This window comes from Nannobrachium achirus, assembly GCF_963921795.1.
Source record: "Nannobrachium achirus genome assembly, chromosome: 10".
Classification (NCBI taxonomy): domain Eukaryota; kingdom Metazoa; phylum Chordata; class Actinopteri; order Myctophiformes; family Myctophidae; genus Nannobrachium; species Nannobrachium achirus.
Window position 1 is genome coordinate 42,643,980 of NC_137819.1, and position 65,000 is coordinate 42,708,979.

The following is a 65,000-nucleotide window of genomic DNA, read 5'->3' on the forward strand; positions in this document are numbered from 1 at the left end:
CAATACATCTCGGATCCAAATGTTGTACTTTTACTCCACTACATTTATTTGATAACTTTACTTACTAATTACTTTGCAGATATAAATGATTATATTATAAAACATACATTAATGCACTTTAGCCCTATTCTACACCATGGCTATTTGAAAATAGCCGATCTACAAGCTCACAACGCGTCGTGAGCTTGCAGATCGGCTATTTTCAAACATTTTGTACTTTTACTTTTGGTACTTTAAGTACATTTTGATGCCAATACTTTCATACTTTTACTCAAGTACATTTTGAATTCCGGACTATAACTGAGTACATCTACATTGCAGTATTGATACTTTTACTTAAGTAAAGAATGTGAGTAGTACTTTATCCACCACTGGTGTGTGTGTGTGTGTGTGTGTGTGTGTGTGTGTGTGTGTGTGTGTGTGTGTGTGTGTGTGTGTGTGTGTGTGTGTGTGTGCGTGCGTGCGTGCGTGCGTGCGTGCGTGTGTGTGTGTTTGTGTGTGTGACTAGAAGGGAGAGGGGTTGCGGGTGCAGCTGTGTACTGTGTTGTTGTATTGTGTACAGTTTGTCAACAGGCTGGCTGGCTAAACAGACTCTAGACGTGGCCTGAGGACTTTGTGTTTGCCGTGTGACATTCCTCTGCTTGGTGGGAGGAGAGGAGGACGGAAGGAAGGAATTGGAAGCTCTTTCAACAGCTCTGTATTAAAGGAAGACAAGAAAAAAGGCAATATTCTTCCTATAAAACCCGTTCAGACCCAGAAACCATCTGTGTCATATATAATTTATATGATATATATATACTGTAGCAGCATATCGTCATTGTTGGGTGGAAACCTCGTATCTCGAAGTTTCAAATGTGTACGTTCTTTCGCAAAGTAAAGCTCTGCTTCATCATACAAGGCCGTCGCACAAATGTAGTGAAAACAGCCGATCTACGATCTGTAAATTAACAACCTATTTGTCTATTTTGATCATACTGCAGTGTCACACAAAAGCAAAAGTAGCAGATCCACAAGCTGGAAACACTACTTTTAGGTGGTTTTGAATTCCAATTCTGAAATGTAACAGTTTTGGACATATGAGGTTTCCAGAGACAGAGACAATATTCTTCCTTTAAACAACAAGGCTGCTATAACGTCTCAAACTAAGTATTACTTTCCTCACAGAGAAAATGACGACAAATCCAAATCAACACTAGACCCCATAGTCCAAAAGAATGAGAGTTTCAGTAACTAAGACCTTGGAATATACCGTAGCTGTTTTTGACTGTAGGCCTATTAACTGTATTAACAGTTTGCAAATAGAACAGTGGTAGGCTACGGTTATACAATGGTGCTAAAAGGATAACATAATAATGCCCTAAGGGTTTTTCAAAAACCCACAAACAGATCATGCAGTAATTACACACATTTGGACTACATTAGCCTTGGATCAAGACGAGTCTGACTTTTGCTTTCGTATCAGATTCGATAAAAAAATACATCTATGATAGTCTTGATCCAAGTTTAAGACTACATATTCATTACCTATTGGCCCTATAGGTTACTATTGCAATTGATTGAATACTTTATTAGAACTTTATTCACATAGGAAAAGCACAGGACTACAGTTCAGATACAAGGTCTACTAATAGGATTTAAACCCAAGAAAGCCCTATGGCTTGTTTACATTGGGGTCCTTTGTACTCATTTGAGGAGGTTATACAATGGCACTAAAAGGATAACACTAAAAGTACAAAAGGCCCTGAGGGCTTGTTTCCATTGTGGTCCTATGTAGCCTATTCAATTCTTCATGACAGAACTGTTCTTTACAGTCAATAACCAGCAGTGACAGTTGGCTGCCAACCAACTAGGCATACACAACGACCGTGGGACATCATTAATGACTGAATCGGCGCGTGACAACTAATATTAGCCTATAAAACGTCCACTTTTAACGGCCACTGCTGACCCAAAGGAATGCGCCGATGAGTCATCAAAGTCTCTCACACGACCCGGCCACTGTTTTTTAGTTTTTGACCCCTGGAGCCTGGAGGGCTGAAAGGGAGAAGAAAGGAGGAGTGTTCCTTCCAGCTGGGCCTGAGAGTCACTCTCCTCCTCCTGCAACCCCAGGGCACTCTCTCTCTCTCTCTCTCTCTCTCTCTCTCTCTCTCTCTCTGTCTCACTTTCAAGTCGACTCCCACGGTGGCAGAGGACTGAGAGGAGGCTTTCTGTTAGAGGAGATAATAATGTCCACCGGCCCTGAAACAGCAGCAGCAGCAGCAGCAGCAGCAGCGGAGCAGCCGGCGGTATGCGGGGGGCGGTGACGTTGTCCTGTGCCGGGCTCACGTCCCTCCGCCGCACGGGGTTGGTTTCCATCCCTCCGGTCCTCATCTTCATCCTGCTCCTGCAGCTCTTGGTTGGGTTCCACGGGCTGGGTTCTCCTTTCTCCTCCTCCTCGAGGGGAGGAGGAGGAGAGGTGGTTGTTGGAGGGTGGTGGGAGATGGAGGAGGAGCCGGCCATCTCCTTCTCTGTCATCAGCATCGAGCCGGAGAAGAGGAGCGGCCCTCCACGCCGCGGGGGAGCGGCCTCCTCCTCCGTGGGACCAGATCATCTGGACAACGACGATGATGAGGAAGATGAGGATGGTGATGAAGGCGTGGGGAGGAGGAGAGGCGGGCAGGAGGAGAACCTGGCCCTCAGATATGAAGATGAGAACGAGATGCCCACGCGCCAGGTAAGGAGAGATGGACACGCACACACACGCAGGTCACATGCATATTATTATTACCAATGCCAGGTAGGGTAAGGTGATATATTTTTGGTTAAAACAAACTTGGACCAAAGGTTAAAGCACTATATTGTGATAGCAATCATTATAGCAATGTTTGTTCAGTGTCCCTCCAGATTTTTGATCAACTGAAAATACATTTTCATATACTGTAGGTGACAACATTTCAGCCAGTCAGGAGAGTGCCCATTTATCAGCTTCATTCTTATAGTGTTACAGTTCCAATTTTGTCCGCTCATTTCTTTGTGTCATCAATTCCAATTTCACTTGTCCTATCCTGAATGAGTTCCCTATCCTGATTGGATAAAAATGGATATAGTGAATATAGTAGTATAATATAGTGCTTTCAATTTCAACACTTATTTGAACCAAAGAAAATCACTTACCCTACCTTAACATTTTTTTTTTGTTGCCAGCCCATTTTAACCCTTAGATGCTTGACACCAACATGCAATACCATGAAAGCATGCATAACTCCAACCCTAACCCCTAAAACTATTACTCTAAATGTCTATCCTATAACCCCAACCGCACACGCACGCACGCACGCACGCACACAGTGTTAGTAGTTGGTTGGTGGGCTAATAAATGTCATTACATTCAAGTTAATTGACAGAGAGAAAGGTGAGAGACAGACAGAGAGAGAGCGAGAAAGAGAGACAGTTTGTAGGGCCCCATAAAACTAATTATGATATAATTTAATTGAGAGAGAGAGAAGGAGAGAGAGAGAAGCCATCATTTAGTTAGGTGACATACCAGCGCTAATGGGATAATGTTAAAATGTGCAGCCTGTACTTATGTGTGCTTCCTCAGTGCATCTCAAAGTGCGGTCCAGGGACCCCCAGGACTCCTTGAGACACTTGCAGCAAAATGATTATTGCAGGGGTCTTCAACAGGAGGCCCGGACCTCCTAGGGGGTCCTCAGAGTTACTACAAGGGGTCCTCCAAATCTTTGAGTGATATATATTTTTTTATATTAACCACTTGATCCCTATTGTCCATAATCTGAGAAATGTAGTCAAAAATAGAAGATCTACAAGCTCACAACGCCTCGCAGAGCCAGGCGTTGTGAGCTTGTAGATATTCTATTTTTGGCAAAGAGCTTTGATGTATTGGGGGAAAAGAGCAGACCAAGTAGAGTGAAAGGTCAAGTTTATTAAGTATTGACGGCAAATTGACATGAATCCAACATACACTGATAATTGTGCTGTTAAACACTGAAACTATATGGAAACTATTAACAGGTTGTGGGGGGGGTCCCTGCTTCATCTATTTCTCAACTAAGGGGTACTTGGCCTGAAAACGTTGAAGACCCCTGGATTATAGGAACCAACTGGACACATACAGTTCTGTGTAGAAATGGACCCTTGCAGGTCTGTAACTCCGAGTGTACAAATGGACACCCGTACAGTTCTGTAATTCTTGATGGTACAAATGGAACCAAGTGGAGCCTTACGGGTCCATTTGGATCCATTTGTACACTCTCAGAGTTTTTGATTGAGTGGTTGTATGCTTTATTATTCAGAAATGTAAACAGTATGTGGTACAGTCAGACATTAAGGCTAAAAGGATAACACAAAAACGTCCTGGGGACTTAATTGTCTCCATTGTGTTCCAATGTATTCAATTCATCAATTCATCATAAAAAAATTAAAAAGGAAAAGAAAACGGCACTGAATGACCTCTCCTTTAGATTTACATTTAACATTTACCTCCCCTTGTGGTCTCCTGTTTTTTCAGGCCAATTCAGAAAGAAACCAGTGTTACACATCCTTTAATGGATGGTGTCAGGGCATTCCACATGTTGGTGGCAGAGTAGTAGAATGAGAATTTTGTTCCCATGTTTGTTCTAAATTTGGGTGTTGCCAGATCATGTCAGAGTTATGGTGGCCAGTGGCCTAATCATGCATACGAAACTGGTTGGTTTCCTTTACTTATCGTTGTTGTCAGGTGGAAACCCTGTACGTCCAACACCTTCCTTTTTTTTAAAATCATTTTTAAAACAATTTAAAATAGTGAAAATAGACGATTTACAGCACACAACGATGTGTTCTTGTAGATCTGCTATTTTCACTACTTTTGTGTGACACCTTTGTATGACGAAGTAGGGCTTAAATTTACCAAAAAACATACACATTTGAAACTTGGAGACACAAGGTTTCTGACTGACAGTGACGTTATGTGCGCTTTCTCACACAGCATTCAGTCTTTCTCAAACTTTTTCATGTCAAGGACCCCCAAATTGATATGTATTTGACTCCCATTTGAAAATATTTTGTGCCAGGGACACCCGCATACAAGATCTGTGTTGTTAAAATGTTTAAAAAGAAAATATTAGATTTGTTGCTTCTGTCAGGTTTAAGTGCTTAAACGGATGTTGATGCTATATTTCTTACGACGCTCTAGTGACTTTTGCTCAGACAGAGTTGGCAGCTCTCTCTGTCAGTGGCCCAACTTCTTGGAATGAGCTTCAAAAGTCTTCAAAAATCAGCTCCTTGCCACCATTTGGTCAGTTTGGAGCAATGTTCCTTAGCACTTCCAACCGTGACAGCACCTGGTTTAAGTCATTTATTTTGTTTCAGTTTACTTGTTTTAGGTACTGTTTTAGCACTATTATTTTGTAATTGGGTTAAATTCCTTGGATTCCATGGATTTGGACTGTGTCTATATTGTTACCTCGGCTACACTGAAAATGAGGGTTTGCACCTCAACTGTATTTCGAGTTTGAATAAAGGTGATGATGAATTTAGCAGGGGACCCTCTGGAACCCCCCCTCGAGGACACTTGGGGGTCCCCGGACCCCAATTTGAGCGAACCACTGCAGTATGTCATACGGAGTTCAGAGAGACCCAGCATATGTTATTATCTGCTGACATGATGGTACAGGTGAAGGCAGGACTGACCAAGGATCACATAGATGTGACAGCTGTTCTCTCTCCCTCTCTCTCTCTCTCTCCCTTTTTCTGCCTCATGTCACATGCTGTCAAAGTCTTCAGCCTCCGTCTGTGTGAAGGTGTGCCCCCCCCCCTCTCTGCTTATCACCTCTGACGTCCTCTCACACTTTCTCTCTCTCTCTCTTTCGCCCAAGGCTAACTCCTCTGACTCTCAGTCTTGTGATGAATCATCACCCCCCCTCCCTTCCCCCCACGAGCACCAAGGTCTCCATGGGTGCGCGTGTGTGTGCGTGTGTGTGTGTATATGTGTGTGTGTGCGTGTGCGTGTGTGTGTGTGTGTGTGTGTGTGTGTGTGTGTGTGTGTGTGTGTGTGTTGTGTGTGTGTGTTGCCTCCAAACCCCCAGGTAGGTAGATAGGGGGATAAAGAGGCAGGTCACATACCGTGACCCCCAGTGCAGCCAGTGACATGCTTGCCTGGGGCACTGTACACACACACACACACGCACGCACGCACGCACGCACGCACGCACGCACGCACACACGCACGCACGCACACACACACACTCCTGTGCATTCTTCCTATACATTATTTATGCAATGTTTTGACCTCTCAGGTCCGCACATAGGACATATTGAAATTATTGATGTGTGTGTGTGTGTGTGTGTGTGTGTGTGTGTGTGTGTGTGTGTGTGTGTGTGTGTGTGTGTGTGTGTGTGTGTGTGTGTGTACAGGGACAAGGCCAACTGGAGCTACAGTCCTGGGCAGCAGGAGAGCCGTCGTTCACTGCAGAGTTGGACAGGCTCATGGCCTACATGACCACACCCCAGGTACCTGTGCATGGACGCACCCCCTACAGCAGGGGTCTTCAACAGGGGGTCCGGAACCCTTATCCAAATCTTTGTGATAGGATCATTCTTTTAATTTAAATGAACAACTTGAACCCTCGCATCCCTATTCTGGGGCGAACTTTAGCCAAAAATAGCAAATCTCAACGCCTCGCAGCTGCGAGGCGTTGAGAGCTTGTAGATCGGCTATTTTCGGCAAATAGGTTTCGTGTATTGGTAAAAAAAAGAATAGTAAAGAGGAGAGAGAGAGAAAGTGGTGAGAAGATGAGAGAGCTTCCGATGTGGGTCGGAAGGTTAAGGAGTCTGACCCTGATCTGAGAGTTTAAATACAGAACGCTGCAAGGATACATACACGTTGTTATGATATTTGGGAGGACTAATGTTCTTCTTGTCCGACCAAAACCCATATTCCCCCTATGTGAGAATTGAAGGTCTCCCCTGCTATACTATATGAAATGCGCGTCTTCGCTCTCAGCGGCTGAGAATGGAAGGACCCTACTGGCCGTCTGAACATGTGCTCCACTCACAGCGGCTGAGAATGGAAGGCCCAACTCTACACGCCGAGGCCACGATTACTGCCTCAGCCGGAGCAGCCCTGTCGCTTGATAAGAAACACATACTTCAGTTATTACGGGGGTTACCTACCTTGCTGCCTGGCCTTGCTACAGCCATATAGGCCTACCGGTCCAGGCGCATACCACATAGGCTCTGATGCCTGACAGCGTGTTGCGGGTCCGATCCCGACGACCGTTTCTGTGTGTCACTCCCCATCTCTCCCCCCATTTCCTGTCAGTCTACTGTCCTATCAATAAAGGCATACAATCCCCAAAACAAATCTAAAAAAAAAAAAAAAAAAAAAAAAAAGAAGCCTTTTGTGATGATGAAGGTTGCAGATTCAATCAGTGCTATTTGGAGAAGCTTTAAAAAGGGTCAATAAGTTGAGGAAATTGTTAAATAAAAATACATTTACATTGTTTGAACTATGTGTTTCAGTAGGCCTAATAAATCAGATAATAAGAATGCACTATTTATTAGAAGTCTGCATCTGATCACCTTGACACTCAGGTGTGAGATAAAACCTACTGGAAACGTACAGTGTATTGGAACACCGTTATCGGAGTCTGTATTGGTCAGTTGGATCATGCAGTTAATCGGATATCAGCCAAAATGTCAATATGGTGCACGAATAGCTATTTTTGCTTAATGTTTGCCTATATTATGACATGCCCAGAATACTACGGACACTAGAGTTCATGTGGTTTAATGGACAACGCATCTTGATGTTTTGTTTCCTAAACATTTTGACCGCTCTGTCGCGCTCACAAATAACTCCTTTCTTACCCAAACAACACGGACACAACGGCACCACCATGCTTTTCATTATTATTTACTTCACAGGCAACAGTACAGCGCTGCTTGTGGAGTCAGAAGCCACACGGCACGGCGTGACAAGGAAAACTATTTACAACAGCACTCACAAACACAGCTGTGTCTTGAGGCCGTTCTTTCTTTGTGTTTTGGTCCAATCACAAGTTGGACCCAAACTTTGCTACAGTTACAGTACTCTGCTGTCTGCTTGTTATATAAAGTGGGTGAAACTATGTGTTAATGTTGTCATTTTGGGATAAATCGTGCCTCTCTCAGCCCCTCCACCCCTCTCCCTGCTTCTTACACACACAATAGTAGTCTGTTGTTAATGTTACTTTTCGGGATTCAAATTCTCTGCAAGCTTGAAATGTGTTGCTTCGCACTGTGTATTTTTTTGAGCTTGCAAATCTGTTACTTTTGATGCTTTTGTGTGACGCTGTAGTAGTATGATCAAATAAGGAGTTAATTTACAACAAATAAAAACACTTTATGCTATTGATCTATCGATTATTGAGTTATCGATTATTGATATATTAATTATATATTTATATTCATCTTACTTTGGTTACATTAATATGTGGCTGTATGCTGATGTTATGAATGTAATATCCTAGCCAGGGAAGTAAATGAGTATGATATATGTCTTATGAGTCTAGAACACCCTCAGTTACGAGGTTACACCCTGTAGTTATGAAGCAGGCTCATACAGCAAGGTCAAGTACACTAGCTATTCCCCTGTAGGCAAGCGGCAGACCCAGACTGCAAGACGACAAGTTATAAGGTGTTATGAACGCAAGGAGACTGTTTCTCGTGGGCCTTCCATTCTCAGCCGATAAGAATGGAACACTTGTCCATGCAGCAGTTGGTCAGGGTTAGTCGCAGATCAGGCAGAATTGACAGAAGGAATGTCAGTCCTCAGATATATCCTAACAATGTGTATGTATCCTGTTTAAGCTGTCCCTCATCCAGATTGGTGTCAGACTCCTGTTGCCTTCCGAGACAACTGGACCCTGTCCACCTTTCCTTCTTCCATCTCTTTTTCCTTTCTCCTTTCTTCTTTCTATTCTTCACTCTTATTTTCTCATTATTATATTACATTAGCCTGGTTCCAGCCCATAGACCCGCCCACTCTCAGAGTGGACTGTTTCTCTGGTCTGGAGCTGAGTAAATGCATCGGCTGTTTCCCAACCAAAAATTGTGGCTCCTCCAATGAGCGCGGGGGGTGGGGTGGGTCTAAAGAATATCCAATCCGCGCAGCAGTTGAAACGATTCAAACGAAGTTCAGGCAGGCACACACACACACACATGCGCGACGCGTGCTGATTTCACCAAGCTGTTAATGTTGATCACATGTTTCTGGTCGCAGTTCTGTGTGGAAGCAGTCACTGGCACAGACAGAGACACACACACAAACACACACACACACCGCGGCCGTACGTCGCGATCACCGTGCGTCGCGATCACTCGCGCGCGGCAACGCGCGTGCACGCTTGCACAAAAGTCCCTCCCCCAGAAATCTTTCAGAATAGGGCACAGTTTCAGACTAAAGCGTGAGCTGAGTCTGAAATCAGGCTAATATTACATAGGAATTATTGTCATATTATTGTCACCTTTTGTATTGAATAAATCTTCTAAAATGTACAATAGCATTTTACTCTTCATTCTCTCAAATGTTCAATTTCCACAACAAACACAAAAAGTTAAAATATGGAGTCTGTATTAATGTGTGTTCTGCAAGATGTTTTGCATAAGAGTGCGGTGCTGTATGTTTGTGTAACTTGTTGGACAAACTTGGTAAATTGTTTTTTTGTTATCACAGCAACAGATGCACCAGAGCAAGAGATCTGACCCTCACACTTTTGTAATAAGTTTCAGATTCTAATTCTGAGTCAGGAGATCTGAGAGGTTGGGAGTGAAACCAGACCTGGAGCCATTTCTGATGAGATGAGGCGATTATAAACACATTTTAAACTAGTACACACTGCAATACATACCCAGGCATAGGGTGAATTATTTTCAGGCGATATGATGATTCGCCAATAACCTGTGATGACTTCCAATTTAAGTTTGAAATCGTTGCTGTCGGGCATACTACATTGTTGTGTTTTTTGGTAAATGAATGCCCACTTAATCACACAAAAGCATCAAATGTAGCAGGTCCGCAAGCTTTAAACGTGGCACGAAGCGTTTCCAGCTTGCTGGATCTGCGCTGCTTTTGCTATTATTGAATTTCAATCCTAAATAGTAACAGTTTTGCACATTTGAGGTTTCCACTCGACTCGAGGCGAAATATAAAAGTTAAGGGGGATTTAGGAGTTTTTGGCAACACTAAGTGTAATATTGAGAGAGAGAATCCTCCATGATTTGTTGTTTCTGTAACCCTCATCTGTGGGTGGGAGGTCAGGACCTCTGCAATGCACCCCCCCCCCCCCAAGATCACTAATTCCCACTAGGGTTTGCCTGGTACTCTGCCTCCACTTCACTGACTCCCACACAGATACAGTATGTCTGTCCATCAAAACAAAAATGAATATTCTCTCCACGAGAAAATAAATAAATCAACCTTTGGTGTTGATCATCTCATTGTACTATTTATTTATGGATAATGATAACTGCCGTGACATTTGGACAGTTCTCACTCACTATTGTTTATTTAATCTAATAAACCATAAATATCGGTTCAACAGTTGAGTCTGTTTTAAAAAGACCTTTGTGAGATAGTAGTAATATGGTTTAATTTGACTGTTTGAAACATGTTGCCCTCTACGATGTATACATCGTAGTATAGATATATATAGCTATATCTGATCCCATATAGTATATTGTCTCTGTCAACTAAGCTTGTGAATCTGCTGCTTTTGATGCTCTTGTGTGACACTGTCTTAATGTCATATGATCAAGTAGCGGTGTTAATTTAGCAAAAACACAAACAGTTACAATAAATTATGTTACGTTGGAAAAACAATGTTACCACTTGATTCCTTCCTAACTTGACTTGTTTCACCATGTCTCTGTGGTGCCGTGGCTGCCTGTGGTGTCCCCCCCGCCTGCAGGTGAACTGCTCCAGGGTGCTGGTCCCAGGCCAGTCCCAGGCCTCACCCCAGGCCTCTGGAGGACCCGCAGAGGCTTGGCTGCTGTGCGCCGAGGACTGGCTCCTTCCAGCTGCACACTCGCCATGTGTTGCATACTCCTTCAGGTGTGTGTGTGTGTGTGTGTGTGTGTGTGTGTGTGTGTGTGTGTGTGTGTGTGTGTGTGTGTGTGTGTGTGTGTGTGTGTGTGTGTGTGTGTGAGTGTGAGAGTCGAGAGACGTGTGTGTGATGCAATGCTTATTCATTCATATCACTGGCAGAGTTGGCATAAACAACGTAATGCATATTTAATCATGCATAGAATGATCTCCCTACAACTTATCGGCTTCATTTTTTTAATATCATTTCTGTCTGCCTGTCTGTCTTTCTGTCTTTGTCTTGCTGTATTTCACTCTCACTCACTCTCTCTCTCTCTCCCCCTCATACATCTATATGCCTGCCTGTCTGTATCTTTCTTTGTCTGTCCTGCTGTCTCTCTTTCTCTCTCTGTACGGTATGTCTCTCTGTCTCACTTTGTCTCTCTCTCTCTCTCTCTCTTTGTATCTCTCTCTGTCTCACTTTGTCTGTCTCTCTCTCTCTCCCCCACACACTCTCCCACAATCTGTATGCCTGCCGGCCTGCATCTCTCTTTGTCTGTCTCCTTCTTTGTCTGCTCTCTCCCTCTCCCTCTCCCTCTCCCACACCCTCTCTCTCTTTCTCTTTCTCTCTCTCTCTCCAGTATGGACGGGGGAGATGCAGACTTTCTGAAGACCGCATTAGGGCTGGGGTGCGAGGTCCACAGATTCGATCCCGGGAGGAGTTCGAGGAGCGACGCGTCCACCGGTCACGGCGGCGGTCAGTCCTCCCCCGCCGCTGCTGCTGGCGGCAAAAGTTTGGCCCGAGGCGAGGTCAGACACCACAAGATGTGGCTGGAGTGGCGAGCGGCGCCCAGACGCAAGCGGCGGCAGAGCCGGAGGGGAGGAGGAGGAGTAGGCACCCTGGGTAGCGTCTCTCGCACACTGGCAGACATCATGGAGGCACTGGGACATCACACGGTATAACACGCACACGCACACGCATGCACACACGCACACACACACAGTCAGTGACAAACAAACATACCTTGCAGCCCCCTCACCCCATCTTACCCACAAAGAACTGACTCTCACTTTACTCTGGTACGTTCCCATAGCAACAGGGCTCTGAGCCATCCCTGGCTGCCATGGCAACAGTTTTTTTTTCTTTCAAAGTCAGTGCCAGTGACTCTGCACTGCTGTAGTAGCTGAGCTGCGGCCACAAGAGGGAGCTATGAGCCCACATATTGTTGTCTAGTTTAGATGCTGTTGAAAGGAAGGGAGTGTTTTCTGTTTAGTCTAGTGGTTCTGATACATTTTCATGTCAAGGACCCCCGCATTGGTATGTGTTTGATGACGGACATCTCATCTGGAAGGACTGTGTGCCAGGGACAAAGGAACAGAACATTTTGTGTTAAACTATTTTGTAATTATAACCACATTTTATAAATGTTTTTAAGATAGTTCAAAACATTTCCAAAACAGACAAAGTATAAAATAGGGTTAAAGTAGTTAAACGCATTGTGATGCTATATTAACTACAGTAATTTTGCCGGGAACCCCCTTGAAGAACCCCTGGTGGGTCCCCGGACCCCACTTTAAGAATCACTGGTTTAGCCTATTGACTCTTGATATGAATCCCAGAACGCTCGCCCCAAAACACAGTTGCTTTTCCTCTATTGTTCACAGCTGAGAAGCGCTGGAGACACTGCCATGAAAACCAACCAATCAAAACACCACACTGCCAAACCCCAACTTCTGAGTAGGGTCGTTCAGTGCACGCACTCACCTCACCCGGTGCGCAGTGCGCTGGATTTTTGAACGACACCGCACCGAGTGCACCGAATAAACGAACAACATGGCACACCAGTGCTTGAGTTCGCATTTCCGGACACACCCTTAATTTCAGAACAGTAGCCTATTAAACTTACACGCTTCTAACTATGATTGGCAATTGAAGACAGTGAGTGAACTATTATTGTTTTGATTCTTTGTAAAGCATGAATTGATTTAAAAAGTCTACCGACTGCGACTACAGATCCCATAGTGCATGGCAAAAATGCTAAACAGCATACATTTTGGGAGAAAACTCAGTAAAGTGTTACCCTAAAATCTGCTTCATCAAAGTCTGCGTTGCGACTCCCTACCCTCCTTCAAAATCGCTCTTCAAAAGAGCACCTGACAACTTCAATTTACATTTTGGTGACTGGAGAAAAAACTCAACAAACATAAAATAAAAAATCACACTCGTGTGAACTGAGCGGTGGTGTGTGTGTGTGTGTGTGTGTGTGTGTGTGTGTGTGTGTGTGTGTGTGTGTGTGTGTGTGTGTGTGTGTGCCCCCTGTGTGTGTGTGTGTGTGTGTGTGTGTGTGTGTGTGTGTGCCCCCTGTGTGTGTTTGTGTGTGAGTGTGCCTGGCCTATGCCTGGCCTATCCTGAACAACAGCGCCCCTCCCTTAACATGTGTGGTCAGAAAAGGTTACTGCACTGCAGGCTACATACCCGGAGACAGACAGACAAACAGACAAACAGACAGACAGACCCACACACACGGCCACGTATAGGAGCGTTGTGACCACCGCTCAAAAAGGCCATTGATGGGAAAAAGGTGTATAATTACAGTAGCCTATGTACTTATGGCCAAAGCTGTGCATCGACATTAGACATGTCGACATGACAGACATTGAAGAGTATTCCATCTCACGCCAGAAAGGAAGCTTCTAGAATCTAGAAGTTTTCTTTCTGCAGTGTAATGCATATTCATTATGAGATATGAATACGTTCTGGGAGACAGTGGGGATTGCACAATATAATACTGGCATTTTCTGAATATTACCATGACATCACAGTTTGAATTTAGTTTTTCGTTTAGAATAAAGATTCTCAGTTCTCCTACACTGTCTCACTCTCAGCTTTCCTACTGTCTGTCTCTGATGCTGTCTCCCTCTCAGCTTTCCTCATCTGTCTCAATAAAAACAAAAGGAAACGGCAATGCATTTCTTTTTCATTTCAATGTGCTTGCATTTAAGACAATAGAGCAGCAAAGTTTGGCGTCATTTACACATCCTACCTGATTCCTGTTTTTTTCCACGCCATTCTGGATTCCCATAGACTTTTTTCATATCGCGTCATATAAGAACTGTTCCAAACATAAACAAATGATCTCAGCGATTTGACTCATATGGATATGAAGAATCAACTGATGGTAAGAAAGCGCTAATGTTACTGTCGCCGAATTAGTTACATTTTCACCAGAAACAGACTATATCAAATATTAGTGACTAACTATCATAAACCATACAGAGCCATCTCCCCGACAATATCGCAGAGACCATTTTTGGACCACAATGCTTATATGTGACAATTTTAAGATGACTCAGTGTAATTCTCCATAGAGAAATTACCTCAACCGGGGGATGAGAAGGTGGCGTCATGACTTCGTTACTCAACATCTCTCTCTCTATCAATTCAGTTAAATTCAAAGAGGCTTTATTGACATGAAAAAAAATATGATTATAATACATCATATTGCATCAGTTAGAAAAACTGTATGTGGGCTACAAGGTCAGCTTGGGATATCGCTTTTGAACAGTTTTTATCTAGCAGCAATTAGCCAGACATTTTATCATGAGCATTAGTAAGGACCATTTACAATTTATGAAGATTGGTTGGAATGCGCAAAGACGTCATTTCACCCATCTTACTAGTATGATGTCACAATAAAGATTGATTCAGCAATATTTCAATAGTAGAGACTTTACTTTCAATAAGGACGGCGTTGGCAGTCCGCTCCGGTAACCGGAAATGGATCAGTGCTCGACAGATAAACCTGCTTGCCGTCTCAGCCCTTCCTACTACGGCAGAAACTTCCTTTCCACGTAGTGTCTACAACGTCTAGACGCGTCACCATGGGAACCAAAGAGTTCTGTAAAAGGGGTGGGAACGCGTCGCCGATGGCTGTTTGCTTAACGATTTTGACTGCTACGGCGATTGTGTCATAGCAGCTGTACTTCCGCCTAGCTTAAACTCCCTATTGTCTCTCTCTCCCTCTCTCTCTCTCCCTGTCCCCTGTGCTGTGTTCAGGTGGACTTCCTGTACACGGACCTGCTCAGTGCAGAGTGGAGGGTGTTCCAGAACTGGCTGGAGCTGGAGACCCTGTGGAGCGTGCACCACCTGGTGGCCACCGCCCACCTGCAGTGGGCGGGCTTCGAGGTGGGCGGGGCCGACGAGGAGGTGCTGCGCTACTGGTTCAGCGTGCTGCAGGGCCTCAGAGCCTGCGGGTTCAGGCTGGTCCACAGCGCGCCCAGGGGAGAGGGCCGGAGCGTCCTCAAACGGACCGTGGAGAACGCACACAGCTCCTACACGCTGAGCTGGGTCAACATGAGACACTGACACAGTGACACAGTGGCACGCACGCACGCACGCACGCACGCACGCACGCACGCACACAGGCCCCTTTTCCACAAAAGGAACTTTCGTTCTAGAACTGGTTCCTTCTAGCATCTTGGAACCTTGGTGCTTTCACAGACCCGGCTGTGAACCGGCTCCATTTTTTATTATTTTTTGCATCTGCAACTTCCAACCTGTAGAATAGTGACACGCCCAGTTTGGTTCCCATTTCAGTGCAGGAGAAACTAAGTATTTTTGGTTCCAGTTCCGAACCAACTTTTAGGGTTCTGAACCAATTAATTTTCAGTGGAAAGTGGAAGAGAAAAAAAAAGAACGGAACCGGTTCAACCCCAGTGGAAAAGGGGTTGAACACACTCACACTACAGTGACTACACTGGGAACTATCGTTCATTTGAGTCAAGTCATTTCGTTCTCTGTTCACTAAAAAGATTATTTCAAATGATGTTCCGCCCTCCTCACGTAGTTCAGTCCAATGGCGAAAGAAGAACATCTCTCTTCAGTCAATCAAAATGTTGCATCTTGCCATTGACTGAACCTGACATCACTACAGGCATTCCACACGGAGGAAACTGAGTGACTCAAGGAACAAACGATTGGGGAAGTGACCAAGTTCATTCCCGCTGACCAAAAAGAACGAATTACCTCACACACAGGCACGCACACACGCGCAGGCATGCACACACACAGACAGACAGTTTTACACTACCATCCAAAGTCCACTGCTAATGATCCTGTTGCAGTGGCTCTCCCTCTGGTGGAGGCACATGCAACTGCAGGTAGTTCTGCCTCCACCCATGAAGTGTTCTGGCTGCTATCAGAGCTGTCTGATTTGACCAAGGATGGAGTTGGAGACCTCTATCTCCACATTCTAACTTTTTTCTTCTTCTTTTTTTGTAAATTAACACCCTACTTGACATACTACAGCGTCACACAAAAGTAGCGGATTTCGAGCTTGTTGATCTGCTACTTTTGCTTTTCTTGAATTTGAAACCTGAAAAGTAACAGTTTTGGACCTAATATGAGGTTTCTACCCAACAGAAACGATATATAGGTCAACTTTTCCCAACCTGTTGACCAAGGACCACTGGTGGGTCCTTTTAAATAACTGGCAGAGTGATAGTAAAATATGTTATTGTTGTTTAACATGGTATAGATATCATTCTCAGTGTTAAAAGTCAATGCCATGATGTTTTGATCTGATAACTAATGCACGAGACGAGAATCTGCCCCACTCAGGGACAGAAAGATTGACCAGAAATGTCAAAGTGTCCAGGACACGGGATAATAAAAACGCCAAAACATTCTACATCCTTGGCTTCTGAGTCCATGAGACTCAGTCACAACAACATCCCATCCATGTTATGTTTAATTGTCCAATCAGAATGTGACTAATGTATTCTGTAAACTCCATATATCTGTGAATCATTATGCTTTGTCACTCAGAGAAACTATGGGTGAGAAAATGCTCTATACTGTACTTGTACAGTACTTTGAACTCTGACTAAACTTCAACACAAAAACGCATATTCCCTGGTGTGGACATTCATCATTTCTTGTGTGTGGAGTATTTTATTATGATTGGGGAAAACTGTTTATCCATATGGAATATGATCCAAAATTCCATCAAATGGTCCTTCGAGCCGGATTAGCTCCGAGGAGATATTGGTCTCTTCCGCTGCTAGAACCAGTTAACAACCAGCCGGGGATATTATCAGACGTTTCCCCTGACTCCCACGGAAAGGACTATCTCCCACACGTTTTTTCCTCCTGCGCGAGGAGAAATTACCTTGGGACGCCCCGAGCACAGGGAGGCAGAAAACACCTGCCGAAATCTAAACAACCTTTTTACAAACGGAACAATTGCACCATTTTTGAGCTTGAAGCCTCTCTCCAAAGCTTGGAGAATGAACTGATAACAGCCGTAACGGCTAAGATAGACGATGAGGAAATGAAACAGTTGTTTCTAGGTGCCCCACAATTGCACCATTTTTGCCCATATGGAGAAAGGAATTCGGATATGATGACTCTCTCCCACATCAACATATCGATAAAATCTCACAACGGTCTGAAGAAAGCCGAAATGGAGGCAGCCAGGGTTGGCTCTGGCACAGCGTTCCACACCAGGGACCGGACACAGACAGTTTCTCTCACAGAGACTTGAGAGGCGGGCTTCATTCTCACACACTGTCCTAATTCAACAGAACCCAGGTCATACGTTTATACCTGCTGTCTTAAGAGTCTAGCTAGCTCTTAACACAGCTGCATTTTTATTGTTTAATGTTTTGTAGTCTATTGTTTTATCGCTTTTCGTTGCACGTTTGAGTAACAGAATAGGGACTGCGGTTTCCTGTTCTGAGGACATAGCAGACTGTTGGTCACAGATTCATGCTTGTCCATATTATTAGTTGGTGTTATTTAGCACGAGACTCCAGTTTAGTGTTGCCAGGACGAAAGTTATTTCTGTCCTGAAGGAAATCTTTACACGATTTTGTTTAGTGTACCCAGAACAAAAGCAATTGTTCTGAAGGGAGAATCTCTTGGCCAGTGCATAACCCAGCCACTTAACCACATAACAAATCGCGTGGTTATTTTATTAATAATAGCTGATTCCAGCTACTTAATCACATAAGAAATAGCGTGGTTATTTTAATTGGTAGATTTCCTTTATGTTCCAGAACAGAACGTTCTGACGGAAATCTTCATGCTTTACGCTTACACGTCTTCGTTTTCGTCTCAGTCTTATCTTATTTTATTTATTTATTTTATTTCCGTCTCAGGCGACTCTGAGATGTTGAATACAGGAGCTTTTTATCTCAACGCTCCCAAGAACATTTTTAAGAAACATGACCATTCAAGCTAAAAAAGCCCCCTGCTCCGAGAAGCAGTGTTTTTATCGTGTAAATCCTGGACACACACGGATGAGATGTTACAATCTAAACCTAGAACCTTTTTTTTTAACCCGGACCTCACATCACTCTGGAAGATCATCGGGAACTCCCATTTACCAGCAATACCTAAAACCTTTCCTGGAACATTTCAATGGATATGTGCGAAGCTGACATTATTGCCACTGGATGTGTTGCTGGATACCACTGGATGTTCAAACCTCATTAGGAAGGAACAGAGGACGCAAACCATGTTTTCAAGATGCTGAAGGGCTTGACAGAGCCCCCCCCCCCCAGCCGAACCTGGCTGGCATTGCCCTTTCACTCACAATGCGATGGGACGCGTTGTGAGCTTGTAGATCTGCTACGTGACTGTCATGGATTACAATGTCCCGAAAAGAACAAACGCTCTTTTGACCCTGGGGACGCCCGAGATAATGGTACTATATATTTTGTTTACTTTTGACTAAGTACGACTTCTGAGAGAAAAAAAAAGAAAAAAAAATCAAGTTCTGACTGACAAACCCATCTGTTAAATGTTTTTGATATATTGTCTGTCTAATCATCTCTAATCCAATTTTCCTCCCCTGGTTACATTTCGGTTTGTCTATTATGAAAGCAGGAAAATCAAACCAAGTATAAAGTGAGCGGTGCTGCTTCTGTGTACAATATGGTACAATATGTGCTTGGCTTATGCTGCTTGCTTGCTCAATGCCTGCTGCTCGCGTGAGCTGCTTACGCTGCTTATAGGCTGGCACGGCCTATGTGTTATTATTGTTTTATTTTGGAAAAAAAACTATGAGGGGATTGCTGGAATTGTTTTTTATTTCATTTTCTTATTTTTACCTTGAGAGGCCACGAGCCGATTCAGTTTCTGTGTGACCTTGCTCTCTCTTTCTCTCTCAAAAATGGGTTTCATTCGCTCTTGTTCTGTATAATCTACTGTTTACATTCTAATACAGGGCTTGATAACAATGTGCTGGGGTTATATTTGAATCTGTCTTGGGTTTTTCTCCCTCTGTATTGTGTTCTAACTCACTTGCCTGGTTTGCAAAACTAGGAATTATTTACACATATGACTGTCTCTCTCTCTCTCTCTCTCTAAAAAGGGATCTCATTCACTCTTGGTATGACTACACTCGTACTGATAACAACCAACGCTTGGGTTTATTTGAATGTTTATATATGATGCCCCTAACGTCTTAATAATTTTTTTTCTCTCCCTAATGTATTAATTCTTTTTCACCAATGTGGTAGGGATTATTTTTACTTTATTTATTTCATTTTAGGGGACAGGACGGACTCGACCTGGATAGACAGGTATCGTGGAAGGAACTCCACTAACTCGCTAACCAACTTGACTGACTAACTGACGGACTGACGGTTTTATTTCAATTTTATTTTAACCAGTTTAATTTCATGACTGTTTATTTTATTTTAACCCATTTTCTCCTGTCCTCCTGTTTTGTCGTGAAAAACACCATATCCTGAAAACCGTTCCTCTTGCAGAGAACGTAAACAACTGACTTGATAGTCTGCTAGAAGACAGGCCTTCAAGGTCAGAGGGTCTGTGTGTGTGAGATTTATTATTTAGTAATCCTGTTCTTTTAAACCACATCTTATGGAACCAAAAACATTTACTTTTACCATTCTTAACACATAAACTGCAGTATGGGTTAAGGATGGAAGAGGCCTAGCCCTGCTTTACTCAACGTTTAATTTCTCATGTTGGTTTATTTTTGGTAATACTTTATCCTCTTTACTTGAGTAAAAGCAGGCTGAGACGGTTCCAAAAACAATTTAGATGGCTGGGCTCCATTCAAACCTTTTCAGTCAAATTCCACAATTATTACAACCCTACTGGGCTTATACGGGATTACACGTTATGGAAAAAAAAAAAAATGACATTATGATTATGTTATGTATTTTTATTATTATTATTTTACTTCTTTAAAGTCTCTCTCTCTGGGACACTTTCAGTAGAGAGCCTTTCAGCAGGCCTCGCTAACTATTGTTTTGGGAAAACCTTATCTTGTTATGATACACTTCCCCCCTCACAGGCCTGGAAGCTCACTCTAACTCTGACAGTGAGCAGAGTCATTGTCCTTTACTGTACCTCGGTACCCTACTGTACCTCGGTACCATCTGTTTCTCATTTAACCATATTTTAACAAATTATCCTCCAAACAAAACAATTTTTGTCACACCCAATATTTTTGGCTGTGGCAAACGGGAGGGAATGTGTTTGGAGAATTAATATTTAGAATTAATATTTTTTCATTTAATTTTATTTCTTTCATATTTTCATTTTCTGAATTCATATTTCATTTTCTGATTTCATATTTTCATATTTCATTTTGTTTTCATTTCATCCCATTTAAATATATTTCATTTTGTGAAGTTGATTCCAATCCTCAACAGGGTTAATCTGTTTCCCCTAACAGAACAAACTGACACAACTTGTGTCCCCTTTTTGGTGATGTATCTAAACATTTCAATTTAATTTCTATATATAAATACCTTATTGCCTTACAGTATGGATTGATTTGTCCCTGTCTTTTCCCTTGTCTTACAGATAAAGATATTTTGAGATGATAATTGAGAATGATTTGACAGACACATACTTCACTACATGTCTGTCCAAAGTGGAAATGTCAAAAAGGATGATTGAAAAGTCCATATGCTTGACATGGATAATTTCCAATCAATCTTGGACACATTGAACCTTTGTAAAATACATATATATAATAATTAATAATTAAGACAATAAAAATCTTTTACCTCTACTTTAAAAAAAACAAAGTTCAATTATGATATTCTGACTTAAATACCTTTGGAAAATATACAGTTCTTTTGACTCTCCTCTTAAAATCTATCGAAATGTTTTTGATTTAAACTGTTCAACTATTATGTTCTGTTTCAAATACTTAAAAAAAGAAAAAAGTTTAACCCATGTTTTCTTCCCTTGTTGTTTATGCTGCCTTGACATTTAACACTTCAAATGCTATCTCAGGAGGGAATTGATAGTAAAATATGTTATTGTTGTTTAACATGGTATAGATATCATTCTCAGTGTTAAAAGTCAATGCCATGATGTTTTGATCTGATAACTAATGCACGAGACGAGAATCTGCCCCACTCAGGGACAGAAAGATTGACCAGAAATGTCAAAGTGTCCAGGACACGGGATAATAAAAACGCCAAAACATTCTACATCCTTGGCTTCTGAGTCCATGAGACTCAGTCACAACAACATCCCATCCATGTTATGTTTAATTGTCCAATCAGAATGTGACTAATGTATTCTGTAAACTCCATATATCTGTGAATCATTATGCTTTGTCACTCAGAGAAACTATGGGTGAGAAAATGCTCTATACTGTACTTGTACAGTACTTTGAACTCTGACTAAACTTCAACACAAAAACGCATATTCCCTGGTGTGGACATTCATCATTTCTTGTGTGTGGAGTATTTTATTATGATTGGGGAAAACTGTTTATCCATATGGAATATGATCCAAAATTCCATCACAGAGCACCAAAATAGTTGTGGATAATATAACATTTGTATTTAAAAATGTATGTAAACGAATGTCATGTCTTTCTTTAAAACTTTAGTTGTATCATTGTGATATAAACTCAAAGTAAACTACCCATCTGACCGTTAAGCAGTCAGATGGGAGGGCAGCAAAACACTGACGATAGGGTTTAATTGGTTTTACTTTATCATTTGTCATAAATGCCAAAACAGTAAGCTTGGAGCAATGTGAAGGCAGGCTGCCAAACTAGTGCTCTGCTAAACTCTTTACTGGTGCAATACTTGGGTAAATACCTTCACTGGCAGGAAGGAATGTACACTTTTCTAATCTACTTTAGTACTTTCCTGTTATTTTCTACAAGATTCTTTGTTGCCAGGCATGCAATCCTGAGTGCTAAATGTTTAGATTCATTTTACTTTGAAGTTGCCAACATGTAGACAAACATTAGCCTACAACCTACATAATGGTGGCAACTTAGTAAAACGAGCCACTACATTAGCCACTAATGTGCACTCTCCATGGTGTCCTATTCTTCTTACACAGCTCAATGGTCCAGTTTCATAACACACACCATGAATAATGTAAAACTCTGCATTAAAAACATATTGAAATACAACACCTGACCGTAAATTTCTAATTTATTTTGCTGTTGCTACCATGTGTATTACTATCCCTTTCAAAGACACCCTAGTGATATCTAGCCACACAGGCTAAATAATGATGCATTTCATGGCAATGTTGCATTGTTGAAAACAAAGCTGCTAATAAATATGTTTGAAATAAATGAGTAAAATTGTGTTTTATATCCCTGCAGTCCAGATCTAGACTAGGATCAGGAACATGACGTTTGTAAAGTCAGGATGATGATACATGTATGTTTTTATGTGCAGCAGGACAACTGGGCCTATTCACTGATAGACAGAAGCCAGGTCATAGTGTGTATAGTTTTAATTTATTTAGGTTATTCTACTGTTAGACTGATGGCTTACTTCTTGGTTTACCTACGATCCTAAACTACTATTTCAATACATTTGATGTACAGTATACCTTGTGTTGTTCTTGCTTATGTAAGTCACTCTGGATTTAGAGCGTCTGCTAAATCCCTAAATTGTAAATTGATAATGAATTGTATTTCACATTTAATATAGTACATTTAATCGACACATATTTAATAGGCTACTATTCAACATTTTGTTTTTTTCTAAATCGAACTATTCTAAAGGTATGTGTTGACTACAAATCACGATACAAATGCTGCTGACAAACATAGTCTGACCTATTTAGGCTACGATTCAAAGTTTTGTTTATGTTTGAACAAAACTATTCCCTGACTGACTGAGTTAACATGAGAAATGCTTCACTGTTTTAGTCATCGCTCCATGGTATGTGTTTTTATTTTTCACTCAGGAGGTTTTATAGCCTACCTATTCCCAGGTTTGGTTGGGCTTTCACGCTTATATGTGTTGGATTCCACAGTTGTGGCAGTGTGGCTATCTGTTGACTAGGCAAGTGGTTCTCAAACCTTTTCATGTCAAGGGCCCCAAAATGTAGTTGGCCGTGGAATGCGTGAACCCCCATCTGAAACAATTTTGTGCCGGTAACCTCATACAAGAATTTTGTGCTGTTAAATGTTTCTGTTGTGGGCATGTTGATCAGTAAAGTGGTTAAACGGACCCCCTAGTCCCCACAGGACTAGGCCATGAAAACACACAAAAGGACCAATTATGGAGATGAGAGGTTTCTGCCTGAAAGCAACGATATCCTACCTCAGTAAGTTACCCAGGGACCACCTTGTATGCCTAAATTATTAAACTTAATACTGCAATAAGACAGTCTTTGTCATACGTTAAGCCCACTCCACATGAAATGTTCACAACGCAACTGGTTTCAACTTGCAACCAGTTGCAGGATTCTGAATTGACAGCTGCAACAATTGCGTTGCAGGTTGCAGCACTTTGAGGATTCTGATGCAAGCGGTTGTTGCAAGTTACAACAAGTTGTGTTGCGAATCATTATTATGGAACTGGGCTTTAGATGGGTCATGTGGAGGAAAACAGGAAGTGTAGAGTGATGGAATAATATTAGGGACCATAGAGGTAATGTAAGGGCTGTTCAGAGTTGTTTAGAGGTTGTACTAATTACACGGTTTCCACAAATTTTTACCAGTTAATTTCCAAAACCTTTCCAAAACTTTTTCAGAATATTTTACCCATTTTCCAGGAATATATAACAATAATTCAGCTCAATAACAGGTCGCTTACTCCTATGCGCAATGGCCAAAGACAGGTAGTGTATGCCAGTGGTTCTCAACCTTTTCAGGCCGTGACCCCCGAACTAATCATGTTTTAACTGGGGACCCGGCACCCTGACGAGCACTAAGAGTTGAGGAATTTTGTATAACACGGTTCTATTGTGAAAATAGCAGATCTGCATGCTCACAACGCTGAGCATGTAGATCTGCTATTTTCACAATTTCTGCCTCTAATATTTGACAATTTGGCCCATGTTTAATTTGTCATTTCAGAGGTATTAACAAAATCAATAACCTAATAAAATCCAGGACCTTCCAGGATCCTTGATACATTCCAAAACTTTTCCAGTACTGGAAACATATTTTTCTAATTTAAAAATATTTCCAGGAATTTCATGACCGTGGGAACCCTGTTATTAAAGCTGTACAATGTACCTTTACTCTTCTACCTGGGATTTGAAACCAGTCTCCTGTGCAAGTGCTGATATGTTTTACCATTGAGCTAATAGAACATCAGGTCAAAGGTCAATTTGTGTCAGCTAGATCCTGTGTCTAGGTGAGACATGACCTTTGACACAATCTAAATGAGAAGAGCAGGGAGACAAAATACAACCACCCCAGTTGTATACGTTTTATCGTAATAACATACTCTACCATACAAGTTATATTGTATTAAAAACATATTAACAACATACTCTGCCATACAGATGGGAAGAAATTAGATTGTATTCATTAAAAAGCAGTTCCGGTTTAAGAGAGATATTTAAATTTGTACATAGCCGAGTTATCCACTGGCCCACTACTTCCGACAGGCACTTTTTTTAAATCTGTACATCCAGAGAAACGAGGGAAAATAGACAAGGAAAAGTATTTGTCTGTCTTTGAAGATCCTTTGATTAGATTGCATCCAGAGTACAAACAAACTAATATAATTGAAAAATAATAATAATCTTGCACCATTTAGGTTGCATTTTGAGTTGCATTATGTTATTGTGTTTGTAGGCTATGTGTGCTAGTCTACAGTAGGGGCTATATATAGCATAGTGCTTGTGCTTGTGTGTGTGTGCGCGCGTCTGTGTTTATTTATTACTGACCATAAAACAAACCTTTCCAGTGAGCATTTATGCTCCACTCTAAATCTGATGCAATAAAGTTTTTATTGTGCAAGAAACCTGTCAAGAAGACACTGAACAAGCCTATAGGCCTAGGCCTATATTCCTTTTATTTGCTGATATTCAAAACAGAAGTTTACTTGAACGTAAAATGGTTATTCATTTGAATAGCAAGATTGAAACTCTTTTGGGAAAAGTAGGCTATAGCTTCCCTCTTTTATCCCCCTGCATAGTAATAATCTATTCATCATTTCCAAATTAAAAGGCTGTGTATACAGTGGTACTGTACTTAAGTACAATTTTGAGTTATTTGTACTTGAGTATTTCCAATTTCCTTAACTTCTACTCCACTACATTTATTTAGCATACTAGTTACTTTGTAGATTAATATTATTACAAAACATACATTAATTAACTGCTTCAGCCCTATAGGCCTACATTTCGGCCATTTGAAAATAGCTGATCTAGAAGCTCAAAATGCATTGTGAGCTTGTTGATCTGCTATTTTCAAAAGTTTGTTATACATGTGAAAACTTTAAAAGGGACATTCTACATAATAGGCCTACTACTACTTTTTTTTTTTTTTACATTTTGATGTCAATACTTTTTTTTTTTTAAACTCAAGTAGGCCTACATTTTCAATTCTGGACTATATCATGTCAGTAGGCTATACTTTTACTAATAAGTGAAAAAAATATATATAGCCTATACAGTAGACTACATTTTCCACCATTGATAATATGCCTATAAAAGTAGCCTATTCATGGTCATGGATGTGGATGATGTATAATGCCAGTCATTCCTCGGACGCGTTCCAACTCGCTCAGCAGAACAGAGGAATGCGCTCTGGTGGTGGAGCACTGGAGCCTCCACCCACCTCCGTTACGCAAATTGCGGACAGATGTTTACCACCGGCCCAGGGTGGAGCTGCGCGCTTTGGTAAGCTCTATTACTAGATCCCATAGGCTGGAACGATGGTCGTGCTATGATTTGCTAGTTGGTTGTCAAGCAACCTTCTTAACGAACATTATTATGAAGAGAACATGCTGTAATAATTTAGGCTATTTGTAAGCCTACTTCTTTCCTTTAAATATATGGCCTAATATGTAAATACATTTCCATTTATTGTATTTTCATTATCTAAAAATCAACAGTAAAAAAACATTTTCTAATTGAAAAACAGTTTCAATTAGAAGAACATTATTATTATGAAGAGAACAGGCAATCATAGCCTATTTGTTACTTTTATTTCTTTTTTCTTTGAATATATGGTCTGTTTATATTATGTAAATACGATTCCATTATTGTATTTTTCAAAAGCCAAACTGAACTGACCACCATCCCCCCAGGCTATGGGACAGAGGCGTTGCGTTTCTTACCATTTGTCTGTCTAACAAGGATCCGATTGACAGTCATGAGAACCAATAGACGCGGAGAAAGCCAGCACTTTGGCCAATCACAAGTTCACAAATCCGTGACTTCTCTCTATGTGCGCTCAACACGGTAGAGAGCAGTGTTGCCACGTCTGATAATTATAAGCAACTATGGGCTTCTTTTTCTGTAAAGTTGCTTGTAATATTGATAGTTTTTTAGCTTGTTTTTCTTTGTGTAGTTGCTTATTTGGGGCTCGTTCCCTAAATGTTGTTTAAATCAGTGGTTCTCAAACATTTTCATGTCAATGACCCTCAAATTAATATGTGTTTGTCCGTGTGTGGACAGTAGACACCTCTTAAAATGATTCCAAAGAATATTCAAAACGTGTGCCTTTTTTCTTTTCTTTTTTGGACACCCTTCACCTTTACAAGATTTGTAGATACAATAGCCAACGCATTATCGGCTTTAAGTGCTCATGCGGGCTCATTGTTTTCCTAGACCCGCGGTTGCTTATTTCTCACACACTTCACACAAACCTGGCAACAGCCAGTAGACAGACAGGGCAGCACCTACACAACACTGTCGCTCGCTCTGTCTGTGTACATTTCTTCTTACACTAAATCTTTAAAGACAAGACAACAACACAACAGCGAGCCGGGACTGGCTCCGAAAAAAGAAGCTCGACACCTTTGACGGTAAGCAAAGCGAAGGTTTTAACCGATAGTTTTTGTGTGCTTAAAAAAGACCCAAAAAATGACATGTTTTTTTTGTAGCGACCTAAAGTAAGGGCGGTTGGGTTGGTTATGCGGGGCGGCTTTTAACTTACTTCCTGCTCTGACTCATAAGGCCCAAGTACATGGCTCTCCCAAGAACACTGTAAACCCTTTTTAAAGTAGGCCTACTGTCATTTATCAGTGTGTTTTTATTGTGTATAACTAGTTAAAAGAATGGATAATGAAATGTGACTTTGACACAAACACAGCTATTCAGATTCTCTGTGGCCATGTTAATATTACAGTACAGTAAAGTACAGCAGGCTAGGACGTCCCTCCCTTTAGGGCTGCGTTCTATTCATCCAACTGGACATTTGTAATAAATTCCATTAGCACAGAGTGGAAATAAGATGACCGCAGCGTCTGTCAGTGGAAATAAGCAAGCAGTGTGTCTGTCTGATTGTACAGAGTCAGACACAGCACTGGTTTTTATACAGATAGAGACAGTACAGACAAGTATTATTGACTGGTACAGACAGACAGTGTTGTCACAGACATTAGGCTATGTCTGTGTACAAACGGTACAGTGTTTTATCTGTGTACAGCTGGGGTCTTCAACTTTTTTTCAAACCAATAAGGGACCCCCTAGTTGAGACAGAGAGAGAAATGAAGCATGGACCCCCCCCCCCACCCCACACTGTGTATACAATTGTGTTGCAGATATAACTTGTTCATAGATCTCATAGATGGCTTTGTAGAATTGTTTGACAGCACTGTGTGTGTAGTGTTGTTGGATTCATGTTAATGTATTCCAGACAGTTAGCCACTTGTTAGAAAACGTGTTATTGGTCTTTTCTTCACCCCCCTTTCCCCCCTACCCGCCCCACATACCAAACCCCTTTGCTGAAAATAGTCAATGTGAGCTTGTAGAGCTGCTATTTTCAGCTATTGTTCCCTTCAGAATATGGATTCTATCACACAAAGATTCTGCCTCCATGAAGTAACTCTGAGGAGAGGACCCCCTAGGGGCCCGGCGGACCCCCTGTTGCAGACACCAGGTGTACAGAGGATGTTTGTGTACATATGGCAGAAAGGGATATTAGGAAGAGTGGGAAACTTTGTGGGCTGGTAATTTTCCCCCTAAACTTCTTGTTTAAGCCCACAATGACAACTACAGGTTTTATAGCAATTGTAGAAATATTAGGCCTTAAAGGTCAAATCTTCTAATCATGAATACTTTATGACTTCTGACCATTTTCAGAATTCTTTATTCATAACCGAAACATGTATTTATTTATGGAAAATGTACATACTATGCTTAAAGGAGGACTTCACCACTTTTCAACCTGTCTTCATATAATAGGTCCTCACTAATGTTCATGATAAAATAGCACATTTTTTTCCTACTCGGTCTCCTAGGAGAGCTGTGGGAAGTTCAGAATCCATCGTCTTGTGACATCATCATTTTCCCCCAAAAAAAGAATTATCAATATTTTTGAAAAAAATATTTCGATTTTTATTATCGCGAGAACAATGGCTTCCACTTTAACATTGTAACTTTTCAGGAATAGAAAGCCTGCAGTTTCTATTAGCTTGGATTCCCAATCGATGATGTCACAAGACGATGGGTTTCTGACCTGCCCACAGCCCTCCTCTGAGAAAGAAAAAGCTATTTTTTTGTGAGGACCAATTATATGAAGATAGGTTGAAAAGTGGTGAATGAATTTAAATAATGTAAATGTCACAGTCCCATTCATTGTTAAATTAATTTAAAACATGTATATTTAAAGGTTAAGGTAACTGATGTATTTTCATTAAAACAAAAAGTTTATAATATAAGATAGACTTCTTCTCAAAAGGTTAAAGCTCTTTATTATGATAGTAATCATTACTACAGAGTATTTTGTTCAGTAACAGGGGTTTACAGCTCTTAATAAACAGAAAATACATATTCAGGTATGTTGCCCAATTTCACTAGGTTTATCATGTAATTGGTATCCTGACCTTCAAATGCATGTTTTGTTTTATAAAAGGGCTGGAAAGACAGGGAGACCCCTGCTGTTACTGAACAAACACATCACTACTGCACCTTTAACAAAGTAACTGCAGTCGTAGGAAGCTTGCACAAAATAATTCCTCCCACTTCTTATACCTGATGTAAATCGCTCTGGATTAAGAGCGTCTTCTAAATGCCTAAATTGACGTGACAATAAAGTTTAAATGTAGGTTAAGTGATTTTTGTTGTTGTTAATACAATTTGTGTTAAATTGCTTTATGATAGTGCCACACAAAGACCACACAAAGAAATGAGCAGAGCAAATATTGGAACTGGAACACTATAACATTGAAGCTGGTTAATGGGTACTTTCTCCTGATTGGCTGAAGATCCACCTACTGTACCTGAAAATGTATTTTCTGTTTATTAACGAGCTGGAGAGAAGCAGAGACCCCTAGCTGCAAATTGCAACACTAGATTTTTTTGTTTAAATCGGATGAATCTAGGGTTGCAAATAAATAATAAATAAAACATTTTTGCTATCTGATTGTATTAAACAACGTCAAACTCACCAATAGTGGGGCTGTATGGAAAGCTTGGAGTATCTTCTTTCTATCTGCAAAGTGTTTGTTTCATAAAATCCCACCGTAGACATGTTATGAGTTATATCTGTCAATATTTCCGAGAACACTTTTTTCTAAGTGTTGAACTTAATAGGAAGCGCTCGTCTTGTATAACGCCATGTCCCGCTGCCTACTGCATTTAGGCTATGTGACATTTAGAGCCAGGTGGTACACAGGATCGCTGAGTGACTTCCCACGAGCGCTTCCAAACTCCAGCACTTAGAAAAAAATATCACCTGAACTGAATTTCTTGATAGAAAGTAGCTCATAACATGTTTATGTTGGGTTTTTATGAAACAAACACTTTGCAGATAGAACGAGGATACTTCAAGCTTTCCATACAGCCCCAATATTGGTGAGTTTGATGTCGTTTAATACAATCAGATAGCAAAAAAAAACAAAAACGTTTTGATGCATTGGCTGCCTATGGGAGGTATTGCAACCCTAGATTCATCCAATTTAAAAAGAAATCTAGTGTTGCAATTTGCGGCTAATAGACGCCTGTTACTGAACAAACACTATCGCTATGATTACTGTCTATCACAATATAGTGCTTTTAACGCTTTAACTTTTGCTTTCTTTTGTTACCTGAAAATGTATAAATAAAACGCAGTGATTAGTTTGTTTATTAGAGAGAATTCCCTCCCTCTCCTCTGTTATCTAGGACATTGTTAGATATAAATAAGGGGCGTTTCTGTGGTTTGCTGTCTCTGTACATTTGTGATGCTGCACTGAAGAAGAACATTTGTAGCATGCATGATGACCTCACTAGTATACAGCCGTACCCTGACATTAAAAGACTTGTAATTAGACAACCAAAAATGGGTAATAGGAAACATTGCAGAGTATACTTACTGCAAAGCTACGTTCAAATTCACTGAGTCAGCTGTAGGCAGTAGCAATCATCCTAGAGTCCTAGAAGGATCCTTCCTTTGGGAACAGTAATTGGCAGTGTTGCCATGTCTGATTATTATAAGTGACTTTATTTGTAACCTTTATATCAGATTTGTGTATTTTCTTTCTTCTTTTTTTGTGGAAATGGCAGATCTACAAGCTCCAAAACGGGTTGCATCATGGCGCTTTGTGAGCATGTAGATTGTCTATTTTCGAATATACAATGCTCATGTGGCCTAGTCGCTTCTTTTGGGCTTGTTTTCATTGACCTAGTTGCTTATTTCTCTCGCAAAATCTGGCAACACTCGTCATTAGATAGATAACATCTTCTGACCCTGGAGAGTTTGAGCTTGGCAGAGGATGGGTCTTGTGGGCGTGTGTGGGGCCTAATTACACTTGACTTGAAGTCTCTCTGGAAGTGATTTGATCAGCGTTCACTTAACTGTGTGGTGTGGGAAGAATGCTTAGTTCTGTTACTTCTGTCATGTCAGATTTGTTCACAAAAGAACTTGAAGTCTGAGAGTGAATCATGTGCTAAATGGAAACAAGCCTTAAGTTTTGCTTCTGCTTTTGCTGTCTGTCTCTGTCTGACGTGTGTGTGTGTGTGTGTGTGTGTGTGTGTGTGTGTGTGTGTGTGTGTGTGTGTGTGTGTGTGTGTGTGTGTGTGTGTGTGTGTGTGTGTGTGTGTGTGTGTGTGTGTGTGTGTGTGTGTGTGTGTGTGTGTGTGTGTGTGTGTGTGTGTGTGTGTGTGTGCAGATGTCATGTGAACGTTTTCTTTTTTTTTTCCGTCACAAATACACCCTTTTGGCCCATTTGTACACTATCAGTCAAGGGTTAACCACTTTGCACCAAGGCGTCCTTATATTATTATAGGCAAAAATCTTAAAATTATTTTTAAAATGGTGAAAATACCTGATCTGTTATGAGCTTATGGGTTAGTTATGTTTGCAGCAGGACACATCTTTATTATGTATGTATCAAACAGGGCTTACTACTGTATGTTGGTGGTGGTTTAAAATGTAACAGTCAGTATTTTACCGCATAGAAACCCCCCTCTGCAGTACATAGAAACTGTCTACTGAATGGGCAGGGTGGCTTCCCTGTCAAGGTCATAGACCACCACCACTAAAAACAGAGTGTTACTGTTTGTACATAGTTATTAGAGAGGCAAAAAGAGGAATACTCTTACAGCCAAAATGTACATTTTGGCTCTTAAAGCTATACTGTGTAAGATGCTCAACTAGTGGTCAGTAGCCCTATAGCAAACCGCGGTCGCGTTCGCGTCTTTCGCCCGTTTTTCGTACCTTCACACCCCCGCGTCTGCCTCCACAACGCCGAGAGCTATCTTTAGAGGGGTCCCTGGTTCCTGTGCGTTCAGGCATTCCGGAGAAACGGACTACTTCACCCTGCCTGGTAGGCGAGATTACCTTTTGAGTAAAGAGACACACGGGCGACTACAAATATGGCGACCCCACTTCAAGATGCGCTGTGATTGGCCGGTAGTGTACCATGTGTGCATGATCGGCGATGTGATTGGGCAACGTATACACAACGTATACAGATGATGCAGATTACGTCATTTTGGCGCGAAATCCGGTCCACGGCCAGGATCATAGAAAACATATAAAGAGAAGGCTTCAGAAGCTGAAAATAACGGAGTGGGTGTTCTAAAACTTTAGCGATTTAACAGTTAGGACAATTTTAAGATTTGTTTTATAAAAAAAGTTACATGGTACAACTTTAAGTGAAGAGGTGTGGGAGATTCATTTTTTTTCTCCCTTGCTTTTCTCATGATTGCCTGCTCAGGTGCACCTGTCCATTGAAGTAGGTGTGCAAACACAGTTTGTAGTTGTAAAATATGCAGAAGTGAATTGATTGATAGCGATTGATCACGATTTGGCTACCATGCAGACATACCTTGGTCACTCGTTCTCATGTTTTTGTTAGTCAGAATCAACTTTATTGTCACATCACAGGTTTACAGGTGTAAAACAGTTGGTGAAATTCATTTTTCTACATCGAGCTCCATTATTTTCATTTCCAATGAGAGAAAGGGAATAAGAAGAAAGGGGGGGCAAGGGGCAGTGAGGGAGAGTGATCAATAAAAACAAACAAATTCTCAACATAATTACACATAGTTGGGGCGCCCGCTGGCCTAGTGGTCAAGGCGCATACCACATACAAGGCTATGATGCCTGCTGGCGTCGCCAGTTCGACTCCTGATCCGGACGACCTTTGCCACATGTCATTCCCCATCTCTCTCCCCATTTCCTGTCAGCCTACTATCCTATCAAATAAAGGCATAAAAAGCCCAAAAACAAATCTTAAAAAAAAATAAAAATAAAAATTACACATAGTACCGTAAGTACCTGAGGTAAGACATAAGGGGCCCTGTTTTGCCTGTCTTAAGTACCAGGTTTTATATACTTTATACTTTAGCATATAAGCAGATATGTACTTTTGTGCATGATATGGACGGAGCAGTATGGACGTTGGTTAAGGTGCGAGAAAAAACAAACAAAAAAAGGATGTTGTACATGGGATTAAGATGCAAAGTGTCAGTGCGTGTCGGCTGCATAGTCCACATAGTTGTTACTTAGGTAACAAAAGTATTTTAGGTATCAGATGATAGGTATGATAGGTAGTTGTAGGTATGTGTTTGAACAACATCTACAGTAGTCAGTACAGTACAGTACATCCTCCTGCCTTGCTGGAGTTTTTATCCTCACTTTTAAGTGCACCTTGATGATGATCCTGTAAATAGATTTGAACATCCGTTTAAAATGTCTACTTGTAATACTGTGCATTGAATTCTATACATTGTATTTTTGTGGTCTGTCTATGTGTTATGTATTATTACCTCATATGTCCAAAATTGTTACTTTTCCGGATTCAAATTCAAAAGTATTAAAATTAGCAGATCTACAAGTTCAAAACGTGTCGGTTTGTGCTGCGTTCCGAAGCTTGTATAGCTGCTACTTTTGATACTTTTGTCATCAAGTATGAAATTAATTTGCTAAATAACACAAAACATTCGAATATAGAGAGAAGAGGTTGCTGCCCGACAAGAACGATACTGTATATTTAAGCTCCTGACAAGTCAAATCTCTTTTATACTGTATGAGCAAACCTCTACTTCCCAATGAAAGGGATTTACACCCTGGGCCATGATGACTGCCACAGCATTTCATTGTCCTGGTGTCTGAGAGACTGATTCTCCCTGCCGTGTTCTATGCCAGCAGGGCCCGGTCCAGCTGACCCCCCACCCACCACCACCACCATGCCTTTGGTGACCAGGAACATAGAACCGCGACATGTGTGTCGCCAGACCATCCCCACTGCCGTCCGCAGCGAGCTGGAGTGCGTCACCAACATCAGCCTGGCCAACATCATCCGCCAGCTAGGCAGCCTCAGTGAGTAGATGCATCCCGCCGGGCGGTTGTGTGTGTTAGGGCTGCACAATTAACATGATCGTCCGATTATTGATATTTAAAATGTGTCATGTGTGACATTGTGAGCATGTAGATCGGGTTATTTTTGGCATGCAAAACTGTCAAAGTATCAGTTAAAATGTATGTCAACTAATGAGGTTCAGCAGTTTTGTTCACATCCATTGTGCAGGTACAACGAATGGTGTGAAAGACTGGAGTGAATACAAACAGTATTTAAGTCTGCAAATATCTGTTGATTAGCAGCAACATGTAAAAGTGAAAGCCAAGGGTTGCCCACCTGCCCCTGGCAGGTAAATTGAACATTCGGGCAGGTGGAGTTTGCTTTTAGGCTGTTATTATTACATTAGCAGGAATGTGCAGTGGCACAACATGAATGTGAAAGCAGGGATAAAGTCACTAAACTCTGAGGTGCCGGCTACACAGAGCTGGATATTTTTTAAGCTAGACATTTTTTTTTGCTGTTGGAGCTTGCAGCCACACGAAGCTGGATATTTTTTAAACCGGATAAATAAGTGAAGACATTGAAAAATATCCGATTCACTGGATCCGTGTAGACATGGAACCCGGATATCTCTGAAGACTTTACTGTGTGTGTGCTTGTCCCCCTAGTGGAGGTCTGGGGAATCAGATTATTTTAGACCTAGATAACTTTGTCGTGTGGACCTAGATATTTTTCTATGTGGATATCTGAAAAACCGGGATATATGACATATCCAGCTCCGTCTGGCCTAGGACTCAGTTAATAATTTTGATTTTTAGCCTTCCCACCTGCTACACAATCCCACCCGATTACGCAAATCAACACAAACCATGTACAACTCACATAGGGCCCTATTTTCATCCATGCTTTACCCCTTATCCATATCTTTTGCCAATTTTACTATTTTGATTTTTTTTTTAAATATTTCAAAAAGCTGATCTACAAGCTCACAATGTTTTGATGTAGTGTAAATCGGCTATTTGAAGTATTTTAAAATGTTTTTCAAAATAGTAAAAAATGGCAAAGAAGTTTAGGGATAAGGAGGCATGGACAAAAGTATAGATCATAGGGGTAAAAAGAAACAAAACCATTAGAACCCCCAAAATAGAGGCAAAATACATTGATTTAAGATTGACTAATTCCTGAAACAGCAGTTCAAACTTGGAGGAATTCAGATTCAAAATAAGAAATAAATAGTTTCTAGACCCTAAACGTCTGCTTTCTCCTGTGTGTGCGTGTCTAGGTAAGTATGCAGAGGATGTGTTCGGGGAGCTGTTTGTGCAGGCCGGGGCGTTCGCCATCAGAGTGAACACTCTGGGAGAGAGAGTGGACCGTCTGCAGGTCAAGGTCACCAAGCTGGACCCCAAAGAAGAAGAAGGTGAGCAGCACTGTTAGGTTAACCTTTAACTCATTTAGACCTGAGGCCCGTTCTAACTTTACTTTTACTTTATTTGTTTATTTGGACAGTAGGATCACATAACATGCAACATGTAAATACACCCGATATATATATACTAATATAAACCGTCAGGCGAGTTCACGGAAGGCACTGACCTCATTTTAACCAAAGAAGGAGGCGCATTTAACAACCACAGAATCAAGTCAGCAGATAGACTAGCATTGTCTTCTTTTAATTCATCACCCTGTCTCTCTCTCTCTTCCTCTTTTCCCTTGTCTCTCAGTGTCTTTGCAGGCCATCACCACCCGTAAAGCCTTCCACAGTAATCTGACCCAGGACCAGCAGATGTTCATCAGGCCCTCTCTGCCCATGCCTCTACAGGACACCTACGTCACCTGTGACCCGCCTCCGCCACTCAATAACCTCAGCCAGTACAGGTATTAGGGAAAAACACACACACACACACACACACACACACACACACACACACACACACACACACACACACACACACACACACACACACACACACACACACACTCTGACTGAGAGGTTTCTGCCCGACTGCAACGATAAGTAAGTAGACTTGGGAACAGAGTATGTTAGAGGAGTGGAGTGATGGGAATGCCGCTCCACATCCGTTCTGCTCTCATGTTAACTCTCCCCACGCTTTGAACGTTAACACGTTGCAAGCCGCGGCAGAACCCTCTGAACAGAGGTAGCGCCGAAGAAATAAGCCATTTATTTACAAACATGTTTTAAAAAAACAAAGCCCACATGATAACAACACGTAATGGAGTGCTCGATACAGCGTACATATTCATCCTGCAGAGGTCGGCGATCTTACTTTGGCGAGGCGGAGGGGAGATCAATTCCATTCGTTTACGTGCGGCGAAGCAGGGAAAGGAGCGATAGAGAAGCGGCGCCCGAACGTGATTGAAACCGCGATCCACGAACAGAGACAAAGAGTAGCCATCTTGTGTGTCCTTCTTGTCGAGTTTCAACACTGGGGAGAGTATGAGGCCACTCCTGGCCAGCCATCCATCCAGAATGTGAGTCAACGGCGTGGCCTGCTGGATATTACGAGTATCACACCCAGCACCAGAAAATGACTGTGAGAGCATATTAACCGTTTCAGATAGCTCCAAAAAGACACAGAGAAGAATTTCCGATGTTTTTTTTTAAAATTATTATCATTTATATCAAAAGTCCGGGAATAGACGTGTGGCTGATGGGACCCAGTAGGAAGTCCGAGGGAGTACGACCAGGCTTAGAAGGTGTTAACGTTCGCCCCATTTTTTACAGAACCTCGATGCCAATACGGCGCTCGTTCGGTTCGTTCGTCTGATGACTGTAAGCTGATGAGGGGTCGCGCGGCTGTGTACTATAAACACATTTTCCGCGGTGATGGTGTAAAAAATCCATTATGCGTTAGATCAACGGAGAACAATTCACTTCCTTGTTGATTTCCTCTGGCTGTAAGGCTCTGTGGCCAGTGACTGGTCTTCTTCTTCTTCAACACATAACAGGCAAATTCACATTCATTCTCGCATGACGCCGCCCTCTGCTGGCTGGCAGACCAAAGTGCACTATTGCACAATAAAAGTAAATAAAAAAAATAAATAAATAAATGTCTGTCTATCTGCTATAACGTCGCAAAGGTAAGCCGCTTTTTGATGGCACCAGACCCAATAAATAAATAAATAATCTGGCAGTAGGAGAGTTAATTTCACCCCCAGTCTGTTGTCAACCTTGAAACACAAAATCACTTTTTCTATAAATATATATTATATCAATGAGTCGCTTGTGATAGGGCGCGATGATATGTTTCAATTGGCCCATATGCTTGTGGTTTCAGAGCTTTCTGCTGTCTCTGCTGTAGCTATTTCTGTGAACTTCCGGTTTCTGTGTAGAAAAGAAATCTTTGGCGCCATTCATTAAATATTAGCTATTTCTGTTTTATTTCTGTGACGTGACGTAGGCATATCTAATTAATATTAACGTTTGTTTTATATATAGTCGTATCAAGGGGGTGCGTGGTTTCACTGTATGCTACTTTCAGCCAGAGAGCAGAGCCAGAGACTCCGTCAACAGACCGCCCACAGTTACACTGTTGTGCCTGTGTTTCCTTTTTACGCAGACATTGTCTTTTTTATAAGACGGACAATAAGAAAACCTGTGGGTTAATCACTCTCTCAAGAATCAAATCGAAAGGGACTCTCAAAGATACTCATCTTTGAGACTTCATCTCAAAACCAGCCACTTAATGTTTTAAATCATATCTTTTGAATGGCTGGTGACGCAACTAGAATGACGTCATTAAAAGAGCTTGGACAACGGGCGTGGAAATACATGGAAATGTGATATTTCCTTCGAGTTTCAGCCAGCAGTTTTATACAGATGAATGGAAAATATTCTAACGATTAGGCCTATTCCAAATAATTGAGATTAGCTCAAATACCTGCGAACAGGCAATCGTGTAATACTTATGAGAGGCGACTCAGGCGAGTGACCGTCTGAAATTGAATTTCCATGTCTAAATAAGTGGGAACACAAATAACTTGTGCCAACTATGATGAGAAAGGTAGTGAGGTGTTTTCAAGAGTGTGTGTGTGTGTGTGTGTGTGTGTGTGTGTGTGTGTGTGTGTGTGTGTGTGTGTGTGTGTGTGTGTGTGTGTGTGTGTGTGTGTGTGTGTGTGTGTGTGTGTGTGTGTGTGTGTGTGTGTGTGTGTGTGTGTGTGTGTGTGTGTTGAAGAGTCCAGGAAAGTGTCTGTATTAGAGATGGCATGCATATTTGACATTAGCCCTAGAGGAAACCTTTATGACCCAGTCATTAAATACCAGTCATTCCTACATACCATCTCAGAGCTAGGTTATAGCCTCAGACTATTTATTTTATATATTTGGCAGCCTATATAGGACATACACACAGACTGGTTGTTAGAGGGCTTCAACAACTTATGATGCCCAAAAAGGCTGGCGAAGTTTTGTGCAGCCAGGACCACGCAGAGTACTGAGTGACATGCCTATTGTATCATGAAAACATATGCCATGATTTTGTGAATGTAACCTTATTACTGCGCCTATAATATCTGTTTGTCCCTGGATGTTTGTCCTTTATGTGGACATAAATAAATGGTAAAAATGTGTCTGTTGTGACCACAGGGACGATGGAAAGGAAGCGCTGAAGTTCTACACTGACCCCTCCTACTTCTTTGAACTGTGGAAGGAGAAAATGCTGCAGGACACCAAGGACATCATGAAGGAGAAACGCAAGCACAGGGTGAGACGCACGCACGCACGCACGCACGCACGCACGCACACACACACACACACACACACACACACACACACACACACACACACACACACACACAGATTGTCATGGCAGTCGACAAGCATTAGCAATGATTTGGTCATTAATCATTCATAGACTTATCACAGGAAAGCATTAAGTACTCTCCTCTTATCTCTCCTGCCTTCTCTCTCTTTCTCCCTCTCCCCCTCTCTCTCCCTCCCTCCCTCCCTCCATCCGAGCAGAGGGAGAAGAAGGACAATCTGAACCCGCGCACGCTGAACCCGCGCAAGATCAAGACCAGGAAGGAGGAGTGGGAACGCCTCAAGATGGGGCAGGAGTTTGTGGAGCCCAAGTTCGACACCCTGTAAGTTTGTGAAAGGTTTAGGGTAGTGATGCGCGGGCCGACCCGGTGCCCCCACCCGCCCGCCAACCCGCCCGCGTGCGGGTGGGTGGGTCAAGGTTTGAGACTCAATATTGGCGGGCGGCGGGCGGGCGGGTTATCACCACTCTCATGTGCAAAAAATAAATAAGAATAATCACCTGTTCTTATTTGCCTTTTATTCTTAATAAGAGTAGTCCTATAAGAATAAGAATATAATGTTTGAATACGAGCATGAGCGAGCGAGCATGTTTTAAAATGCGCCAGAGAGGAGCGAGGTTTCTCCTCCGCTCCTTGGTGCGAGGACCGTCCCAATTCCGCTCCTGTTGGGCCCGCGAACCGCATTTTGCCAACATTTGACACAACGTGAGCACAGCAGAAGAATGCACAAACAATTCAGCAGGATTTCACTTACCGTATGTGTCTCTGTCATCCACACAAGTCCGTTTATAGCTAAATACTTTGTGTCGGGTAAGTTATAGACTATAACCAGCCAGTCAACGGATACGATTTGAAACACAACTTTCGCAAGTGAGACGGATTTTTTGACTGAATGAACCAACCACGCTCGCCTCGAGAATTAAAAAAAGTATAAAAGCTATTTGAGATGTTTATAGATTAGAATCTTTACACACCTGCTCCCAAATAATTAATTATATAATTCCAGTTCACTGCGCATATATTATGTAGGTCATTTCAATTAAGCTCTCGCACTCAATTGTGTCAGCGCTCGTCTGAAAAGAGTCGAGCAGCTCCCGCCTCCCTTAGTTTAAACTAGGTTATAAAATGACATATAGGCTATATAGAATAGATTTTCAGCCAAGAAGTGAATGAAAACGTAGGCCAGTGCTTTCTTATTGTCCATGCTGGATTATTATTTCTTCAAATTGACTGCATCCATCCTGGATCACACAATAAGAGGTAACATCCAGGTCTTTATTATCCATCATGCTTTCAAATCAAACAAAGTAATCACTCATAGGCCTATGTGTGATGTGTGAGACCAAGTTTAACATCTTAAACATCACATGCTGCGCATCCAAAGTCAGCCGCCTCTCCTCCTCTTTCTCTCCTCCTCCTGTGTGTCTCCGCTCTCATATAGGCTACTAAATTGAACAGCCTTTCGGACTTTAAGTCACTCGGACTTTAAGGCCATCGGAAAATCACCATGCGCCCACCTCGAGTCGCTCCCATGATCCCATCTCTCCAATCTGGTGAATCAATAACCAACAGAATGTAATATTGTCCGTCTTTTGCTGTCTGCGCTGTATAAATATGATTGACATAAAACCTGAAACGCCATTCTTCCCCGACGATGCCCCAGAGAGAATGAACGTCTTTGAATTAATGTCTTTTAGGCTAAACCCCAATTTGAACAACACGTTTGTTTATTTAGCCCATGACAATATTGTGCTACTGTAAACCTTTCTGTAAAGCGACGTTGGGTACTTAGAAGAGCCGTATACAGATGAGCTATTCTGGAGATGATATACCATCTTTTTTTTAAATGCGGGTTGCGGGGCGGGCGGATTCGTTGATTTGTATATTGTTCTGCGGGGCGGGCGCGGGCGGGTTACGTTTCGTGCGGGCTGTGGGTCGTGCGGGTTATGAAAAAAACCTGACCCGCGCATCACTAGTTTAGGGTTAGGACAAACGATAGAATAAGCCGTTGGCTCTCAACCTGTGGGTCGGAGGCGGGCCCCAGATGACAGTGAAGTGACAATGTAAGGACTTAACCTTTTTTTTAATTCATTCACTGGCAAGAAAATATAGCCAACTAACCGAGCCTGGAACCAGACCAATCCTCCTGGGCAAAAAAACCTGCCCTTGGCGAATATGGGTCTGGCCCCGCTCAATTGTGAATCTATTTCCGTCCCCCAAAGAATTGGGGGACCAATCAGGGCCCAGCATTGGTCTGGTCTAATCAATCGTGTCCAGTGCCATTTTTTTTAACCCACCCCTTGGAAATGAAAATTCTGTCCAGACTAATATCCGACATGCAGTGAGGAATTAGTATGAGCAACGCCAGGCCACAACTAACCCCCCACCACCAGCAATTTCCTGTTTTTCTTACCTTTTTAAAAGTAATCACAGCATATTTATCTCAAGTAAGATCTAGTCCGATTTCAAACACGGACATGCACACTACGCTTTGGCGTTGCCGAAAAAAAAAGATGCATGTTAAATGGTCGACGGTTCTGTTTAGACCTCAGACGGAGCGAAAAACGGGAAACAAAGATATGGAAGTTTTCCGGCTAAATGTAACATGGGAGAGAATTAATGGAGACATGACTGCCATGTTTGAAAGATGGAGTTGTTCTGGGTGGTCAAACATGCATTTCGCGATCTTACCGAAAGTAGTAGTAGGAAGTAAAAAAAAGACGATATAAGATGATCGGCAGGGAGCTCCCTAGGGAAAAAGACGATATAAAACGACCAGGCAGAGAATAGCGCACTGGGTCTACTAAAAAATCCATCAAAAATACGTCAATGGCAATGAATGAGTACCTCAAGAAGAAAATAAAAATATATATAATCACTGCATGAAAAGTAATCAACAAACTATACTATAAAAACTGGGCCAAACTGTCAAATGATATTAGTGAGATGCACTTCTCCTGTGCATGCAGTGAGTGACGCAGGTAGCCTGGCCCTTCAGGACTAGAGCTGACCATAAGTAGGTCATGAGTCCATTACTTCCAATGGGAGAAGTGACTGTAGATCAAAAGAGGAAATGCACATCATCCACATCCACACCTTTTAAAGGCAAGTGCTGAACTCAACAGAACATGGAACAAAGGCACAAAGATGAGCTGGCGCACTGTGGCTGTGGCTCACCTTCTGTGACTTTATGTTATTGTGGCATCCACCGAAAAACACTTTTCTTCAGAGTTCTTCAAAACATCATCATTTTACACATTGTGTTAATTGTTTAGGAAATACTGTGTGTGGGGGCCTGGCGGGGGGGTCCTTTCATAATGTTTCACAAATCAGGACTTGGTCACATTTTCAGACGTGAGATTTAATTAATTCATGCATTAATTATGCAAGACAAAATCAATATGCACACTTTCGAAAATGTTTGTGGTGCTGGGAGTAAATCCCTTTAGACGAAAAAACACTTGTAGCAAAAGATTAGGTCTGGGACTCGATTAACAAAATCATCAAATGAATGAGAAGCTTTATAAATAATTATGAAATTAATCGCATATTTAATCGCATATACATATTTGACTTGAGAAGCATTTTGGTATACACATTTTTGGAGCTGTGTGGAACACAAGCTCCCTATACGTGGCCGTGTGTGTGGGTCTCCGTCCGTCCGTCCGTGTCTGTATGTAGCCTAAACTTCGGCACGCTACTAGTGCGGCTCGGCCGGGAATGGTGTGCTAGTAACTTTCTTTCCGATCCGCCTTACAATGGCGACGTAATCGGCAAAAAACGACGCTGAATTGTCCCCATTGACTTATAATGGGACAATGCAAGACATCACATTCAAGTATTTTTCTCTCGCAAAGCATAGGAGCTACAGTTTCAAACCTCGGAGAGGAGATTCATAATGATTTTAAGAATGAATCGAAAAATAATTACATCACTCGGCCTCATGGTGGCGCTATAACGGCCCACTTTGCGTTTTGCCCCGTAACTCTTGAACCGTAGATCGGAAAATTTAAATTCTTTTTTCCCTGGATTCCTTGGGCCAAGACGCATCTCCCCATATAGGCCACGCCCATTTGCGCCAGGATAGATTTTCCGCCATCTTGAATTTTCTCCAAAACACACTTTTTGCTCCTTTTCCTACATATTTTCTTCAAATGTCACAAAAATCGGTACACATGATCCTGGGTGACCAGAGAGGTGCTGTTGAGTCTAGCCTGCCCTGAGCATCAACTGCAATACACACACACACACACACACACACACACACACACACACACAGCTCCACTTCGAACAGAGGTTCGATTTTTTAATTTAAATGTCCCATCCACTGGGCCCAGCAAAGCGGTCTGATCGGCTTCTTCTTCAATTGCGCTCACTGGGGTTTGTTGTCTGTTGCACCGGTATGATCGGTACGCGTGAAATTCGTCCAGTGAGAAAGGTTCCCTGGTGTAAAAACGTGCATGATTAAAAGCATGATTTAAATGCGTTTATTTTCTTTATCACGTTATTTTTCTGTAATTAATTAGTAGAAACTAATCAGTTAAAGTCCCAGCCCTAAAAAGAAATGCATAGCGGTACTCCCGCACACACTTCATATCAACACAACCTGATGATAAAAGTCTAACCCAAAAGTTGATTAATAAAGCAGAGAAAAGTGCGTGCCAGGTCCATTATGCATTTAATTACTATGAGCACGTTAAATTATGCCTCCTTGGTCCTGGTATGATGGATGGCTCCATCACGTTTGGACACATACCAAATTATTTGCAATGTCTCAGGTTTAAATTGGGCTAAAGGTGGCATCACTCCTTTCTGGCTCCCGTTCCTGTACTTTTCCTGTACTTGGTTGAATCCGTAATGGAATGAAAACAATCTGGGGAAAAATAGAGAACATAATAGTTGTGCCATGTCTTGCTTTTCACAAATTCAATTTTATTGGAAAAATCCTCTGGATGGCTTGGAGCTATGAGAATCCCCCAGCATAGAGGAGTTCAGTGAGTATGGAGGATATGAGCGGTTACATCAAATAACACACACGCGCATGTTTTCCAGGAACTCGGACGGCATGAATGGCAGCATCGGATCCGGGGACGGAATCACTTCCGACGGAATGGAGCAGGACTCGGGCTCCTACTTTGAACCCGGTTCTCCTTTCCCTCCGCCCGCCCCCGACGACTACTTGCCCCCACCACCACCAGACATGTCGTAAGAAGCACGCACGCACACACGCACTCACACTTGGGCAAGACACTGAACCCCACATTGCCTCCAATGACTGGGTCGGTGGTCACATTGGAGTGTGAATGTGTGAAGTGAGGACGCTGGCGTTGACTGTTTTCCGCCTCACCTCCCAAAATATGAATGAATGGACCATTGTAAAGAGCTTTGAGTTCGCAACCTGCTTAGAAAAGCGCTATAAAAATACAATCCATTGTATTACATATTTGTTGTAAAAGTGAGTGAAAACTCTGGGGTCCGGTTTGATGGACAGTGTGTATGTGTGGTATTGTTATATACATGGCTGGAAAGCGTCTGCTTGTACATTTTTGTCAACTCATTTATCTGTACATCAATATCGTAATATATATATCATTGTTGTTGTTAACATTCTCTCCATCTTAACTTGTGTGTGTGTGTCTGTGTGTGTCTGTGTGTGTGTGTGATTAACAGGTACAGTGATGGCCAGTACGGCGCCCCGGCAGGGCACCAGAAGCAGCGTGCCAGCGTGCTGTCTCCCAACCACCCTCCCCCTGCCCCCCCCATGGCCACGTCCCCTCCATCCAGCGTGGGGGGCCGTCCCACCGTGGCCCCACCTCCCGCCCCGCCTCCCCCTCCCCCCTCTTTCGGGGGTCCGGGCGGAGCGCCTCCACCTCCTCCTCCGCCCATGGGCGGCTGCGGCTTCGACTCCTCCTCTCCCGCCCCTCCCCCCCCGCCTGCCGCCGCCAGCGGCTACCCCTCCCCTCCGGCCCCGCCTCCACCGCCCATGGCCATGGGCGCCTGCGGCTCGCCCCCCTCTTCTGCCGTGGCTCCCCCTCCTCCGCCCGCGGCGGCCTGCGGCCCCCCGCCGCCTCCCCCGCCCCCGCCTCCCCCCTGCCCTCCTCCCCCCTCTGGACCTCCTGCGCCCCTCCTGCCCTCCTCTGGCATCAGCTCTGCCCCTAAGCCCAAGCCGGAGCCTGACCTGGACCCCCGCAGTGACCTCCTGTGCGCTATTAGACAAGGTGAGCTTTTTGGTTCATTGATTGAATTACTTGATTAACGGTAGGGATGGGACGATGATCGTTATTATCGTTTATTGTGATGAAACACGCTTGCAATAATCGTATCGTGGAGATTTTAGTTTATCGTGAAATTATCCTCCGCCGTGCACTGGGATCAATTCACCTTTTTATTTGCCGAGCTGCATATCCGGTACCATTCAAACCCGCATTGGTGAAACAGACCTGGAAATAACGCACTTAATAGAGTCTTATTTTTTTAACTCTCTACCAAATCTTTTTGCCAAAATATAGGCGATCTACAAGCTCACTGTGAGCTTGTAGATCTGCAATTTCTTTGGTCACAATAATCGTGATATGAAATGTTCATACCGTCCCATCCCTAATTAACAGACTTCAAAAAGGTACAGTTATGCTTATACAGTGATCCTGAAAGGATAACACAAAAGCCCTGAGGACCCTTGTTTCCATTGTGGTCCTGTGTATTCAATTAATCAAGACATAAAGACATACAATAAAAAGACACCATTGATGCTGGGAGCAGTAAAATATATGTACATAAAAACAGTGAGGGGTCATTTCTTTTGTCAAGCTAGAAGACTTGTCTTGGTCCAGTTGCAAATTGCAGACTGGTACTCAGTTGGGGCTCTTGGATTATAAAACATCAGTGGTTTTCAAACATTTTGTTCATGTCAGGGACCCCCAAATGTGTATTTTGCGATGGACCCTGTCTTAAAAAGAGTTCAAGTTTCAAACGTTTTAGAAAATAGACAATATATTCTATACTTTGGCTATTTTCAAATAGAATAGTTTTAAATTGGTTCTTGGTTGAACAGATTTTTGGCTATTTACAACTACTTTTGCTGGGAACCCCCATGGAATCCCCACCCTGAGAGACCACTGGATTAACCCATTTAGGCCTGAACACATTATGACGCAATATTTTATGCTTTAAATATAAAAAAAATTGCAGATATACAAGCTCACAGTGCGGCACCGAGTGCCGCGCTGCGAGCTTGTAGATCTGCTATTTTTGAAAAATCGTGAAAATTTGAATTTTGACCCGATTCTATAAGTGTCTTTTGAATCCTTCTAAGATTTTTCGAAAAAAAACTATGTTTCTATGTCAGCAATCTTGCCAGCCATCGTCAAAGAAAAGGTCCTTTTCACTTAACTGGAGCTCAGTTAGTCTGTTCTTGAGAGACTACTATGTCAGTGGTTCTCAAACCTTTTCATGTGAAGGACCCCCAAAATGATATTTATTTGGCCACGGACCCGCATCTCAAAATATTTAGTTCCAGGGACCACCCAGAAGCAAAATTTGAGTTACAACCGTTCGCTTTGAAAATACATATATTCAAAGATTTGCACACATTTTCATGACTCAAAAATAGCAGATCTACAAGCTCGCAGCGCGGCACTCGGTGCCGCGCTGTGAGCTTGTATATCTGCTATTTTTCACTGGTTAAAGCAGTCAATAATTCTAGGCCAAAATGGGTTAAAGTTCTCAGTCATTTGGATTCCATAGAGTCCCTGGTGTCTGTACTCTTGGCGTTCTCTTGGCAGGGATGATTTATACTTGGCTGCTGGCACAGAAAATAGACAGTCAACACAAACTCCCTCTCCGTGTTCTCATGGCTACGGATCTTGGTATTCTCAAAAAGCCGATTTATAATTAGTTTACGCACCAGAAATAGCCCGTCTACGAGCTCACAACACGTCATGTCCTCCGGTTCGTGGAGTTCTCGAAAGCAGTGGTTCTCAAAGTGGGGTCCAGGTACTCTCAGGGACCTTGAGGGGTTTCTAAACTGACCCTTACAACAAAATGTACCCCAACGGGTCCATTTGTATACTGTCAGAGCCAAAGAAGTGTTTCTCGTTTCATTCCTCAGCCAACAATTTGATGATTGGTCAATAGGAGACACGGCAGTAGAATCTTTGAGACTCTTTGAGTCTCTGCCGGTCATCAAATTATTGTCTCTGTTTTTTTTGGCTGAACTACTTTTTAAGATGGGTCCTTCAATCTTTTTTGTGGCTTTCGTGACTTTTATTGATAGGGATAGACAGTAGGCTGAAGGGAGATGGGAGAGAGAGATGGGGAGTGACATATAGCAAAGGCCGTCGGGATCGGGACTCGAACCCGCGATGCGCTGTCAGGCTACAATGAGCTTAGGTGCCTGGACTGCTGCGCCAGCGGCCCAGGACGGATCCTTGAAATGTTAAAGTCTGAGAAGCACTGCTCGGGAAATATGAATATCTAATCTACAAGCTCACGGCGTGTCGCAGCACGATGCGTTGAGGGCTTGTAGATCAGCTATGTCGGCATCGCAACTAAAATCCAAACCCAGCGGAAGTCTCACTCTCTCTGCCCTCCTCTTCCTCCTCCTCCATCCAGGCCTCAACCTCCGTAAGGTGGAGGATCAGCGCGAGCAGGAGAAGAAGGACAACTTCGGCAACGACGTGGCGGCCATCTTGTCTCGCCGCATCGCTGTGGAGTGCAGCGACAGCGAGGACGACTCCTCCGAGTACAACGACGACGATGATTGGTCCGATTGATAAGCCCCGCCTCCTCGTCTGCTCCGCCCCCCTCCACCAGAACAACCACATTGACATAATCATCAACATCAACATCAACATCATTACTGCCGGTGACACTGTCTCCTCCATAACCACATCATTCCCAGTCCTTCTTCTAATGCCAACAGAGTAGAGGTCCAAAGTGTTTGTGTGTGTGTGTGCGTGTGTGTGTGTGTGTGTGTGTGTGTGTGTGCGTGTGTGCGTGTGTGTGTGCGTGTGTGCGTGTGTGCGTGTGTGCGTGCGTGCATGCGTGTGTGCATTACTATACTTGTGAAGACCAAACGTCCCCTCAAGTATAGTAGAATTTGAGAAATAGAAGTCATTGTGAGGAGTTTTACATTTAGGAAAAGATTCAGGTCGAAGTTCACCCCCCAAAAAATACTTATTTTCTATCAATTACTATGGAGACCCTATGGAGACTTGAATTCATGGAGATTATTGAGTTTTTGTTGCATTCCTAAGACATTACTTTGATGATGATGATGATAAAAACCCTCATGTATCCGGTAGGAGACACAAAGAGTGTTCTTTGTGTCTCCATATGGAACTGCTGTCAGTCATCAAATTATTGGCTTAGGTATGCGACAAAAACTAAAGAAATATCCATGAATGGGTTGAGTAATCAATTAATCGATAGGAAGTAAGTGATTTTGGGGGTGAACATAGATAGACATCTATGGAGGTTAAGGTTTAGGACGGGTTTGGAATTGGGAGTCGAACGTGATTTTATACGTAGTTCCGCGCTAGCGTCATGCCCCGAAACATAGCTGATCTATAAGCTCACAATGCGTCGTCTAGCTTGTAGATTTGCTATTTCTCGGCTTTAAGCTTACAATTAAAAATGGCATTCATAAACATCGCTGTACTAAAATGTCCTAAAATGTCCTAAAGTATAGTAATAAAACCTGTGTGTGTGTGTGTGTGTGTGTGTGTGTGTGTGTGTGTGTGTGTGTGTGTGTGTGTGTGTGTGTGTGTGTGTGTGTGTGTGTGTGTGTGTGTGTGTGTGTGTGTGTGTGTGTGTGTGTGTGTGTGTGTGTGTTATGTACACTTATTCAGGTCTCCTCTTCTTTGATACAAGAGTAATTACATTCCTGCCAACATTCTTTATTTTGTTTTTGCAATTTTAGGCCAAAATTCCAAAGATCAAAGAAAGAGGCAGAAGTGTGTGTGTGTGTGTGTGTGTGTGTGTGTGTGTGTGTGTGTGTGTGTGTGTGTGTGTGTGTGTGTGTGTGTGTGTGTGTGTGTGTGTGTGTGTGTGTGTGTGTGTGTGTGTGTGTGTGTGTGTGTGTGTGTGTGTGTGTGTGTGTGTGATCGTGCATGTGTTGGCTTGCGGGGCATGTGTGTGTATTTCCTGATATTATTATCCTGTTGATTTCCTTCTGCTATTCATGTACATTTATTGATGCGGGAGGCGATGTCTGACTCTACTGTGTAATATGTGTGTATCTCGATATTTACCGGAACGACCAGTCGCCCTATCCGTCGTCGCTATTATTGGTTTAGCTATCTGCTTTTGTTGGCTTTATTGTGTTATTGTAATATTAGTCTCGCGTAGCCAGACAACTATTCCACAATTTCCGAATGCTATATAGAGAGTCTACTACAGTACATATACCTCCCGAAAGCCAAGAAAGGAAGTTGTATTTTAAAATATCCTTACATTTTATTTTTGAATTTCCATTTCTGCTAAGCAGCAAGCTATATAATGCCTCGATTATTTAGATTTATATTAGGACGAATTTGCGTCACTGTTAAGACAAAAACTATGCGGGAAGGAGGCACCACCCCTTTACCTACGAATTTTCAGAACTTCTGTTGCTCCAGACTGTATGTGCGAAGCAACAATCTGGCTCGCGAGACTATTGTAATATAGGTGTGTGTTGGAGGGGGAGTGGACACACACACACACAAGCCCCTGACACACTGCAAGTGTCAAGACGCATGCATTATCAAAACACACCGATTGTTTACAACGGCTACAGCCACACTGGAGGCGTCAATTGGACACGTCATAAATAGGGATTCTGGTTCCGTAACTATTCCCTCTTAATGGTCCGTTAACGGTTCCCTTTAACGATTCCTACACAATCGATATAATTTTGATGTCGAAGAACCGCCAAGGATACTTCCAAATGGACCCGTACAGGTCTGTAACTCTGAGAGCCAAATGGAGCCGTAATTTGAAATGAAATTGTTTGAGACGATGGTTGACGCGAACGGTTGCCCTACTGCCTGTGGCAAGTAAATAAAGCATTCGGGCAAGTGGAGTTTGCTTTCACGTTGCCCGACAGGCAAGTGCATTCCGTCTTCATTAATATTAGGGACTTTAAGCAACGACGGCTACGGCAGTCTGCTCCGGCAACAGGAAATGGATCAGTGCTCGATAGATAAACCTGCTTGCCGTCGCAGCCCATCCTATTCCTGCAGAAGCTACCTTTCCACGTAGTGTCTACTACGTCTGCTGCATAGACGCATCACCATGGGAATTTACTTTTCGGGCAAGTGGGCATAACCTTTGGGCAATTTGCCCGACCAGCAAGTCTCTGAGACCTTAGTGTCAACCAGTGTTGTAATTGTATAGCAGACGTGAAATCCACATAACCAGTTCTGACAGTGTGTTAAAACGGGTACCAGAAAAGGTTCAGATTCATGTGATGGAACCGATTCCCCCGGTATCTCAATGTTGGATCCGGTGTCCTCCGATTCCGGATCCCAGCCCTAAACACATCAAGAACTGTTGTTGTCTTGACGCATTTTCACAGAGCTCGGTTCTATTTTGGACCTTTTCTTTTATATTTTCTCCTGACACGTGTCAGTGCAGTGATGCTTGCCTCCGTGACGCTTTCAGCGTGTCACGGCCTCTGCACCACCGTACATGCAAACTTTAAGTGCACAGTATTTATAGCTGCTCTCTCTCTGTTAATAGACAGAGAGAGAGACAGGGCGGGAAACACTGACGTCAAAACCTTCTCTCTCTCACACGCAAACACCTTCGTGGATAATAGATCGTATTGGATGAGTTTTTTTTTATATTTTAAAATCGCGTGTCTCTTATCTACTCCAAGATAATGAATGCAATCAGTTTTTTAAGGACAAAACACATAAAGGCGCACAACACAGTCGTGGCAGAAACCCTGTATCTCCGGTATTTTAACTTTTTTATGTGTTTTCCGTATATCAAAGCCCTACTTTGTCGTACAGGAGTGTCACACAAAAGTAACAAAAATGCGAGCTCACAAGTCACAACATGTCTCATGTGAGCCTGTTGGTAGGGTATTTACCGTATTTTCCGGACTATAAGGCGCACTTAAAAGCCTTTAATTTTCTCAAAAAACTACAGTGCGCCTTATAGTCCAGTGCGCCTTATATATGGATCATTCATTGACATTGACATTCCCTTTAGCACAGCTCCATCTGTTGGATGCATAAGCGTCTATTATGTGCGCCTTATAGTCAGGTGCGCCTTATATATGAAAACAGTTTGAAAATAGACCATTCATTGACAGTGCGCCTTATAGTCAGGTGCGCCTTATAGTCCAGAAAATACTGTATTTGCTATTCTTGGACAAATCTGACCAATAACTACATTGGATCCATTAAAACATGCTTGGTAGTAACGCTTTTTGGACATACATGGTTTACGCCTGATATTATCAGAGATTTCCCCTCAAAATGATTGTCATGGAAACTGTGCCCAAGGTGACGCGAGTCCTGCCAAGAGGTGAATCAGGGTTGTTTTATTTGTTTGTCATCGTATGTGTGATTAGGACGTGTCCGCTACTCCTCTGCACTGTCACTCGAATTATGTTTCTCCTAGAATCCACAAGAAGCATTATTAGGACAGAAATTCAAATATACGGTATTATCGGGTATACATTTTGCCTCGGCTCTCTTGTTAATGTTTGCAGTTGTCTGCTTTGTTACCCCACCCCTAAATTAAATATTATCGGCGTGAATTAATATATTGGTTCCTCCTGACTCCGTGGTCAAAGGCCAGTGGTCCTCAACAACTTTAAACCTATATACAGTACATACATCGGCCCTACACACTCGCAACGCGTCGAGATGTGTCTCGTTGTAAGCTTGTAGATTTTCTAAAGTACATTTTGAAGATATTTTTGAAACATTTTAACAACACATCTTATATGGGGGTCCCTGGCACTAAATCCTTTCAGATGTGCCGGGATCGTGTTCAAAATCAAATGCATATGAATTTGGGGTCTTTTTGAGGATTACTGGTCAAAGCAAATGTCAGGTCCCGACAAGGGGAATCTGGTGTAGGGGATCAGATTACTGACCTTCAATCATTTGTGCTCTTTATTATAGAATGATCTACTTTTATCCCCTTTTCCCTTGTAAGTGCCTTTTGTACATGTTCTGTGTCAGTGTCTACAGCAGGGGTCTTCAACAGGGGGTCCGGGACCCTTAGGGGGTCCTCAGAGTTACTACAGGGGGTCCTCCAAATCTTTGAGTGATATATATATATTTCTTTTTATATTAACCACTTGAACCCTAGCGTCCATATTTTGAGAACTTTAGCCAAAAATAGTAGATCTACAAGCTTGTCGATCGGCTATTTTCGGCAACGAGGTTTGGTGTAGAGGGGGAAAAGAGCAGACTAAGTACAGAATGAAAAGTCAAGTTTATTAAGTATTGACGGTTCAAGTGGTATCTGAAATCAAAAATAAACTGATGATTGTGCCGTCAAACAATGAAACTATATGGTATATATGGGTCGTGGGGGTCCCTGGCTCATCTCTCTCTTGACTAAGGGGTCCTTGGCCTGAAAACGTTGAAGACCCCTGGTCTACAGGCCTTTTGTACATGTTCTGTGTCCGTGTCTACAGGCTGAACTTGATTATTATGCACATCGGTCTGTGATCATCAATCAGCCCAGCTTTCTTTCCCGTGTTATTAACCGTTGCCGTCGGCAACACCAGTGCAGAAGGGAGTGCTGCTGATTAGCATGGCCGTTTATATATAGTTCAAGTGCCTTTTTTATTTTAAAACTAAGTATTGCATAATTCTTACTCGGCAGTATGACGGTGTCACTTTCCAACGACAACATGTTTCAGATTTTTAAACCAAATGAACCCCTAGCGTCCTCCTTATTCGGGGAGGACGAACATTCTGCGAATGATATAGCCGATCTACAAATGTGTGGCATCGCGACACCGTCGTGCGTTATTAAGAGTATTAATTAAGCTTGAATCTCTGCTGAAGATGCAATCAAGCAGCATGATTAGCCAAAGTTATTTTTTCTCCTGCCTTAAACTTTCTAAATGATGATGATTAATATCAATAAAATTTGAATTATATCAGACATGGCTGGGATGTTTTATTTTTTTCTCGCCCCTGCAGTATCTTATCGAATAAATATACAGTATACTGTGTGTGTGTGTGTGTGTGTGTGTATATGTCACGGTTTGTTAGAGAAACAGGACGGTCGAGAAACGGAGCACTCGTCGTGCAGCACGGGGCGGAACGGAGCCGCTCGATTGTCCACGACATTGCAAGCGGCGCGCAGGCCAGCGGGCCAGGGCCGGCCGCGCGAGTTACGAAGCCGTGGTGAATGCAATCGTTATATTTATGGCCTGGGCAAGCCCACGATAAACGCCCTGTCCAAGTGACTACAATGGAGCTAATGGCTAGGCTAGGCTAGGCTAGGCTAGGCTAGGCTAGTAAATAAAGAAAGAATCGCAAACGAGTGACGTCAGCGCCTTCACTAGTGAATGGCTGTCGCATTATAACTCTATGGGCTGTCGTCGCCACCTGGTGGTGATTGGTGTGTGGTGAACGACAAAACAAGCGCTCTTACATAGAACGTCCTGAGTTACCCAAACATCCGGTAACATATACATACGATACGGTATACCGTATGTCTGTCTGTCTGTCTCTATCTGATGTGTCATCCACTTTGAGGAAAACCATTCCATTGCATCCATGCAGGTGTTTTTAGGTGACTTACGAACCGTTGATTTCGCTGGCAAAAATAGCAGATTATTTTGGGCATTTTATATCAGAATATATCAAAATAAAATGTTAAATTCGCAATTATACAAAATCAGGATACTGTGTTAACCAGAACGCTCTCCCCAAAACACACTTTGACTATTTTTCTTTTTTTTTCAGTGGTTCTAGTATTTGGATACTCCGGTTTACTGAGTTTTATTGTGATTAAGTTTAAGAATAAGGTTAGCGTTAGGCATAGTTTTATTGATGTTAAGTTTAGGTATTAGGTTGGCGTTAGGCATGGTTTTGTTGAGTTTACGTTAAGGAATACCTGGTGGTGACCATTCCGTGGTCGGCAGTCGGATTTAACCCGGGCGAGTGTGTTTTGGGACGAGTGTTCTTGATTTGTGCTGTGTATGTATGAGCTTCAACCTGTATGACATGAAATTGACTTTCATTCTTGTATAGCTCTGTTCAGTTGACCCTGCAATGCAACTTGTTATGCAGTGGTTCTCAACCAGCGGTCCGGGGACCACTAGTGGTCCTTGAGGGGTTCCAGGTGGTCCCCAGCTAATTGATGGAGAGTTGGTAATCAAATGGACTCTTCACTCTCAGGAGTTACATGTTTGATAAACTGCATTACTTAATTTACAAGAAGTCTACACAATTCGAGAATGTAGAAGAATTGTTATTATGGACAAAATAGTATCCAAAGATAACAAAGTAATCTTGGGATTCTAAATTCTAAATGTAGCTCAAATGCAGAATAAAGGATGGACCTTGATATAAAAAGGGTTGAAAACCACCGTGTGAGTCAAAATAACTACTGTATATTTACAGTATATAGGCCTAGTCTCTGTTGAGGAGCAGCCTGGAATGCAGCACACAGCAGACACGTGCAGCAGCTGCCTGTGGATCACAGTGCAGACGTGTTGTTCCCTCCATCGGGCTGGAATGTGCCTGATGCCCCCTGGTGCTCATGCCCAGAAGAGCTGCTGGCCTGGCCAGGGCTGGCACAACCTAACATAACTACTGCATAAGCTGTGCCCTGGGCTCCATGCTGTTGGTACAAAGCAATGACATCTGAGATCACTATGGACTCCCGAGAGAACATTGTATTTTGTAAACAACAAAAAACTGTCAGTCATCCAAACATTCCATTGTGTATCTTTAAAGGCTCATTCCCACTGGGCCAGATAAACAGATACTAATTATCTGTCTCCATTCAAGTGGATGGTAAGATACAGATACAAAATATCTGTGACAGATATTTTTTATCTGTATCTTACCATCCATTTAAAAGGAGACAGACATTTTTTATCCGTTTATCTGGTCCAGTGGGAATGGGCCATAATCATGCATTTTTTAGGAGACTGTTATGTTAATAGTTGATTTGATTTCTCTTTTTTGGGGGAGGGGGAATGAGCAGATTCTTTTTGGCTTTGTTTCAGCCCCACAGGCTGAAAAGATAATTGTACAACATCAGGATGTAGATAGGCCCTTTCTGATAGACAGCGATGCTATCTATATATCTACTGTATATCAATTTTTATCTCTGTAAATCATTTAAATATATATATACTGTGCAGGAGTAGAAGTGACCTGTGAAAATATAGAAATCATTTGAGCGAGACATCCGCCTTGCGTAACTGTTCTCTCCTCCTCACCGTCCCAAGACGACAATGTAGATTTAAAAGGGAGTCGACGGCTATATAGACTGATAGCAATGACGTCCAAGCCTCTTTTATAAATAAACTACCAAATAATTCAAACATACGTACAAGCTACAGGGAACGCTCCGGGGGCTGTAGTTAATTGATTTTAAGTGTCTGAGGGAGAGAGATTTAGGCACGTTAAGTAAAGAAAGAGAGAGAGAGAGTGCCAACATCATTCGGTAGAAAAAAATCATTTATTATTCATCACTATAAAACATTCAGACTCGGTTTTCAAAAAGGTTGTGCAACATGAACATATTATGGTCAGAAGAATCGTTCAAAGTGCCTTAGCTGTCACAGCATGTGCAAAAAATAGAATATCTCTGAGACGTCTACAAGAGAACTCAGTCTTTTTTTCTTTTCTTTTTTTTTAAGAGGCATTCAAGTAAATCAAAGAATTGGCCTTTGGATCAACAGATTGATATTACAACAATGTGATAGTCCAGTGGGTCTCACAAAAAAAATGTGGGTCCAGGGGGTCCCTCTCAGGATTCCCATCCCCTACGGACCCTTACACAAGTCTGTAACTCTGAGACGGTACGAGCGGAACCAAATGGACCCACATTGGGTCCATTTGGTTCCGCTTGTGCAGTCTCAGAGTCCTTGAAATGAAACAAAGTTTGAGATCCAATGTGATAGTCCATCTATAGGTTCCATTTCAGCTTCCATATTTAGAAACCCATGGTTGTTTTCTTATTGTCTTTTATTTTTTAAAGTGCAGACGCCTGGTTTCGTTTCAAGTCCCAACCTCTCTCTCTCTCGGAGTGCAATCCCATGCAGACTTTAGAGGATTCCCCCAAGGATCTGCTTCCGATCCTGGAGATCCGGCAGACGTTAGTTACAATTGTCAGAGTACGATGAGGCACGAGTTTGCACGAGACGGTACATTCAGTCTCTGTTGCAATAGATAGATAGCACGGCCATTCCATTGGGTGGGTGGCTGGCTACCGGCCAGAAGGACAGCACAGTACATTCTGATTGCCTTCAGATATGCAGTTGGGATTCCATCGCTTCAGAGATAGATAGATGTGCGATTTGAGAGTGTGTGTGTGTGTGTGTGTGTGTGTGCGTGTGCATTACTAAACTTGTGTGAGGGCCAAATGTCCCCACAAGTATAGTAGAATTTGAGAAAAAGACAATTGGGTTTAGAGTTAGGCTTAGGATTTGGCATTTCGAGGTTAGGTTTAGGTGTTGGGGGTTTGGCCTGATTTATGCATGGTTGCATCACCGATCACCAAAAATAGCAGAGCTTTAGGATTGTCTATTTCCCGCTTCAGGGTGATGTGTGTGTGTGTGTGTGTGTGTGTGTGTGTGTGTGTGTGTGTGTGTGTGTGTGTGTGTGTGTGTGTGTGTGTGTGTGTGTGTGTGTGTGTGTGTGTGTGTGTGTGTGTGTGTGTGTGTGTGTGTGTGTGTGTGTGTGTGTGTGTGTGTGTGTGTGTGTGTGCGCGTGCACGCGCATTGTGGCTCCATTTGGCAGTCTTTGTAGCTCGGCGTGTAATCCTGGCATAATTCAAGGATGATATGTCTGGCGTTGGGGGGGGGGGGGTTTGGGAGGGGTGGTGGGAGCTTGGTGGAGTTGGCAGTCAGTCAGTCTCTAATAAACACATCCACAGGATGGTGTAATTAATGTACGTCGATGATGAGCATCGGTGCGGTCAGCGCGGCGCGGGTCAGACGCCTACAGTAATCCTACACATCCACGGGATGGTGAATCATGTTCATGTTGCGCTGGAGGCAGCGGTGCGGGCAGCACGCCTGCAGCAGCACCTTGCGGATGTCCTTGTTCCTCAGGCTGTAGAGCAGCGGGTTGAGCAGGGAGCTGCCCGCGGCGGGCAGCAGCGTGGCGTAGGTGTAGAGCGGCGGGCTGGACGCGTCGCCCAGCAGCCCCCACAGCGAGAAGGGCATCCAGCAGCCCACGAACACGCTGAGCACCACCACCAGCCGCGAGAAGCCCCGGCCGGGCCCGTGTCCGCCGCTCTGCTTGGCGCCGTACGCTGACGACGACGACTGCTTGGCGGGGAGGAAGTGCCTCTGGGTGGCGATGGCGTGGGCGTGGCGGCGGGCCACGCGGCAGATGCCGGCGTAGAGCTGTAAGGTGACCAGGACGACCACCAGGAAGCCTCCGCACAGCAGCGACAGGTAGGTCCGGGTCAGGGGCCGCGCCACGGAGCAGGACGAGGGCTCGCGGAGGCAGTGCCAGCCCAGGGCCGGCCCGGCGCCGATGACTCCCGCCGCCAGCCAGGTGAGAGCCAGGAGTAGGGCTGCACGATGCCGCGACTGGCTGGAGCCGTAGGTGAGGGCGTGGCTCAGCGAGAGGTACCTGTGGTGATAATGTATTCATTAGTATATCAGTGTGTAACCATGGTAACCAGTAGCATATACTATAGTAGTGCGTTCCCGTTTGTAGTGTGAGTAAAGCTAACGGAACAGTACTCAGTTGGTGTGGAAGTCAATGCATTACTTGCGCCAGCAGAGCGCCCAAGTAGGGTGATGAGGGCTGTCTGTGTGTATGTGGGTATATATGTGGCCAACGCTGCTCCCTCATTGGCTAAAGGCCAGCCAATGAGGGTTCACATTCTCTGTGAACCAACCAGCTAGTGCGACCTGATACATATCAGGTCACATACCCACAGACAGCTATCATCACCCTACTTGCGCGCTCTTCTGGTCGCACTTTTCGTTTTCTTCGGAAAGTGACACGAATTACCAGCCATATTTGGCTATGAGTGCACGAGGTACAAGTTGGCACCTTGACAGTGCAGTCTAGTTCTTTAAACTTTAGAACTTTATGAAACACGACAGTACCTGTCCAGGGCAACGCCCATTAGGCTGCAGATGGAGGCGACAAGCGACGTCACCAGCAGGCCCGAGGTCACCAGCTCGGACCAGTCGCTGGGCTCCACGCAGAACAGGAAGAGGAAGTGCAGGAGCAGCGCCACGCCGGCCAGGAGGTCGGCGGCGCCCAGGCTGGCGAGCAGCAGGAAGACGGGCGCGCGCAGCGCGGGCGTGGCCAGGATGGTGGTGACCACCACGGCGTTCTCGGCCACGATGAGCGTCCCCGAGGCGCACAGGAGCACGCCCCACAGGCTGAGGGGCGGGACCTCGTAGGACGAGGGCGACGGAGGTGACGATGCTGCGTGGTCCGGCTGCTCCACGAAGAGGACGCTGGGGGCGGAGCCCGAGGACTCCTCCCACTCCAGGTCTGAGATGTTCAGGATCATCTTTGTGACGCACCTGTGACGCAAAAAGACAAAACGCTGCCGTTAGTTTCTGTGCATTTTTGATGTATTAATGTTGATGTTTTGATGTATAACCATTCATGTCCTGTCCTTGCTTATTGTAAATCGCTCTGGATTAAGAACATCTGCTAAATGCCGAATTGTAAATTGTTAGTTCTAAATTACGCAAGTTATTTGATTTCTTCTATCCAATAAGCATCCCTTCCTTTGTTTCCTCCTCTCTGTTGAGATTCTACAAGCCAGACATTTAAAGCGTATAGGGGGTCCAGGGACCCTCAGCGTTCCTTGAAGAGGGGGTTCCAAATGGACACTAATGACAGTGTATATGAAACCTTGGAATAAAAAAAAGAAGAAAAGAAAAAAAAACAAAAAAACACTGAGAACACTTGACCTATAAAGCATTTTTATTGCTGTATAGCCTTCCTTTTCTGCTTACATTAGTGGATTGCAAGAATTATAATAATGTTGTTTGTTTTCATTATAATGGCTCCAGTACACCCTGTCTGTCTGCCTTCATATCACCATGACCCCCCCCCCCCCACCCCCCCGCGTCTCTCTGCTTCTTCGTACCAGTCGTGTGTTCTCTAGTCTAACCATGCGATGCTGATGCACAACCAAACTATTCAATGAATGAATGGAGATTCCACACAGAGTCGTCATAATAATAAATAACACACTGATTCTCATTTTTTTCTATTAAGTGAAACGTGGCTGACTGGCAGTTGTTTGTAGCCTATAATAACCATGTTAACGGTTTCGCGGTTCAATCAATCAATCACTGGAAAAATGCATTATGTATTCCATGCCTGGTGGGGTGGGGTGGGTAGGGTATACCCCGTCCCTGCGTACCCGTGCGGAGCGAGGAGAGAGGACACACATGCACATGCACTGTTGTATAATAATTGCAGGTCCGCTGCACCAGAGGATGTCCCAAAGGTGCACGCACAGGGAGAGAGAGAGGATGAATGAATGAATGAATGGGAGAGATGGAATCTGCACATGCAGCTTACCTTATATGCAATAAATAATCGCCGATTTCCTTTGTGCCTCAGCCCCAGTCAGTCTCAAAGACTCCTTTTCCAAATATAAAATCAGCACAAAACTGCCCGATATCATCCGAGCCAATTAAGCGATGATGGAGACGCAGGCGATGCCTATTAAGGCTATTTATTCATACGTCTTCTTTGAATAATAAGGTATATATAAAAAAATTAAATCCTTGATAAATAATCTTCGTAGCCTGATGCTGATGCTGTCCCCATTCAAGAGAAGTAGGCTGGTACCAGAGCTTTATGTGTGGCTGCTGGTTGTGGTCCAGGTTGTACCATGATCATCTCGTGTCCTCTCCTCTCCTCTTGAAGGTTCTCAGGGTTGCAGAATGAATCTCTGGAGCGCTGACACATAGAAGAGTCTGAGCGTGACGTCAGTGACTCCGAGGAGGGGCTCGACCAATGAGGATGTCGCTCCACATGATGGCGAGCGCTCTGGTGTGGGCGGGGCCAGGCTGGAGTAATTTCATTCAGAAAAATGCGGCATCTTGTATCCGCTCCGCCCACTGCGGCTACTTTCCTGGTGCCTCACTTCTTGTAAATAATGGCCACCCCCCGATGTGTCCTTTTTTCTTGTACATGCACGCCGCGTGCGTGCACACGCCTAGACACATGCTGGCCTCGTGGTACCTGTTACTTTTTACAGTAAAGGCCAGTGGTTATGAAACGTTTTCATGTCAATGAGACGATGAATGACCAAATTGAATATGTAGGCCTATTTGGATGTGGCCCACTGACAAAATATGTTGTGCCCCGCCACAATTTTTTCTAGATCTAGCAAAAAATATGCAGATCAACAAGCTCGTGCACAACAGATTGCGATGCAAGTGCAACGTTGCACTTGCATCGCAATCTGTTGTGAGCTTGTAGATTGTCTTTTTTTTTTTAAATATCCTAAAATATGGGTTAAACAGATTTGATGCTAAACTAATCTTTTTGCTGGGACCCCCTCCTTGAACTACGTCAAGGACCCCATTTAAAAGTTGTGTAGGCTAGAGAAAGCGTGGGGTCACGGAGCTCTCCTTGGTGCTGAAGTGAACAATAAGCCAGCAGCATCATCAACAACACCGTGACTCAGAGAGAGGACCGCTGTGTGCTGCATATATGACACATCTGACAAGCACTAATTGACCTGCACATGTTTCACACTTTAAGAGAACAAACAACCACACACGCACAGGAGGGAATAAACACGTTTATTATCACCATAGGTAGGCCTCTGAGCAAAGGCCATTTGACAGTTTGTCATCGGGTTTCTTTTATAGACCCAGGCGGGGACATAATGTGTCATTATAATAGAATTGACTGTTTTAAGCGTTTAGCTGACGTTCTTATCCAGAGCTACTTATAAACAAGGTATAAACCACAAGAATAGAATGCAGGCGGAACTGTAGTTAAGGCAAGATAAAAAATAGAAGTCTGCACACTGACTGTTACTTAGTTTGCAAATAAACTGCACAGTCAAGGCAAGATTAACTTTTCGACACATGGAACAGTAGTACCAACCAGGAAACCATTCTACTATTATGCCAACAAAAGGTGGAACGTCCTATACCACCAGCCATCAAAAGGTTTGACTCCCTAGGCCTACTTTGATTTCATTGATTGAAGACATTATCAGAAGTTTGTATAGGAAAACTCTACTGCTCCTAGAGTCAATGATCTCTTCCTCTATGACTTGATGAATTGAATAGGCTACACATGCAGGACCACAATGGTAACAAGCCCTTGGGGCTTTTTGTGTTATCCTTTTAGAATTCAATCAATCAGTTAACCAGGAGGATCATTTGTCATTTGAAAGAAGGGTGGTGATGACTGTGGTGAGTTATTTACATCATTATATAGGGTTACTTTATACAGGCCTACCTATATGTTGCATTCGATGCTATAGGCCTGGTTGATTGATTGAATACTTTATTCGCAGTTTGATAGGAAAAGCACAGGACAGTACAGTTCAGGTACAATGTCTACTAATAGGAGTTAAACATAATAAAGCACTATGGCTTTACATTGGGGTCCTTACTTAGGCCTATTTGTTCTCAAATATAGTGTGTAGGCTGTGCAGCCTACTCAATTCATTGTATGATCCATTATGTAATAGCCTATTGCACGTATGTTAAAGCCCAAATAATATAGTGCAGTGATGTATTGCACTTATGTAAGCCCAAATCCTGAATGCCCATACATGCCCTAAATTCTTTTATAGCAGTCACAAACAGCAGCAGGTAACAAAGGAAAAAAAAGGGTCCTTGAAATCTCGAGTGTCTCTGACTCAGATTGTGTCCTTTATTCACAGATGCTAGGTGAGAAGAGGAACAGAATCACACCAACCATCGACAGTATGGTCTTCCCCCTGTCATAGCGTGGGTGAGTGCGTGGGTGCTGCAAGATGCTGTGTGTGGTGGTCTTCCACAGATTCTTTCTATCTACGTGGCCAGAATCGATGCGCATACCATGGGATGATGGCTGGGGGATCTCATCCTGCTAATGCCATATAAGGACACACCGCTTCCGGTGCTCCCCGAGAAGGGGGAGAAAAAAAGGACTCGAGCTGAATAATTAGTTATTACGTCATTGAACGTTTAGGTCCTATAGTCCGAGAGGTCGCTCCTGTTAGTTGTCAGGGCAACAGCTTAGGCCAATATAGGCCTATATTGTTTGCATTTTAGGGGTACATCAAGGCTACGTTAGTTAAAATAGGCCTACATGTGAAACTGAAAGGATGTTAAACTATATGGAAGGCAAAACGTTAGATATTTGCAGTGGTGCAAGTTGACAAATCCATGCAGTTGCCCATGGGAACCAATTATCCAATCAAAATGAAGGTCCTCCCAGGCGATAGACTCTATCATCTTGTAGGCTAAATGCAGAAATCTCATATCTCCATAATTATGTAAACCTTTTTTCTCTTTCTTCCCCGAATCCCCGTAGTAGGCCAAGATTATTTTTCTAGTATAGGCCTACTACAGTTTCATACAATAATAGCAAAACAATTGCCGAATGTGAGCTTGCAGATCTGCTATTTTAGCCATTTTTGAAAATTGTTTAAAATGAAAGTAGTTTAGTGGTGTGGTGTGTCTGTGGTGTTTTATTTTGACCATGCAGTCTTATGCAGAGGTTACATTTAATTTAGGCTAATTTAGGCCTATAGCATATGTAGACAGATGCCACGGTTAATGTGTTGACCTAGGCTAGCACCCTATAGTTTTAGCCTAAATGTGCATATTTGTTGTTGCTGTTGATATTATAATGTTTAGACTGGTGATAGGTGGGTTTACCTATGATCCTAGAGATTAGGCTACTTACTGAGGCACAATGTCTATGCATGATTTGATGTAGTCTTATTACCTTGTGTTCACCTTTCTTACTGTAAATCACTCTGGAGTAAAATAATAAATGTCTAAATTGTAATTGTAAATTGTAATCCATTTAGAACACTCGTTCTTTTTTCACCCCATTTTCTGAAACAGTTTTTGGAGAAGACAGCGACCACCTGGCTGGTCCTGCATCCTTGTTGTCGACAGAGGGCGCTGTTGCTGCAGGAGCGATAGAGAGAGAGGAGGTTGGTGCAGTCAGTCTGCCACACTCTGAAGGCCTGTATGCTTTACCTTACACGTCCTTTCACATCTTATTCTTTGTGCGAGAAGAGAAGAGCAGAGAACCCCTCCAAAAACCACACCCTCCTTATGCAACCGTTTCCTGGATGTGTGACCAGACAATGTAACCTTATAGGCTTTGGAGATGGCAAGATGAGAAATAAATATGTGGGTGCATGCTTGGGCAGCACTTCTATGTCTGTGAGTTGAAGTAGTGGTGATAATAATTGTAGGAGCTGAATGTCAATTGTTTTGACTTATGGATTATTGCTACATTATGCTGCCCTACAACGTCAAAGTGGAGTCTACGTTTTTGGACACATATTGACCTTACCGTTAAATCATCCTTCATTATTTTGGGGGATAAACATTTACCTCATGATTCATGTACACAACATACAATTAGTGCAATGTCACTATATATGTCACAATGTCACTATATATCAATAACTCATTTGGCTGGGCTACTGAAACAGTTTAAAGCTAGCTTGTTTAGCATTTTAATTCTTACAGTAGTTATTGCATATTGGCTTTGTAGGGCAATATACTGTAGTGTAGGCTATTGGGGGAAATGAGTGATAATAGTTATGTGGCAAAGGTGTGTCTCTCTTTCTGGATGTCCTTTTTCTTTATTTACACTTTGAGGTTTTGATATCCATCCATCCATCTTCAACCGCTTATCCGGAGTCGGGTCGCATGGGCAATAGTTTCAGCAGAGAGCTCCAGAGCAACATTAGCCACTTCCTTCTGGGGGATCCCAGGCCAGCGTGGAGATGTAATCCCCCGTCTGGTCCTTGGTCTACCACGGAGTCTCCTCCCAGTGGGACGTATGGCAAGGACCTCTCTAGGGAGACGTTCGGGAGGCATCCGTACTAGATGCCTGAACCACCTAAGCTGGCTCCTTTTCAAGTGAAGGAGCAGTGGCTCTACGTAGTCTCTCTCTCGGGTAACTGAACTTCTCACCCTATCTGGGAGATGCCATGCCAGCCTAGCCTGGCAGTGCCAGCCTTTCACACACTGCCAGGGGGTGGTGTTGTGCAGTCTGGAACCCCAGGCTAATGCCAGCCACCCGTCTCAGAAAACCTTCGGTCATGACCCACCGGTCCGTGGTCAAATACCTATCAATTTGGAGGTCCTTGACATGAAAATGTTTGAGGGCCACTGCTGAAGACCAAGGCCTCATTAATGATAATCAACATTATGAACGTTTACACAATATATTATCACACCATTATCAAAAGGATAATGGCTTGTTTCATTGCGGTCCTTTTTCATGTATGTGTCGGACATGTAGTGGGTGATGATACATGACGTGTGTTGATGTATGTCCAAGATTGGTGCAAGACAGTAGCGTTGTTGTGGGAGAAAGTGTGGCTGTGCCTTCCACTCTTGGGGGAGAGGGGGGGGGGGGGTCAGTCTCTCTGACTGGAAAAGACGTGCATCATTCATCACACGACCGCAGCAGTGTCAGTGCAGCTCCAGTAATTGCATGGGCCATGCATCATGGATTCGCATGGTGTGCGCATGCATGCGTGCGTGCATGTATACTATGCACAGGTGCTGTACATACAGAACTGTTTGGACTTCATGACCCTTTTGTATGGCGTGCGTGCAAGGTGTACGTGATGTCACTGACTGTGTGTGTGTGTGTGTGTCTGTGTGTGGGTGACGCGT

The 65,000-nt window shown here is 43.0% G+C and overlaps 3 protein-coding genes across 3 annotated transcripts; 2 read left to right on the plus strand and 1 right to left on the minus strand.

The window, feature by feature from the left end:
- Window positions 1–2,287: 2,287 nt before the first annotated feature.
- LOC308293073 (putative methyltransferase-like protein 24) lies at window positions 2,288–15,407 on the plus strand (the record flags this gene model as incomplete). The annotated part of the gene is made up of 5 exons (XM_080735503.1): window positions 2,288–2,713; window positions 6,394–6,489; window positions 10,929–11,071; window positions 11,683–11,998; window positions 15,099–15,407. 5 exons carry the CDS (start codon window positions 2,288–2,290, stop codon window positions 15,405–15,407), a joined length of 1,290 nt encoding a protein of 429 aa, XP_080591629.1.
- Window positions 15,408–27,146: 11,739 nt separating this feature from the next.
- Window positions 27,147–53,051, plus strand: wasf2 (WASP family member 2). Its single transcript, XM_080734706.1, has 9 exons — window positions 27,147–27,283; window positions 34,057–34,227; window positions 35,490–35,624; window positions 35,929–36,082; window positions 38,811–38,928; window positions 39,186–39,307; window positions 44,036–44,188; window positions 44,654–45,201; window positions 47,594–53,051. Exons 2-9 carry the CDS (start codon window positions 34,095–34,097, stop codon window positions 47,752–47,754), a joined length of 1,524 nt encoding a protein of 507 aa, XP_080590832.1. The 5' UTR covers window positions 27,147–27,283; window positions 34,057–34,094; the 3' UTR covers window positions 47,755–53,051.
- Window positions 53,052–57,131: 4,080 nt separating this feature from the next.
- Window positions 57,132–58,663, minus strand: gpr3 (G protein-coupled receptor 3; the record flags this gene model as incomplete). Its single annotated transcript, XM_080735504.1, has 2 exons — window positions 57,132–57,762; window positions 58,248–58,663. 2 exons carry the CDS (start codon window positions 58,661–58,663, stop codon window positions 57,132–57,134), a joined length of 1,047 nt encoding a protein of 348 aa, XP_080591630.1.
- Between the last annotated feature and the right edge of the window lie 6,337 nt (window positions 58,664–65,000).

Excerpts from the sequence above, each read along its gene's own strand:
- wasf2 (XM_080734706.1), top strand. The coding sequence starts at position 34,095 with ATGCCTTTGGTGACCAGGAACATAGAACCGCGACATGTGTGTCGCCAG. Across the intron at positions 34,228-35,489 it reads CCGCCAGCTAGGCAGCCTCA|GTAAGTATGCAGAGGATGTG; the intron begins GTGAGTAGATGC and ends GTGCGTGTCTAG. Across the intron at positions 36,083-38,810 it reads AATAACCTCAGCCAGTACAG|GGACGATGGAAAGGAAGCGC; the intron begins GTATTAGGGAAA and ends TTGTGACCACAG.